Source organism: Rhamphochromis sp. 'chilingali' (assembly GCF_963969265.1).
Source record: "Rhamphochromis sp. 'chilingali' genome assembly, chromosome: 20".
Taxonomy (NCBI): domain Eukaryota; kingdom Metazoa; phylum Chordata; class Actinopteri; order Cichliformes; family Cichlidae; genus Rhamphochromis; species Rhamphochromis sp. 'chilingali'.
Genome location: NC_137947.1, coordinates 1,144,995 through 1,217,083, shown reverse-complemented (window position 1 = coordinate 1,217,083; position 72,089 = coordinate 1,144,995). Strand labels below are relative to the sequence as shown.

At 42.6% G+C, this 72,089-nt stretch overlaps 2 protein-coding genes across 2 annotated transcripts in view; both read left to right on the top strand.

Annotated features, from left to right (window-relative positions):
- Positions 1-2,887, top strand: part of zswim8 (zinc finger, SWIM-type containing 8) — a 67,166-nt gene extending 64,279 nt beyond the window's left edge. Inside the window, exon 26 of the mRNA XM_080869821.1 lies at positions 1-2,887. This exon is cut by the window's left edge and continues 401 nt beyond it. The gene's annotated coding sequence lies outside the window, so the exon portion shown is untranslated.
- Positions 2,888-19,822: 16,935 nt separating this feature from the next.
- LOC308388867 (bifunctional heparan sulfate N-deacetylase/N-sulfotransferase 2-like) lies at positions 19,823-71,810 on the top strand. The gene is made up of 15 exons (XM_080869823.1): positions 19,823-19,980; positions 32,501-32,562; positions 35,862-37,505; positions 48,197-48,284; positions 51,456-51,610; positions 59,313-59,498; positions 61,864-61,992; positions 64,244-64,426; positions 65,165-65,261; positions 65,333-65,456; positions 69,864-70,038; positions 70,126-70,296; positions 70,406-70,515; positions 70,649-70,751; positions 71,515-71,810. The coding sequence occupies exons 3-15, from the start codon at positions 36,438-36,440 to the stop codon at positions 71,638-71,640; spliced, it is 2,715 nt and encodes a 904-aa protein (XP_080725949.1). The 5' UTR covers positions 19,823-19,980; positions 32,501-32,562; positions 35,862-36,437; the 3' UTR covers positions 71,641-71,810.
- The last annotated feature ends 279 nt before the right edge of the window (positions 71,811-72,089 follow it).

Below are 72,089 nucleotides of genomic sequence, written 5' to 3'. Positions count from 1 at the left end.
AGACTTACTTTCGTTTTTTGTGTTTGTCCACCAGAGCGTTGTGAAGTAGCCTGGTCACTTACCTGCTCTTCCTGGCTGATCTTTTATCATTGTTTATCGTTATGTAAATGTGGAATTCCGGTGTACTCCTTCCTTTCTTCATTTCTCCTCAACTTAAGACTGACAGGGATCTCTCCTCCTCATCCTCACTTCATTTTCACTGTTTTGTATTCTGTTTTTAGTTTTGTTTTAAAGGAAACCACTGCGTGAGTTATTTTTTATGCTGCAACATTCCTGTGTAGTGTTAGATGCTTCACTCACCAGAGTCTTGTCACCATGGATATGAATCATTACAGTGTGGGACAAAACAATGATTTGTGAGAAGAAGAAAAAAAGTTTAATATGAAGCATTTTATTGTCCCTATTGGTGAGGATTTTTCAGTATTTTGTTTAATCTTTTTTTGATACTTTGTAATAGGCTATGACACGTAAGCAAATAGGAATGGGACGAGAGTGAGGGAATGCTGAAGGTGCTTTTTCTGTTGTGTGGGATACATTTGTACATTTTAGCCTGCCTGAGAAGTGACATGAACAGCTCCAGACCAAAACCAGAGGCCACCTCACCACTGCTTAGGCAAACAATGTCTGCAAGGCCTTCTCGAGCTACACTGTCCAACAGTCAAAACACCTTATCAGTCCCATTTGGGCTAAGTTGTTTGTTTGTTTTAAAATAATTTTCCAATATAGAATCCCCAGATTTCCAGCAGCTGTCAGAACGTTTAATAGATCTTTTATATAAATATAAAAATGCTTTAAGGCAAACTAGATTTGCTTAATCTAATTTACAATGCTGTCTAAACACAGCTACTAAACAGACTCCTGACTAAAACGCAATAAAAAGAATTTAGAATAGCATGACCATAAATATTAAAATCACGCATCCAGCCCTTCTTCACCACATCTAAAGCACTGACTAGTTTAAATGCACAGAATACAGCAGTGTGGATGGAGATGGCAGACCTATTGGAAGCAGCATTGTCCATTTGACTGATCCACATCCTTTTTCGTCCAAAGTTTTCCATATTGTAAAAGCCAAACATACCGTGTAAACACTCCTTTATAAGCCTTTCGTTTGTCCAGTGATATGGAGTGCATTTGCCTTGTTCTGATGCACCAAACAGAACTAAAACCACTGTTTGGATGATTGAAGTGTAAAAGAAAAACTTTCTGGCCGCACTCAGAAAAACCCAAATAAGCCACACAAAACTGAAATGTCTGCTTTATTATTCATGTGCCTGTTTTTGAAGGCTAGGAATTTGGTTCAGCAAATGTACATTTTTAGTGCAAACCATACACAGTGGACAAGTCCCAGACATTGCTGTCTCACCTTTCAACCACATTTGTTTTCTCTGCAGATTACACTGACATCTATTATAGTGTAATCAGTACCAGTCACCATATCAGCTTAGCGTTTTAGGTTGTCCGAGGTCCTGAATTATATGCTGCTCATGCTTTGTATACACTGTCACACATGTACAGTGTAGCTAATCATCTAAAACCCAAATGTTCTGAGACTATTACTTTGGCACCACGTTCTCTTAATTAGACATGGCTTTGGCTTTGCTCTGGAAAGTGCTATCTTCTTTGTTTTCAGTTTTCTGGTCCACTTAAGCCCCAACACTCTTCAAGACAGTTACCAGACACAAATGACACAGTGTGTTTGAGTGGCCCTCTTCTTCGATGTGGTTAGCTCATAGCCCATGGTGCTGTTACTTCAAGACATGTTGACACAGTCCAGGCAGCTGCTGTGGTTCTGAAACTGGCTCATTGGTTCTGGACCTCACAGGTGAAGGTGACGTAGTAGAAAATGTACTGTGATATTTTTGTATTTCTCAAAAGTGTAGTTCGATTGAAAAGTTGTATATGTGCTGATTGCAAAAGGTTCTAATTGAGAGTGCAAAGACAAAAAATAAAAGCAATAGTAAAAGTGTAGAGTTTACTTTAATAAAGATCATTGAAAACACTAAATTGCTTTGACTGATTTGTGGGTTTGAGTAGGGATTTATTTGTTTTGGCCAAACCAACGTGTTTCTGTGCAATATCTCACCCATGGCCACAAGAGTTAGCAGTTATCAACTGATAAATTAGTAAGACTCAGATTGTTCAATCCTTTTCCTGACAATACCCACTGTCATATATACTATACAGCAGTCCCTCGTTTACGTTACGTTCTAAAAATAACCCGCGATAGGTGAAATCAGCAAAGTAGCCAACTTTATTTATCTAAAATTATTATTATAGATGTTTTAGGGCTGTAAAACCCCTCACTACACACTTGTTACGTGTCTGCAGGCTGCATGTTTTCTTTCCCTCCCCTTTTGTTTGCCATTCCCTTAGGTCGCAGACTGCAGGCTGATGTCAATCTGGGGACGTCCAATTAATTAGAGGAGGGAGGCCCTGATTGGACAAACCAGGAGTGAAGCCCTTGATAAGGAGACTCACCTGTGGTGGGCGCGGCTCTCTTCCCTCCTTGAATTGTTTGACACATGTGTGACGGTTTCCTGCTGTCTTTCTTTTGTTTGATGATTGTGGTGGGAGTAAAGTGGACTAGGTGAGTTTGGGGACCCCATACACTTACTCACGTAGAGTCTTTGTGTTAGAAACACTAGGTAAGTAGGTTGGTGCCACCCATGTAATTTTGAGCTTGTTTTAAGTTGAGGTTTGGGTCTATCTCTCCTGTTTGTTGCTTTTCTAGGATAGTAGCTCAGCTCAGCTAAGTTTTGGTTTTGTCTTTTTGGTGTTTTTTTTTTTTTTTTGGCACAACCTAACTGTCCCTATTTCCCCCACATTTGTTGTTTGAGTCTGGGTTGTTTATTTTGTGAGAGCGCTGCCATTAAACCTTTTTTCATAACACCTGTACTGAGTTTCCGGAGTTGTTGTGTTATCCCCTCCTGCCCTCGGGGAGACGTAACACACTTTATACACTTTTCTCAGACAGAAATGAACATTTTCACTTTTCTCTCTTGTTGGGGAGAAAACTTACAAACATACAGTACAGCACTTCAGAGTCACACTGCTAGTGAAGATTTGTGTAAATTTGACAAGCTGAACGCATTCTGTACTGTACAGGAGACACAGCACGAGATTGGCTGTAAACCATTGTCAGTAAATCAGGACCCAGAACACAAAGCATTGTTTTAAAAAAAAAATTTGCACAAAAAAATTCTGCAAAACGGCGAGGCCACGAAAGCTGAAACGCGATGTAGTGAGGGACCACTGTATTGCCAAAATTCCCACAGAAATCCAAATCATCAAATTCAAGTGTTCCAATTGCTTCCATGACCACAGGTATGTAAAATCAAACACCTAGGTATGCAGACTGCTTTATTTGTGAGAGAATGGCTCACTCTCAGGAGCTCAGTGAATGCCACCTGTGGAATAAGTTCAGTCGTGAAATTTCCGAGAAGCTTCTTTAGTTCATCATTTCTCTTCTCTGATGAGAGGTGAAACATCTTCAAGCAACTTAAAGAAGTCCAGACACTTTTCTTTCCAAGCTCCTTAGACTACGATGACCTGAATGACTGAGAACACAGATATCTTGCTACTAAATATTGCGCAGTCAACTGTTAGTGGTGGTATTATAGCAAAGTGATAACGATTAGGAATAACATCAACCATGCTACAAAGTGGTAGGCTACGTAAAATCACAGAGCGAGTTCAGCAGACTGTGAGGCACACAGTGCACCAAGGTTGCCAACTTTCTGCAGAGTCAGTGGCTAGAAACCTCCAAATTTCATGTGGCCTTCAGTTTAGCCCAATAACAATGCATGGAGAGGTTCACAGAATGGGTTTCCACGACCGAGCAGCTGCATCCAAGTAAAGCTGCCACGGGACTGTAAAGACCTCACAAATGCACTTTGAAAGAATGGTCTAAAATTCCTATAAACACAGTACTAACCCTTGTGGAAACCCTTCCCAGAAGAGTTGAAGCTGTTCCAGCTGGAAAGCTAATGAAGCAATCCATTTTGTCCATTTTGTTTACCAATCAAGATATTAGAAGCAGGGCCTGTAGGGTTTGGAAGTCGGCAGATGGACCCTGCATGGTTTGTGTTTTTTTTTTTTCTATGAACTATATACAGTATATATACAGTGTATATATAACCGGGTGATGTCCAGTGTAGTTCTTTTCCCATGTCCCAAATAATTAATATCGTTTCAAAGTTACAGTCTTAGAACAGTTATAACTTAATTAGAGCTCCCCTCTGTGAATCGTTACCTTATCGTGGTGAAGGGGTTTGTGTGTCCCAGGGATACCAGGGGCTATGTTGTATGGGGGCTTTTGCCCCCTGGTAGGGTCTCCCATGGCAAATTGGTCCTGGGTGAGGGACCAGACAAAGAGCGCTTCAGAAGAACCCTATGAAAAGACCATCAAGGGAACAGTTCACCCTGCCCGGGGTAGGGTTACCGGGGGGCCCACCCTGGAGTCATGCCCAGGGAGGGTGCCCGAGCGTGAGCGTCTGGTGGCCGAGCATTAGTCCATGGGGCCCGGCCAGGCACAGCCCGAAAAAGGGACATGCGCCGATCTTGCTGCAGGGTCACGGCTCGCAGGAGGCATGGTAGGGGTCAGGTGCAATGTCGGGCGGCGGCCAGGAGAGGAGGTCCTGGCGGACCGATTCCGGGCTACCAAGACTGGCAATTGGGACATGGAATATCACTTCTCTGGTGGGGAAGGAGCCTGAGCTAGTGCGTGAGGTTGAGAGGTACCGGCTAAATATAGTCAGGCTCACCTCAATGCATGGCTGGGCTCTAGAACCAGTCTCCTGGAGAGGGGCTGGACTCTGTCTCAGTCTGGAGTTGCCCCTGGTGAGAGGCGTCGGGCTCGGGTGGGTATCTTGGTATCCCCTTGGCTTGCTGCAGGTATGTTGGGGTTTCTCCCAGTGGACGGGAGGGTTTGTTCCCATCTGTGCTTATGCACCAAGTGGCAGTTCAGCTTACCCAGCCTTCTTGGAGTCCCTGCGTGGGGCACTGGAGGGTGCTCCCCCTGGGGACTCTGTTGTCCTACTGGGAGACTTCAATACTCATGTTGGCAACGACAGTGAGACCTGGAAGGGCGTAATTGGGAGGAACGGCCTCCCTAATCTGAACCCGAGCGGTGTTTTGTTATTGGATTTCTGTGCAAATCACAGTTTGGCCATAACGAACACCATGTTTGAACATAAGAGTGTCCATAAGTGCACGTGACACCAGGACACTCTAGGCCACAGGTCGATGATTGATTTTGTAATTGTGTCACCAGACCTGAGGCCATATGTTTTGGACACTCGGGTAAAGAGAGGGGCTGAGCTGTCAACTGATCACCACCTGGTGGTGAGGGAGGATGCTGGGCAGACCTGGCGCGCCCAAACGTACAGTGAGGCTGTGCTGAGAACGTCTGGCAGAGGCCCCGGTCCACGAGATCTTCAACTCACACCTCCGGCAGAGCTTCAACAGCATTCCAAGGGAGACTGGGGACATTGAGTCTGAATGGTCCATGTTCAGCACCTCGATTGCCGAAGCCGCTCCACTGAGCTGCGGCCGCAAGATAGTTGGTGCCTGTCATGTAGCCACGAAGCTGAAGAAGGAGTCCTTCCGGGCTTGGTTAGCCTGTGGGACTCCAGAGGCAGCTGATAGGTACCAACAGGCCAGAGATTCTGGCAAACCATCTGGCGACTCAGGAGGGGAAAGCGGTGTTCTACCTGCACTGTGTGTAGTGAGGGTGGAGTGCTGCTGGCTTCAACTGAGAAAATTGTCAGGTGGTAGCAGGAATACTTCGAGGATCTCCTCAATCCCACTGGCACGTCTTCCGTGGTGGAAGCAGAGTCTGGGGACGAAGGGGATGACCCGCCAATCTCTGAGGGCGAGGTCATTGAGGCAGTTAAACAACTACTTGGTGGTAGAGCCCCTCGGTGGATCCTGTGGGGGGTCTCAGGATCTCATCTCTGCTTTTTACAGATGATGTGGTCCTGTTGGCTTCATCAGGTGATGGCCTACAGCTTGCCTTGGAAAGGTTCGCAGCCGAGTGTGAAGAGGTGGGAATGAGAATCAGCACCTCCAAATCTGAGGCTATAGTCCTCAGCCGGAAAAGGGTGGAGTGCCCACTCCGGGTAAGGGACAAGACCCTGCCCCAAGTGGAGGAGTTTAAGTATCTCGGGGTCTTGTTCACGAGTGATGGGAGAAGGGAGTGGGAGATCGACAGACGGATTGGTACAGTGGCTGCAGTGATGCGGATGCTGTACCGGTCTGTTGTGGTGAAGAGAGAGCTGAGTGTAAAAGCGGAGCTCTCAATTTACCGGTCGATCTACGCCCCTACCCTCACCTATGGTCACGAGCTGTGGGTAGTGACCAAAAGAATGAGATCGCGAATACAAGCGGCGGAAATGGGCTTCCTCCGAAGGGTGGCTGGCCTCTCCCTCAGAGATAGGGTGAGAAGTTCGGCCATCCGGGAGGGGCTCAGAGTAGAGCCGCTGCTCCTCCACATCGAAAGGAGCCAGCTGAGGTGGTTCGGGCATCTGACAAGGATGCCTCCTGGGTGCCTCCTGGGTGAGGTTTTCAGGGCATGTCCCACTGAGAGGAGGCCCCGGGGCAGACCCAGGACAAACTGGAGAGATTATATCTCTCGGCTGGCCTGGGAACGCCTTGGTGTTCCCCCGGATAAGCTGGAGGTGGTGGCTTGGGAGAGGGAGGTCTGGGCTTCTCTGCTTGGGCTGCTGCCCCCGCGACCCGGCCCCGGATAAGCGGAAGAAAATGGATGGATGGATTGATTAGAGCTCCAACTGAGAAATTAGGTCAGGGACCTAAAAGATTCATTCTTTTAAATAAAACATTTGCAAATGTCACTAACTTCTATCTTATTTAATAAACTTACATTTCTTAATTGCTCTGACATTTGTTTAACAGAGGTGATATGTGTCAGATGCAGAGGTGGGTAGTAACGAGTTACATTTACTCCGTTACATTTATTTGAGTAAGTTTTTGAAAAAAATGTACTTTTAAAGTACCTTTTTTGCATGATACTTTTTACTTTTACTTGAGTACATTTGTGAAGAAGAAACGGTACTTTTACTCCGCTACATTTGCAAAATTCGACTCGTTACTTTAAAAAAATAAAATAAAATTAGTCTAACACATTAGATAACATGCCACTAGTGGAGTTTCCGGTAACATTTTTGCCAATGAGATGTGGCCATGCAGTCACATGACCAGTTTGAAACTGTGGCGGGCAGAGTGGCCCAAGCGTTTCAAAGTAGCAGACACACGGAAAGAAGAAACATGAAAACATGGCAGAGTCTACGCTAGAGCTGAAGAGGATGAACAGCATTTTCCTCACATACAAAGAATGTTTCGCTTAAAAGCAGCACAAAAGAACAGCTATGTCTTCAGTGTCTGTGTCTTCAGTGAGAGCCAAAACAAACCAACTTTTCAGCGTGAAATAACTCAACTCGTGTAACCTGAGGAAACGGTAAGTTTTCTCTAAATATCTTTTTAGCTGTAGTTAGCTGGATGTCAGTCTTATGTTGCAGCAGCTGTGTCGAGCTCGAGCTGCGAGTCTGATACTCTGATGCGACCTGAGTGCTCAAACTGTGCGTTCATAACATGAAGCTTATCATACAAAATCGGTCCCTTGCTCTCCCTCTCTCTGTCTTTCACTCACAAAGACACACACACACACACACACACACACACACACACACACACACACACACACACACACACACACACACACACACACACACACACACACACAACACCATCAACTTTGCTAAATTACTACTGAAAAACATTAGGCAGCTGTAATTGAGCAGCAATGTCCATCCAGCTCTTTTCATGGTTGTTGTAGTCGTGATAATTTTGTGAGGCCACATTGAAAAGCCTCGGATACGGAAGCGTAGAGCTGCCACCCAGGCAAAAGAAAAATAGAGCTATATCACGTTATAACGTGAGAATGTAATGTTTGTACAATATACTATCACGTTATTACAATATACATAATTATCACGTTCGTACAATATAAATATTATATTGTACGAACGTGATATTATATTGTTCAAGCGTGAACAGTATATTGTACAAACATTAAAAGTATATTGTTATAACAATAAACTTTTCACATTATAACGTGATATAGCTCTATTTTTCTTGCCTGGGTGGCATACGCTTACGTACTCGGATGAGCTTTCCAAAGTTCTACAAGTTGTGCCTCCATCTCTTGTGTCCAGATCACACGCTGCACCGCCGTGCTGCTCCACCTTTTCTCTTTCATTTCTGTGTTTGTGCGTGCGCAGTGTGAGAGGCTGCCTTGAGGGGCGACAGGATTTCAAACAGGTTTGATTATCATGCGACCAAACGATTGATGATTGGGAGCTGGTCGTCAGGTGTTAACTGCTTTTCGTTACCCCATGTATACTACACGATGTACGACACATGATTAAGGCAAAACTCGGGCCGATCCCCAAAATGGTTGCGCAACTGAAAAATCGGCTTAAAATGGGCCAAAAATCGCACAGTGTATGGACAGCTTTTGAAGGCTAGCTCCAAACAAATATCTGCAGTTTGGCAGTGTATACAGCACTATAATGACCAGACCTAATTCTTTTGAAAACCATACATCTTTCCACAGGTCTCCACTTCATCAGACATCACCTAGACTCAGAGCTGGATGAGGCCAGCACAAACAGAAGCCTAACCAACAAAGATGATGGATCCATGGGGTCAGGAAAGCCAGAAGCAGAGGAGCTGGAGAGGTACCTTTCATGTCCATTCACTGGAGGTGTGGATCTATTGCATGGCGTTCAAGAAGCTGTCGATCACAACCAATACAGCTCTTCCTGCATCTGGAGCTTGTGAAGGACTTCTCAGTCATGCAGGACTCTTGTTCACTGCTAAATAGTCACAGCTTCACAGAAAGAACCTTGAGAGCAAACTGCTGCTGAAGCTTAACCATCACAATGGCACATTTTTGCTAAATATGCAGAAATAGATGCACACCCATACAATTTATGGTAAACTGAGCTGCCTTGTATGAACATATGTTGAAGATGTCTCATGCTGATGTTTCTCTGAGGCTGCTGTGCCATTTGGAGCAAAAATGAATATAAAGTTTACAGCATATATTGTCACTGGAAATTGTTTGCACTGTTTATACATTTATATTATTTACTGTAGGTATTGGTGAAAAAAGCTTTGTTGTGAAAAACTGAAATCTGGAAATTAGAATTGTTGTGCCCTATTTCGTTGATGTTTTTACATATATTCCTGTTGAAAATACTAAAGTTTGTATATGTATTTATATTTGTTTGTCTGATAGCATTTATTTATAAAATAAATCTGACATTTCAAACAGTTACTTGCTACTTGAGTAGTCTTCGCCAAGTACTTTTTTACTCTTACTTGAGTAACTTTTTTGATGAGTACGTTTCACTTTTACTTGAGTAATAATATTTTAAAGTAATGCTACTCTTACTTGAGTACAATTTTTGGATACTCGACCCACCTCTGGCGACTGGACAGGAGACCGGGCTGCTAAGGGCGACTGGACAGCTGGCTGAACTGAGGGCTGGAGTGGTGGTTGTGATGAAAATGGAGTTGTTGGAGGAGTAGCTGACTGAGCTTCAGGCTGGGCAGCTGACTCAAAAAACATAGCCCCAGAATAAACAATCCCAAGGTCCAAAGAAAGAGAAAAAGTGTCCTTTTCACTCACCACAGTTGGCTGCTTTGACATCCTGAAGTCTGGCTGTGGGGTGATGCGCTGGTGGCGCGTCCGTTGCTTCCTCCTCAGTGATGGATTCGATGGGCCGGGTCACATAACTTATTCACAGAATCAATTATATCCTCCCAAAGATCATCAGACGGGAAGAGTGCTGCTGGGTCCATGTAGTGGTCGCATCATTCTGTCATAGGTAATAGGCTGTGTGACAGGCAGTAAAAAGGACCCAAAATGCAAGACTCTCAAAGACGGGGCTGGAACTCAAAACGCAGCTTTATTGCTGGAAAAATCTCCTTAAAAATTAACTCTCACAAAAGCAAAATGGATTGTTATATAGCGCTTTTCTACTCTCACGGAGTACTCAAAGCGCCCTATACAACATGTCACATTCACCCAGTCACTTTCTCTAAACTTAGTGCTGTCTAAACACATTTACACTCCGATGGATGTCTCAGAGAGCAACTTGGGGTTAGTATCTTGCCCAAGAATACTTGACATGCAGACTGGAGGAGCCAGGGATCGAACCGGCAACCTTCTGATCAGTAGGTGACCTTAGTGATGTGACGTTCTGTATCGGGGCTTCAAAGCTTGTGTCGAGTAATGTGTAACATGGTAGACTAATGTGCCTGTGTTAATTCAGCTCCATATTATTGTGTGAAGTTGCACTGGGTTGGGAGTGATTTTGTGTGTGTGTGTGTGTGTGTGTGTGTGTCACATTTTTGGTGAGCCAATGGGTGGAATGGGGTTGGACTAATTAGAGGCAGGTGTACTTGATTGCACTGATACACTGGTCTACTTATAGCCCACACTACAAACACTGCTGTGTCGTTTTGTCTCTCTGTGCAGGTATGTAATGTGATGAAATCAGATATGTTTGGGATGGATGGGTTTTGTCCTATGAATTCTATAGTGAAAGTGTCGTTTTGTCTCTCTGTGCAGGCCAGGGCCTATTATATGCCACAGCCTAAAGGCAGCAGAGTTGCAGAGGCTGGAGTGACCACTGGCTATATGCTTGCAGGGTGGTGGGTCTCCAAGGACAACTTCTAACCCTGTTACAGGCAACACGTGGAGTGCAACTGGCCGTGTGGCATAGCTGGCTCTGGCCTTGGGACTGTGTGTTTTTTATACAATTCATAAATGGGACACTGGACTGCTTTATCTTTTATCTCTTGATATATTTTTTTGTCAATAAATAATCTTTTAGAATTTTATTGACTGTCATCTTTTTGCCCACGACAGAGACGGTTGGTCAGACCTAGAATCTTTCTTTGGGTGTGTTACAAATGGAGGGGGTGTTTCCGCGATACGCGTAACGAGGCTTGCTTCATTGATGGGAGGAGCTGAAAATGATGACGTCCGAAGCCTCGCTGTCCCCCCCAAGACTGCCCGGCTGTACCACATGACTGGTTCAGGAAGTGGTTTGAACTTTGCCGCGAGCTATGACAGCGATATAAACCCCTCAGACTTCATTCAAAATGTGGGTGTTTGATGGAGAGTTGCGGTTAGTGAGAGTTTGGAGACAGTTTGGAGGTTTATGAGAGTGAGGAGAGAAAGTCAGGAGAGAATGGAGCCAGCTAAGAAGAGGAGGATGTCCTCCCCTGTGTGGGAACATTTTGATCTTATTCCTCTCAACAAGGTATGTAAATTTCTACAGAAGATGTATTTTCATAATACTGATGGTGCAATACAATTTATGTTGAGCTGTCTTGACTTTCGTACAAGGTGAAGTGTTTGCTATGTGCCAGGGAGCTGGGATATAACAACAACACCTCATCCATGCTTAGGCACTACAGAGCTTTGCCTGAGAATAAGGGGAACACCGGTATGCCCGATGGACTGGCCATCGGGCATATGGTTTTTGGTTTTTGTTTTTTGTAACGGTATAAACAATGAGAGGTGGTGGATTGGCCAGATGCTGGCCGGTGTGTAAAAATAACTCAGTTGTTTGATGGTGGCTATAGCGTAGCTTCCACAGATTCAGTAACATCAAGTGGTGGAGGCCAGCAGGTGGATGAAGGAAAGGGGAGGCAAGAGGAGCAGAGACCCGAGGCAGCACCGGTCCGAGTGTCAGGTGAACTGAACTTCAGGTAAGAAGTTATGACCTGCAGTCTATCTGGGTCAGATATGAACCAAGTTTAGGTGCAATTTATTTTCGTTGTGCTGACTTTCTACAGTCAGTTACAATCACTCGTACTGCGTATTAGCTAGCATGATGGAGTTTCTATACAGCTGGGTGGGTGCTATGATGTTACTGATAGTGAACTTTATTTTAATCATAAGGTTAGAGTTTCCAACCGTCCCGTTAAAAAAAAGAATCGTCTCGTATTCAGAGAAAATATCACGCGTTTCGTTTTGAGCTGAAAAGGAACACAGTTTGTCCTGGACTTCAGCTAGAATGAAAAAAGACACAAAGCTGGAGTTATTCTGTCGTTACGCTGCAGCTGCCTCTTCTCTCCTGTCTCTCCTGTTTCTACTTCAATCATGAAACTGATCAATGATCAGCTGATCAGCTTCTCTCTCTTGTTTGTTTATCGCCCACTTTGTGCCAGAAAGAGGAAACCAGCGGATGTCGCGCTAAACAACAGCAGCACGTTTAAGCTTGATCAGCTGTTGTTAGAATTTATTTAATATTAATTTCTAGTATCAGCTGATGTTTGCTGGAGCCACAGCTGTAAAGCTGCTGGTCATGATGTCGGTTTGGATATGTGGTGAGAGGGAAACATGAGGATGAAACCAGGAGATGTCCTTACTGAATCATCAGAGCTGTGATGGAGAAACAGGTTTACCTTTTAGGTGACATGAATGAGTTGAAGTTATGAACTGTTTCTGAGACACAAATAACCCCAGGATCCTTTTCTAAGTAGCTGACAGCTGGTAACTGTGCAGGGGCGGGTCTAGCAAAATGTTGCCAGGGGGGCAGGTAGGGCATTAACAGGGAGAGGGGGTACAAAGAAATACTTTCTTATTCTCATTTAAAATGTCTAGCTTTTAAAAAAATAATTATCTGAAGCTTACAACCAAAGTTTTTATCTGACGTAAAATGTATAGAAATCATACATATACCAACAAGACTGTACATCACTGTCATAAAAGCGTCTGTTTTCATTCAAAGGCTTTATGGCTTTAATACCTGGGGGGCCGGTCTCTCGTCAAAATGCCCGGGCTGATTTTTTTGTCCCAGTCCAGCCCTGGGCACGACACGCAGTGCATTAATTTGAGCAGGTGCATTAAAAAATAAATGGCCGCACCAGCGGTGCACATCGCAAATCAGCTCACATAGACACATTAGTTGTGCCTCTTCTTAATGACAGTATTTTAGCTAACAACCCCAACTACCAGATTCAACTTGTAATTGGCTAAAAATAACAACGTCCCTCTCACCAGACGTTGTTAGCTTTCCACATTCCGACACTTCAAATGCTTCAGGAGCTTTTCCGCTCAGCGCAGCATCAGCACCACTGACTCGAGACAGAATTCACAATGCATTTTTGGGACTTTCAGGTGTTTGGACCAATGTTTTATTTTCTGATCAAACCAGAATTCTTTAATGAGCAGCTGGATTTGTCTTGCATTAACTGGCTGAGTTAATGCCAGTTAATGCGACATCGAAGCAGCTGGAATCCACAGTGCGTGTTCATGGAGCTGCATTTTCACCTGCTGGACATCACTACCTGACAAGTTTAACTGTCTTCAGAACATTGCAGAGGCCTTATTGACAGTATTTGTCTCTAATATCTGTGTGAGCAGATTTTCTCTCACATGAAGCGTGTCCTCAGGTAGCCTCTGAATGCTGGACACTCGGAGACCTGGAGACCGTGGCTCAGGGGGTTGGGAAGCGTATCTGTAATCGGCAAGACACTTCACCCGTTGCCTACTGGTGTTGGCCAGAGGGGCCGATGGCGCGATATGGCAGCCTCGCTTCTGTCAGTATGCCCCAGGGCAGCTGTGGCTACAACTGTAGCTGCCTCCACCAGTGTGTGAATGTGAGAGTGAATGAATAGTGGCATTGTAAAGCGCTTTGGGTGCCTTGAAAAGCGCTATATAAATCCAATCCATTATTATTATTATTATTATTATTATTATTATTAACATGTGTATTAACAAACATGCCATATTGGCCCAGTTTATTTTTCTTATCATTGTTGTGAGGAGACCATAAATAGCATTTGTATTTTCTGTTGTACAGTCCATTTGCTGTTATGGATAAAAAAGTGTCTTTTTTGTTTCAAAATAGCTGATAACTATTCGCTATCACTATTATATTACATTATTTACTGCTATTATATACTATAACTATCACTATTCAACATCCCACCTGTTTCATCTGTGGAATTTGGTATAATTTCAGAGTTTCTAGTTGTCCTAGCACCACAATAAAGAGTTATCTTATCTTATTTAACGATGCAACCACTGAGCTCTCTCAGGAAAAAAGGGTGTCTGGGTTAGAGATGGACCGATCCGATATTACGTATCGGTATCGGTCCGATACTGACCTAAATTACTGGATCGGATATCGGAGAAAAATAAAAAATGTAATCCGATCCATTAAATATCACGAAAGCACCTCACAAAACTTGCAACACGCCGTAACTCGCCTCAGAACGTTAGCACGTCGGAGCAGTATGCATCACGTGATAGAGCGGCTGTGGCATGCGGGACCTGTCGGTGGTCTGGATAGCATGTGGAGCTTCGCTAGCAACCCGGCATTTCATCTCCGACAAAGTTATCCCAGAGAGAAGTAAAGCAAGTGTGTAAGTCCATCTCTGAATGTTTGTAAAGCATTCCTGCGTTAAGCTTAACAAGCGACTGCCTCTTCTTGCTGATACTTCAATCATGAAACTGCTTAATGATCAGCTGATCGGCTTTTCTGTCGCGAGTCCGTCTCTGTTGTTTGTTTTTGGCCCACTTTGCACCAGAAAGAGGAAACCAGCGGCTGAACAACAGCAGCACGTTTAAGCTTGATCAGCTGTTGTTAGAATTTATTTAATATTACTTTCTACTCGAGGATCTTTTTCTACGTAGCTGACGGCTGGTAACTGTGCAGGGGCGGATCTAGCAAAGTTTAGCCAGGGGGGCCGATAGGGCATTAACAGGGAAAAGGGGGCACAAAGACATACTTTTCTTTCTTATTCTCATTTAAAATGTCTAGCTTTTAATAAAAAATTATCTGACACCCAAAGTTTTAATTTGATGTAAAATGAATAGAAGTCAATTACTGTATATAGTAACTATTAAGTCTAATATACCCTATTAAGCTATAGTACTTTTTCCTTTGGGAAGGTACCATCTGTGCAGTCTGCAGTTCTGTAGAAGAAAGATGTTGAATCTATTTAATATTTCTTGAAAAATAATTGATTTCTGTGCATTTTTTTTTTTCACACTGCATCAAATTAAGGTTGATTACGTCGATTAAGCATCATGAGGTGGAGCGTGAGGGGTGGTTCCCTATTTTTTATTTATTTATTTTTGTTGTTGCTGGGAGTTGGAACCCTATTAGTTAGGTTGCTTAATATTTATGCTAAGTACTCTTTAAAATACCAGAATAGGGAGGATGGTGTAGGTTTAAGTTTATTAGATTGATCAGTATTGCTGAACTATGAAATTATTTTTTTTTACATACAGGTATAACAGAATAGCTTTAGTGTAGTTGTTGTTTTAAACTTGAGTATGAACTTACACAAAATGCAGCAAGATATTTAAAAAAAAAAAACTTTTGTTGATTAAAAAACACTATATCGGATTCATATCGGTATCGGCAGATATCCAAATTTATGATATCGGTATCGGACAAAGTGGTATCGTGCCATCTCTAGTCTGGGTCAAAGGTCATACCTTTGCTCACTATGCTGGGTCATTGCCTCAATGAACAAATGGAAAAATCACCATCCATTGGCTCAGAAGCTGAGGATGCTATTGAGAAAGAAGCTGGATAAAATACAAACCATGAGCATTATGTTCCTTGCGACACTGCTGGACCCAAGGTTCAGAAAACTCTGGTTTCTCAGCCCTGCAAGAGCTAGCGAAGCAGAAAAAGACTGAAAGCAGAATGTGCTTCCGTAATGAGGGCCTCCACCACCTCCTCTTCCTCCACACCACCACCACAGCCATCAACATCACAAACTGTTGAGGCTGTTTCCCACGGTACTATTGTTATTGCATTTGAGTTGCATTTATATAAACTGTTTGTTGGGTCTGTATCTATTATTGTATGATCTACTGTACAATATAAAGCGCCTTGAGGCGACTGTTGTTGTGATTTGGCGCTATATAAATAACATTGAATTGAAAATTTAATTGTTAGTATCGCATAAAACTCTCATTGTTTAGGTAACAACCTGTGGCGTCGCCTGGATGAGAGTGTCAGGCAGACACAGACAAAATGTAACAGCAGATGCGAATATTGAGGTCCAACGGAGCCAAATATTGGAAGGCTGGAGGACCCCCTTAAATACTGGGAGAGACAAAAATATGTCTATCCTCACTTATATAAGTTAGCACTGACATACCTGTGTACCCCTGCCTCATCTGTGCCCTGTGAGTGAGTGTTTTCAAAAGCAGGGGAAATATTGTCCAAAACAAGAAATGGCCTACGACCTGCCACAGTGGAGAAAGTGTTGTTTTTAAACAAAAACCAATGACGTGTCCCCTAAACACTAATCACTGTCCACACGCCAACCACTCCTCACAGTAAATGATCATTTCCATTTTACGCATTTCCAAATAATGGTAAATGGCCTGTATTTATATAGCGCTTTACTAGTCCCTAAGGACCCCAAAGCGCTTTACATATCCAGTCATCCACGCACACATTCACACACTGGTGATGGCAGCTACATTGTAGCCACAGCCACCCTGGGGCGCACTGACAGAGGCGAGGCTGCCGGACACTGGCGCCACCGGGCCCTCTGACCACCACCAGTAGGCAACGGGTGAAGTGTCTTGCCCAAGGACACAACGACCGAGACTGTCCAAGCCGGGGCTCGAACCGGCAACCTTCTGATTACAAGGCGAACTCCCAACTCTTGAGCCACAATCGCCCCATAATCATTTTTCCATACTGCTGGTATAAATATACACAGTATACTGCCATCACTACAATATACATGTTTTACACACTCCTTTTGTTGTTGACATTTACAGGCTGTGTGCAAAAGGCCACACTCTTCAAATCCATGCCAACTAATATTTTCACGTCCAGTAGGTGTCCTACTAAAGCAAATGAAGCTTCAAGACGCTTTGCGCTGGGGTGAACCAACTGGATGAAAAGCTTCAGTGCTTCATGAAACTTCATCTGCCCATCACTAGACGACCTGCTCTACCTCCTGAGCTACAGCCACCTCAGAACAAAACTTGGAACAGAAACACTAGAACATGACAAACACACAGCATGTAGAAAGTACAACACAACAAAGAGCAAAGGAAAACACAGGGCTTAAAAACACAGGGGAGTAATCAGGGAATGGGAAAAAGGAGGGAGACACTGCTGGGAGAAATTAGGGCTAACGAGACAGGGGAAGTAAAACTGAATACACTAACATATGACATGGACCTTCAAAGTAAATAGGAAACAAGAAACAATTTACAAAGACAGACTTGAGAGACAGACTGGAGGAATAATAATAATCAAAAACAGCACAACTAATGAATCAGATCATCATACAAATCATAATACAGAAAAACACCAAAACATGAGAAACAGAAAATGCTGGGTCAAAATGACCCAGACCGTGACAAGAGCATGCTGTAGGTATTACAGGTACTGCGCTGCAGTGGTTTGTATCATATCTATCTAATAGACTCCAGTTTGTTCATGTAAATGGAGAGTCCTCTTCACACACTGAGGTTAATTATGGAGTTCCACAGGGTTCAGTGCTAGGACCAATTCTGTTTACATTATACATGCTTCCCTTAGGCAGCATCATTAGAAGACATAGCATACATTTACACTGCTATGCAGATGACACCCAGCTCTATCTGTCCATGAAGCCAGATAACACACACCAATGAGTTAAACTGCAGGAATGTCTTAAAGACATAAAGACCTGGATGGCCGCTAACTTTCTGCTTCTTAATTCAGATAAAACTGAGGTTATTGTACTCGGCCCCGAAAAGCTTAGAAATATGGTATCTAACCAGATTCTTACTCTGGATGGCATTACCTTGGCCTCCAGTAACGCTGTGAGGAACCTTGGAGTCATTTTTGACCAGGACATGTCCTTCAATGCACATATTAAACAAATATGTAAGACTGCTTTCTTCCATTTGTGCAACATCTCTAAAGTTAGAAATATCCTGTCTCAGAGTGACGCTGAAAAACTAGTTCATGCATTTATTACTTCCAGGCTGCACGACTGTAATTCATTATTATCAGGAAGTCCTAAAAACTCCCTGAAAAGTCTTCAGCTAATCCAAAATGCTGCAGCAAGAGTCCTGACAGGGACTAGAAAGAGAGCAGATTTCTCCTGTTTTGGCTTCCCTTCATTGGCTTCCTGTTAAATCCAGAATTCAAAATCCTGCTCCTCACATACGAGGTCTTAAATAATCAGGCCCCATCTTATCTTAATGACCTTGTAGTACCATATCACCCTATTAGAGCACTTCGCTCTCGCTCTGCAGGCCTACTTGTTGTTCCTAGAGTATTTAAAAGTAGAATGGGAGGCAGAGCCTTCAGTTTTCAGGCCCCTCTTCTGTGGAACCAGCTTCCAGTTTGGATTCAGGAGACAGACACTATCTCTACTTTCAAGATTAGGCTTCAAACTTTCCTTTTTGCTAAAGCATATAGTTAGGGCTGGACCAGGTGACCCTGAATCCTCCCTTAGTTATGCTGCAATAGACGTAGGCTAGTGGGGATAGGTTAATTGGAAACACTAAATTGCCTATAGGTGTCAATGTGAGTGCAAATGGCTGTCTCTGTCTGTGTTAGCCCTGTGACAGACTGGTGGCCTGTCCAGGGTGTACCCTGCCTCTCCCCCTAAGACAGCTGGGATATGCTCCAGCCCCCACCCACCCATCCCCAACACAACTGTAGCATGTGTGAAAATATATGGAATAAAAATAATAAAAATATTTTCGAAGCAACTTCAAGATTGATGACCAAGAACACTTTTTCTCAGTTTCTTAACCTTTACATTCATTATAGGTTCTAAGCATCACAATAGCTACAGATCCATGGATTGCACTAGTGTGTTGCTAAAAAAAAAAAAAAAGCATTTCCAGACTTTAACACAGCTAAAAAGTTCAGCAGTGCCCGCACCAAGACTGAAGCTGTTGTCACTCTTGAAGCTAATGAAATCCAGCACTGTGGCATTTCTCAGACTTCAGTAACCACCGAACAGAGAAAATGGAATGGTGGCATGCAAACAAAATTAATTGAGAAATCAGAAACCATTGCACAATACCTCACTGGTACCTCACTGGTAATTTTTCTTATACAGATGAGTCATTATTTCTGTAACATTATTTAATTCCAGAGGTTTTTAAGTTTGTTTTTGTTTTGTTTTTTGCACTTATTGACTTGCAAAAGCCTATATGACATTTTTTATTTCACCATTCATTAACCGCACAGAAAAGGCATCTTTTAAATATGTTAAAATTTTCTTTAAACAAAACAGTATTATTAAAATTCTTCATGACTGGGCCAAGTGTCCTCTTTTTTGGAAATCAAAATATGGTCACCCTACCTATGGGGATCCATAAAGTATTCTGAATCGAATCTCAATCAAACTGTGGGTGAACAAATTAGATAATGTGATGATGATTACAGCAAAACAAAGGGTTCAGCATGTATATTATCAGATAGGTAATCGTTACTGAGGTGTTTTAGTGTAAGTAAGTAAGTAAAACGACAATATTCTTGTAACAAACTCGTTATGTTAGTGTTTTGCTTCTGCTCGCGGGTCACATCTGGGAACTTCACTGTGCTACACACCAGAAACAAAAACAAATCTATGTAACCTTTGTAGCTTCAGTTATTCAAAATAAAAGTGTGTCCACTCATTCGATATTTCCCGAATTGACAGGAAAACGGTTCTCTTTATTTGGTCTTCAGTCTACGAAAACAACTCTTGGATTAATAACGCGGGCCTTCAGATTGTAAACCCTCCCCCTGTGTGACGGATTTGGTTGACTCCAGGCCCCGGCAGAACCAAGATGGCTACCTGAGCACCGACGAAACGAAGTTCACTTTCTCACTGTAAATACTGAAGCTTGTTGTGCTTCTCCGCCATGGACGGATCACTGTGTGTGGACAATGAATACAGGTGAGCGTCACAGACATATTTTATGCTAAGGCCTAGGGGCTGAAGCCCGGTTGTCTGCAGGATTTTGAGTAGCTCTAATAGCCACAGCAGCTAACTGTGGGTACAAGTCATACCCGTAGTTAGGGGACTGGTGTTTGTACTGGGAATCCTTGTTAGCGGCTGGACAACTCAAGGATATACCTGCACTACAATGAGATAAAACCACCAGGAAGCCATGGTCAGGCCACGGTTTTATAGGTTAGACGTTTACCCAGACACACTGAACGCTGTTCTTAGCTAAGCTAACGTTAGCGAGCTTTGCGCATGCACTCAGCAGGCTAAAGAGTTAGTTTGCTGCCGTGCTGCTTTTCAAATGTCCTCCTTCATGTAATATAGTGTGGTGAATCCGACAGGTATGTGCACTGAGAAGGCACCCTTGTGTCTGGTTTACTGCCAAGTCCCATATTTTCACTAGTGTAACGTGAAGTAGACCAGATGTTGCACAGCGACAGAGGTGCTGTCGACACCAGGTTGGATGTTTTGGTCGTTGCCAAATAACCCGAGCTGTTCGGATTACACTAATAGCCGCAGCATTGCAGACTCGGCGCTCTTTGAACCCCTTTCGCCGACTCTACTTTACAAATACATATGATTTAATATCAAATTAAATTAAATGATCTAGAACGCGGCCTGAGAAAGGGTTGATCAGACTACTTTATCGTTGTCATCTCCACTCCAGACCATCACCATTTTAGGACCATCTTAATACAGTATATATTGTTTATATATATAGTTACACAGTGACAAATTTTTAAGCTTTGCTTCTCTACACCACCATAATGGATTTCAAATCTAACGATGAAGATGTGGTAAGTCCAAACCTTGAGCTTAAATTCAAAGGATTTAACAAAAGTAATGCATTAACTGTTTAAGAATTGCAGCCATTTTTTTTTACACAGACTCGATATTCAGAAGCACAAAAGTAATCAGAAATACACTGTTGAAAAAAATAACAGGAACACTTTGAAAAAACATCCGATCTCTATGGGGAAAAATATGTTGGATCTCTTTACTGATATGGACTGGGTAATGTATTAGGAATGAAAAGCTTCCATGTGGTTTGATGGAAATAAAACTAATCAGCTGGAGATGGCTGAATTCAAAGACACCCGAAGACACTCCGTAAATCGAAGTGAAAAACAAATTGCTTTGACTTGTTCATTTTGCTGAGAAACTAGAAGAGCAGGCATGGTGCGTTTCCGCCTTTGAGATGCTCTGGAGGACTTTACTGCTGCCATGCTGCCACCTTCAGTTGCTGTTTGTTTGTTTGTTTGTGTCTCTGTCTTCAGTTTTGTCTTCACTAACTAAAGCATTCTCTATTTGGGCTGAGACAGCCTTGGTCTTTGAAAAATACTCAGGTTCCTCTTAGTTGCCTGGAGAATCTCTTGGGTTCTTTTTGTAGTATTCGTTGCATCACAATCTATTTGCAGTTTTATAGCTTTTGGCTGAATCTGATCAAAGTATAGCCCCTACACGCCACAGTAGCCCTTTTTCTATTAGTACCTACTTGGGTCGACAGGACCCGACTCAGACCAACTGGTTTGCCATTACGACCCAGTAGTACCTTGTTTGCTGGGGCAGGGCAAACCTTGGGGCAGGGATAGTGCAGTAGGTAGAGTGGTGGCCCCATGATCGGAAGGTTGGGGGTTCCCTACACACTGCTCCTTGGGCGCCCAATGGCTGCCCACTGCTTCACTGAGTGAATGGATTAAATGCAGAGAGGAATTTCCCCGTGGGGATCAATAAAGTATACATTAATATTACCTTGTTTGTGTGCTTGTCGTCATAGCAACGTGTCTGCGCATTGCAGGGTCCCAGGAGAAGCTGGGACCCTGTTTACTAGAAGGTTTTAAAATTTCTGTACTTTTAGGTGACAGGAGACATGTGGCCTGGTCAAAACACAGAGAGCTGCACTCTAAAAGATCTTTAAACATAGTAAACATACCTTGTGTGCCACAGACTGCTCCCAAACACGAGGGGACAAGTAATACCTCTAAAACACTTAAGTTGGCTTTATTAAACATTAGATCTCTAGCTGGGAAAACATTTTTAATTAATGATTTAATCACTGAGCACAGCCTTGATTTTATGTTTTTAACTGAAACTTGGTTGGACCAAAGTAACAGTGGAGCTGTTCTCATCGAGACGACCCCTCCTAACTACAGTTTTATCAGTGAGGTCAGGGCGAGCAGGAGAGGAGGAGGGGTTGCTGTCTTATTTAATGAATCATTTCAATGTAAGCAGCTATCTCCTGGAAGTTTTCAGTCTTTTGAATATGTGGCTTTACAGCTGAAGGCCCCATCCAAAGTTGTGTTTCTTAATGTTTACAGGCCTCCCAAATAGAGCAGGGCGATATGGCCAAAAATATTTATCACGATATATATTTGAAAATTTGCGATAACGATATAACCGACGATATAATTGATGCGAGACAAAATACAACTCCACAACATTACTAGCGCAAAAAGACAACCTTCCATTTATTTTCACTTAAACAAGAAGCTGGTTTTTATGTACATTAAAGCTTTATAAAAATTTAACAGTGCAAATGCAAATTCCTTGCTGAAAGTTTAACCAAAAGGCATTTCCAGTAGAAATGGGCTGACATATCCTGAGCATAACCATGTATAATATCCACTGAAGTTAAAAAGAGGTGCTTTGCAACATTAAACTGCAGTGTGCAGTACGTATTTTTCGCACCATAAGGTGCACGGGATTATAAGGCACATTAAGCGAAACAAAGCAGTCAGATAAATCAAACTTTATTAAACTCATTCTTCTTGCTTCCTCCACTTCTGTACCATTGATTCATTAATGTTGAATTCTCTGGCAGCTGCTCTATTCCCATGTTGTTGCAGTATATTAATGACTAACCTCGTATTGTGGATGGATTATCTCAGTTGTTCTCCTGACTGAAGTTTGGTCCGTTTACAGCATCCTGCCATGCGATTGCATTTGTTTCTAACCATGAAGAACCTTCACGTTAACTTTTATAAGTGGAAAAGTGTTAGTGTTCGTCCTCCAGCTTCACTGTTTATGTTATGCTAACATAGCTGTGTCGCTAGCGATCACGTAGCACATCATTATATACCAGCTAGCCCAACTTCAGTAACCCTACAAACGTCACTGCTGTTTAGTTTCCTGTCTTCATTTATGTTGGAAGTGATAGCAGAGCTGTACGTTTGATTTTTTTCAGAAATCTCTCAGTCAGAACATGCAATATCATGCTTAGGTAACTAGCGAAACTAGCGAGCTAAATTCCACTAGCTTCCTGCTAACTTCTAACTCCGTTAAATGTAATAACTTTTGTTTTCATGGATGCCTGGAAGTTAAACTTTATAGTTACACCTGGTAAAGCAGCAATGCTGATCGTTTTATTAAAGATGAAAGAATTTAGACAGTTTTTAACTCTCAGTGATGCTGCAGTGTTGTTTGACCTGAAGTATACGGAGTTTAGGACCCAGATTACTCCCAGATTTAAGAGCATCTTAGTCCGACAAATACGACAATAACAACGGCCGCTTGCATGTTCTGCAAAAAAATGTGCTTTGTTGTGTATCTGACGGACAAACACCAAACCAGTTCCACATCACGGAAGTTGCACCATTTTTTACAAACCAATTCTGGTTCATCTGTTTCACTCAACAATCGGCCATGTGCGTATGAAAACAAAGGCACTGCGCATGCGTGTTTTACTCCCATTCTATCGCGATATTTCATTTTCCTATCGTTGCCTAACATTATACCGGTATTACCGTGAACGGTATAATATGGCCCAGCCCTACTCCCAAATACTGCACAGACTTTTTTAATGACCTTAGTGAACTGCTGTCTGTGATCTGTGTTGATTTTGACTGTGTAATTATTGCTGGGGATTTTAACATTCATGTGGACAACCCTCAGGACAAAGGGACTAAAGACCTGAGTAACACTCTGGGCAACTTTGGGCTGACTCAGCATGTAACAGAGGCCACACATAATAGAGGACACACTCTTGACCTACTGATCTCCAAAGGCCTGAGCATTTCAAAGGTTACTGTGTCTGATGTGGGCCTGTCTGATCATTACTGTGTTTTCTTTGAAAGTAAAATCTCAGCCCACACAAATATATCAACAACAGTGATCACAAAACGGTGTATAACTGAACACAGTAGTGCAATTTTTAACCAGGTCTTCCCATTAACACCTGACCTGCCCAGAGGGTCAGTCAATGAGCTCGTCAATAGCTTCAATGCTAACATGTTAAATGTAATGGACACTATTGCTCCCATTAAGGTGAAGGTTATCTCTGGAAGGAAAAAGTCTCCATGGAGAAACTCCACACTGGTGAAAAATGAAAAAAGAGAGTGTAGGAAAGCTGAGCGCAGATGGAGAAAAACAAACCTCCAGGTTCATTATGACATTTATAAAGAGAAACTTCACAATTATAATTTACAACTGAGGAATGCAAGGAGGTCCTACTTCTCTGACATCATCACTAAAAACAGCCATAATGCTCGGGTCTTATTTTCTACAGTAGACAGGCTAACAAACCCTCCTGTGTCAGTGGCAGCTGAACTTCATTCGACCATGGCCTGCAATGACTTTGCCAAATTCTTCACAGAAAAAATCCAAAAAATTAGACAAGCAATTGGTACATCAACAGCAGATCCAGGATATGTACTGTGTCCACCAAAAAACTGTTTAAACACCATGAAACAGTTTCAACCTATTAACAGCAAAGACCTGGAGGACATCTTAGGTCAACTGAACTCCTCCTCCTGCTGTTTAGATGTCCTGCCAACAAGTTTTTTCAAAAAGGTCTCAAAGACTTTAGAGTCAGACCTGTTACAGATCGTCAACTTTTCTTTATTATCAGGTGTGTTTCCAGAATCACTAAAAACTGCTGTAATCAAACCTATACTGAAAAAGGACAATCTTGACAAGACACAAATGAACAACTACAGGCCGATCTCAAATCTCCCGTTTTTAAGTAAGATCATTGAAAAAGCAGTTTCTCAACAGCTCAGTTACTTCTTAAAACAGAATAATTGCTACGATGCCTTCCAGTCAGGTTTTAGACAGAACCACAGCACTGAAACCGCTCTGACCAAAGTGTTTAATGACATATGTCTGAATACAGACAGTGGAAAAATGTCAGTCTTAGTTTTACTGGATCTCAGTGCAGCATTTGATACAGTTGACCACAACATATTACTCAAACGACTGGAGAACTGGACAGGTCTTTCAGGAACTGTACTAAACTGGTTCAAAACATACGTAGAAAACAGGAAATACTTTGTATCAATAGGTAACTTCACATCTGAGCAGACAAGTATCACATGTGGAGTTCCCCAAGGTTCCATCTTGGGACCCCTTCTGTTTAACATCTACATGCTCCCACTGGCACAGATTATAAACAACAACAAAATAAACTATCACAGCTATGCAGATGACACACAAATATATATCACAATGTCACCAGGAGACCGAGGCCCTGTACAGGCTCTTGGTAAATGCATTGAGGAAATCAATGACTGGTTGTGCCACAATTTTCTCCAGCTAAACAAAAACAAAACTGAGGTAATAGTCTTTGGCGCCAAAGAAAAACGATTACAGGTCACCAGAGAACTTCAATCTATACATCTAAAAACCACAAACCAGGCGAGAAATTTGGGTGTAGTGATGGATGCAGACCTAAACTTAGAAAAACACATTAAGACAATAACAAAGTCAGCTTACTATCACCTCAAGAATATATCAAGGATAAAAGATCTGATGTCTCAACAGGACCTGGAAAAACTAGTCCATGCATTCATCTTTAGTAGGCTTGATTACTGTAACAGCATCTTTACAGGTCTACCTAAAAAATCAGTCAGACAACTACAGCTCATTCAGAACTCTGCTGCTCGAGTCCTCACTAAGACCAAAAAAGTGGACCACATCAGTCCAGCTCTGAGGTCTTTACACTGGCTGCCTGTCCGTCAGAGGATAGACTTTAAAGTTCTGATGCTGGTCTATAAAGCTCTGAATGGTTTAGGACCAAAATACATCAATGACCTCCTGACCCAGTATGAACCTTCCAGATCCCTCAGGTCATCTGGATCCGGTCTTTTATCAGTTCCCAGAGTCAGAACCAGACACGGAGAAGCTGCATTCAGCTTTTATGCTCCTTATATCTGGAACAAACTCCCAGAAAGCCTCAGATCAGCTGAAACACTCAGTTTATTTAAATCCAGGTTGAAGACTCACCTGTTCTCAGCTGCATTTGAATAAAGCACCAAATCCACACTTTAAGCTTAAATGTCAAAACTTACATTTAACTACTGATTTTATCTACTGTTCTGATTTTATCTGTTTTGATTTTATATACTGTTGTTTGTTGTTTGTTTGTTAATTAGTTAGTTTATTTGCTTGTTTTAATCAATTTTAAATCATGCTTTTTATTTGTTCTTGTTTCTAATGTCTCTGTAAAGCACTTTGAATCACCTTGTTGTTGAATTGTGCTATACAAATAAACTTGCCTTGCCTAATATGCTACACAAACACTAGAACAAAGGTGGATGTTGAAGCGACCTGCTGCTCTGTCTGTAGCTTTTCGTCACACTCGTGGGGGTCACGGCGTTGTTTTTTTTTTTGTAGCCATTCCCTTTGTTGCTGAGTTTAAAAAATGGCGGTTATGATTTTCTTGAGCTGAGACACTCATGACTAATCAGACACTACTAACCACCCAATCAATGCCATGCAGTCTGACGACGTCACATTTTAGTACCTGTTTTAGTCACTTGAAACCCCAGCCGAGCAGGTACTAAAAAAAGTACCAGGTACTACGACCTGATGGAAAATCCTGAAAACTGTGGTGAACCGTGCCGAGTCAATCCGAGGAGGTACAAACGGAAAAGGGGCTAATGCATCCTGATACTTCTGCTAGCAGTCATGTCATGGCCTGGTTCCACTGGCAGACACATACACTATGGCATAACATTCGCAGGTGATGATGTACTCGTGGGGTTATGGTTGAGGTCATTACCTATGCATTCCTATGCGTTCCTTATCTTCCCTCTATATATTTTTAACACTGTCTTGCAGATTTATCCTATTTTTCTGCTTTTTATCTCCCAGAGTTGTGCAGGCTCTCTCAGACATGTTGTGATGAAGTCTTATTTGGTCTTTCTGTTTCTAAATGTTATTTGTGGTTTGGTCTGTGGCAAAGCCAATGTATTCCCCTTCATTTGACAAAAATATTCCTACTTCCATAATGTTGTAAAGGGTTTTTTCTTAACAGTGGAAATTATTCTGCAATCATCCCCTTTAGTAGTTTTCTGTGCTCCTTCAGACCTTTTGGCATTGATGATCTAGCCAGTGCATTCATGCACCACATCACTTCTAAATGAACCTACTGTATCTGAGACGGAGGGTTATTTGGGTTAATGTCAGCTTTCTTCACTTGCATGGCCATCACTTTGGGATCTTTTAATGAGAGCTTCAGTGGAAAGCTGTTCAAGCTTAAAACTTGCAATCCACTGCAGATCTTTTATTTGCTTTATTTGTCATCTGGCTGTGAGAACTGTTTAACATTCAGTTGTCTAGTGTCTTTTGACTGTCTGAAAATGCGAGCCTGTTAATTCATCATTTTGGTTTAGTTTTTGGATTTAAGCAGAAAGTGTACTGTCGTCTGATTTTGATTGTTTGAATTAAAATTCTCTGAATTGTCACTGTCAAAATACTTATGGACCTAATTGTATGTTTCAGTCACTCAGAGTAGCAATATTTTAACATAGAGGGTCAACCTGATGGGGCACAACAACACTGTTCCACTTCAGAATGAATCTACTATCAAACGGTGACTGCAGTTTTGTATTTTAGGAAACATTTTTTCCCCTCATACTATAAAGTTATTTTGTGGTAAAATTTAAATGATGAGTGAGCCGGCTATAAAAGCTGATTTTCCCTTTGTAAGGTTCCCCTCTGAAGTCTCACTTGTTCATTTCTCTTCTTGAATGGCTATACAATTAGTGGTGTGCTGTAAGCACATGCCTAATTTTGTCCTGAGAATATATTCCTGATGTTTGTGATAAGACTTGATAATTAAGAGGAAGGCCCTGGGGTGATTTTCATGAAGAGAAAGTGTTTGTGTATGAGAGTGAAGCTATTAAAACCTGGCCCTGTGGTAATGGAGCCAGCTGATTTCTCTGGTAACACAGTTAGGGATTTTAAACAGGCTCATATACACATAAACCTGCATACCTGTTGCACAAACATGCATTTGTTCATAGCAATGAACAGGGATTTGTTATTATTGTTATTTGACTAGCATTAAGGTGTGCATCTGTGTTCATGCTATTGAGGGGAGGGGCCGTGTAAAGTTCTGTGTCAGCTGGAGTACCGGTAGTTGAAAATGGCACTTTTAGTGTCAACACAGTTAGATATGATCCAATAGTAATATTGATCAGTATCAATTAATGCATTTCCTTGCATTTTTGATCTTCAGTGGATAGGACCTATAAACCAGCAGTCCCCACCTTTTTTGTGCCACAGACCAGTTTATATCTGACAATATTTTCACGGACTGACCTTAAAGGTGTGCAGTGTGGCTCCCTGTACCTCCTCAACAGGAGCTCATGAATGAATAAATGGTGTGTCACAAAAATTTGAATATCATTACATTTTTATGTGATTTAATTAAAGGCTTGTATATTATGTGAACTACTTAGAGTCTTTGTTTTAATTTTGATGGTTATTGCTTATAGATCATGAACATAAGAAATCCAGTATCTTAGAGTATGACATTATTTCATTTTGCCTTTCTGTACGAATAAAGTCCAACCCCACCCCTAACTTTTTCTTATTCTCAGAATGGACAGGGTAGGGTAGTGATTGGTCAAATTTAAATATCATCTGATGGCATGATTCACACATGTTTAATCTCACAATGGAAAGTCACTCCTCTGCCTGAAAGATTACAGCTTGGAGGTTTTTGACTTCCGATGCAAGCAACAGCCTGAACTCAACTGCTTTAAAAGGCTGACTGTTCAGAGTGTTGTATTGTAGCATTTCAAGGAGAGTTGACTGGAGAATAAAAGTGTAATAAGAAAAGCTACACAAGCAACAGGTATGATGGCAGCCACCTGTACAAGGAGACTACTTTTGATACCAGAAGAAAGGTCACGATCAAAATTATTAGGGTTTCGCCTACTGGCCTGCTTCAAATCCACCTCCATCGTCCCGATACCCAAAAACTCCAACCCATCTTGCCTCAATGACTACCGCCCAGTAGCACTCACCCCCATCATCACTAAGTGCTTAGGGCAGCTGGTCCTAGCACACTTCAAATCCTGTCTCCCCCCCCACCCTGGACCCCCACCAATTCGCATACCGCCAGAACAGGAGCACAGAGGATGCAGTCTCCATCGCACTGCACTCTGTCCTCTCACACCTGGACAACAACAACACCTACGCCAGAATGCTGTTTATAGACTTCAGTTCAGCATTCAATACAATCCACCCCTCACAACTCATCAGGAAACTGACAGACCTGGGCATCAGTTCCCTCATGTGCAAATGGTTACTGGACTTCCTGACCAACCGCCCCCAACATGTCCGGCTGGATAACCGCTGCTCATCTACCATCACGATGAACACCGGTGTACCACAAGGCTGTGTGATGAGCCCTTTCCTCTACTCCCTCTTCACCCACGACTGCAGACCTGCTGATGGTTCCAACACCATCATTAAGTTTGCAGATGACACCACGGTGATTGGCCTCATCAGTGACAACGATGAGGTGGATCATCTGGCTGAGTGGTGCGACAGAACCAACCTGCTGCTTAACACCGAGAAGACCAAGGAGCTCATCGTGGACTACAGGAGGAATGCTGACCCACATCCACCCATCCACATTAAGGGGACGGCTGTGGAGCGTGTGAGCAGCTTCAAGTTCCTGGGAGTCCACATCTCCGAGGATCTCACCTGGACGACCAACTGCTCCAAGCTGGTCAAGAAGGCTCACCAGCGCCTCTTCTTCTTGAGGACTCTGAGGAAGAACCACCTGTCCTCAGACATCCTGGTGAACTTCTATCGTTGCACTAGAGCTGGGCGATAGAACGATAATGATATGTATTGCGATATAACTTTTACTCTATAGAGAAATTAAACTATCGCGATAGACCTCGCTGCTCTTCTCCTCTTTAAAAAAAAAAAAAAAAAAAAAAAAAAGACCAGCCAATCCAAATTAAGTAGTGCAGAGCCGAACCAATCACAGCCGCAGCGTCACGTCACGTGACTTGTTACGTACAGCACAAGTGCCAAGCCGCACGTGTGTTTGTTTGGGAAGCAGCCAGCGGGTAATGGAGGAAATGAGTGTGCCGACTAGAAAAATCAACCGAGCGTGACCGAAGAGAAAACAGATGATGGTTCCAATGCCGGAGAGATTGTCAAACGGAAGAGCCATAGAAGTTCCGTAGTGTGAAGGTATTTCGGCTATTTCAAGTCTGACAAAAAACAGAGTAGCGTGCACTGTAAATTGTGCCGAAAGCAAGTCTGGAAATACAATAAACTGGTGCATGCGTCACACTGTGCGCCACGTTATTGTTTCGGTGAAATGAATTTCTACAATACTGTTACTGTTAATTCTACTCTCTGCAGTGTTTAAATGCTTACATACACACACACACACACACACGCACACACACACACACACGCACAGTTACTGTCCCTCCACACATACGACTCGGTTCTGCTTCTATGCCCCAGCTTTGTTTACTTTTTCCCACCGAGGCTTCTAGACTTCTGATTGGCCAACATTTCTGCATGGTTAGGAATCTAGCGCCACCTGCTGCTTTGGCATGTTCATAGCAGCGTTTTCCTTCATTTCAGCCTTTATGTGTGGACGGGATTATTTTTTAAAACGAAAACGGAAAATCTCCGTTTTCAAAAATACCCGCGTACGTGTGGACGTAGCCTCAGTCTCTGACTGGAAGCGCTAATTCGTCAGACTAAAGTAACTGTTAAAACTGTTTGAAAAGCTAAGCTATACAACAAGGAGAGATTGAGAATTTCCTTTTAGTTCTCAGTTTATTTGATATTGACAAAAGTTAGTCAGTTTTGTCTGTTCTTCTGTAAAACAAACAAAGATTTATCTTTAGAATTAATATTTTGTTTCTAAGTGGAATTGACAATTTAGTCTGTTTCGTTTGTTCTATTTTGAAACTTAAACGCTTTAGCGGCTGCCTTTTGTGTAGTTTGCAATATTTGCCTTTATTTATCTGGAAAAGTCTCATGTTCCTTAAGTACATCTACCCTGTTGAACTTATTATGGGAAATAAATATTTAAATAAAAACAAGCTGCTGATTATTTCACATTTTACTTGTGAGCAACGGCACAATTAAATCTTACAAATATAGTTATTTGGCTTATATCGTGATAGATATCGTTATCGCCTGAAATGAAAAAAAAAACATATCGTGATATGAAAAAATCTCATATCGCCCAGCTCTACGTTGCACCATCGAGAGCATCCTGACCAACTGTATAACAGTCTGGTACGGGAACTGCTCTGCCTCGGACCGGAAGGCGTTGCAGAGGGTCGTGAAAACTGCCCAGCGCATCGCCAGAGCACCACTTCCTGCCATGAAAGACATCTACAGGAAGCGGTGTCTGAAAAGGGCTGGGAAAATCATCAAAGACCCCAGTCACCCATCACATGGACTCTTCACCCTCCTGCCCTCTGGGAGGCGCTACAGGAGCCTCCGGACTAAGACCACCAGGTACCGGAACAGCTTCTTCCCCACAGCTGTCAGACTCCTGAACTCTGCCTCCTGACATCTGACCCACGTTAACACATGGACTGAACACACACACACCCACAATGGACAACTGTACCCTCAAACACACAATAATAACATGGACTGAACCGCCACTCACAACCACTAGCACTTTATATAGCCTCTGTAGAAACTATCCACACCCTCACTTATCTTAACTGCACTACTGTATAGCTCTGTGTAAATAATCATTCTGTACATTCCTACAACCCTACAACTGTTTACAACTTGCACAGTTCCCATTTCTGTATAGCTGTATATCTCAGATTCTGTAAAGTTATTTATTTCATATTCTGTATAGTTTTTCATATTTATATCCTGTTCATAGCCTGTACATAGCTTGTACTCACTACAGCCTGTACATACTTATAGTTATAGAATATTCACAACATACTTCATACCGTGTACATTATAACATACCGTAATAGACCCATTTCTGTAATATACTCACATATCTATATTATTGCTAATATATATATATTGTAATATATCTATATCACTAAAGCACTTCTGGATGGATGCAAACTGCATTTCGTTGCCCTGTACCTGTGCATGTGCAATGACAATAAAGTTGAATTCTATTCTATTCTATTCTAATAACTTGAATTTTCTGTATTTTTTTTTCTGTACTCCTATGCTCACTATCTTAATCACTCCTATCTCATCTTTCCTTTTTCAGATGGTGGCACCAATGTTGAGCTGAAGGACTTGCAACTGTGGATGGAAAGCTGTTCAAGTAATGTCAGTACATTTTATTCCTTATTCAACTTTAGTCCATCTTCATGTTCTAGAGGCATCAGAGTTATACTACAGTGCCGATCAAAAGTTTAAGACCACTTGAAAAATGGCAAAAAAATCATATTTTGCATGTTTGGATCTTAACAGGGTTAAAGTAGAGTTTTAACATGCAACAAGAAGAAATGGGAGTGAGATGAAATATTTTTCAATCATGCAATTTATTGAAAACAATGCTTAAACTGAAACAGGCTGTTTTTACACCTGATCAAAAGTTTAGGATCACACCTCCAAAAAAAAACCTGCCAACACCCCCTAAACAGAAATCAAGTTTCCAAACATGACCAAAGCGGTGTGTAAGCAAAGTATTCAAACACGGCTAACTTGCATGAGCATGTAAGTGTCAATCATCCGGCTGATTATGCTAGGTGTCACCAGCTTCTGCAGCTCCATCAACAAGCATTTTGAAGTGATCTTAAACTTTCGATCAGAACTATAGTCATCTACAGATCTTATCCTGATACATTTTATCTGTGTAATCAGTGTTTTCTCAAATTTTCATTGAGACAGTATTGTGCAAAAGTCTTGAGTAAAAGTATGCCCTATTGCCTTCACATAACAAACATCTTAGGAATAAACTGTTTCTCTCTTAAGACACTTTATTTTCAGAAATGCTTCATTTGTTCTCATTTCTGTAGTCTAAATTATTTATTTAGATGTTGCCTCAAAATTGGCATATCTCAGCATGACCAAAAAGGGGATTGTGTTGATCTAGAGTAGCATTTTCAGTGGAGAAATGTTTTGTCACTCATCAGACTCAGCTGTCTGCAGGTTTCCCCAACCTTATAAACGGTGACTGAAGTACCTAGTTCCTTGGATGAGTGACGAAACATTTCTCCCAAGAAAACGCTGCGACCCTGGCAAAGGGAAGACAAAAAAAAAGTGTCAGACCTAAAAAATTAATTAATTAATTAAAAAACATTTTTAAAAAAGCTTTTCTTTCCAATTTCCTTAGATTACTATGACCAAGAACCTTCATAGACATACTTACATAAACCTAAAAGTTAGGGTTACTGAAGTTGGGCTAGCTGGTATATAATGTTGTGCTACGTGATTGCTAGCGACACAGCTATGTTAGCATAACATTAGCACAGTGAAGCTGGAGGATGAACGCCAACTTTTTTTCCACTCGATAAAAGTTAACGTGAGGGATTCTGGTGGTCAGGGACAAATGCAATCGCATGGCAGGATGCTATACACGGGCCAAACTTCAGTCAGGAGAACAACTGAGATTATTCATCCACAATACGAGGTTAGTCATTAATATCCTGCAACAACATGGGAACAGAACAGCTGCGAGAGAATTCAACATTAATGAATCAATGTTACGGAAGTGGAGGAAGCGCAGTTTTTGGCTTTCCCCATATTTCAAGAGTGCTTCATCTCTTTGCTGTGACTGTCGCCCGGCATAATTTGCAGATGATAATGGTTGTAGCCGCTGCGATGCTTTCGACCAAAACAGGCGCAGCTTGATGACATCATCAACATGCGCTATCGCGCTAGAGCGGTATAGAGATTGACAGACCACGTGACTTTCGCGCATTGCATGCCGGTAACTCGTGGCAAAACAATCCAAGTACCTGCATCAAATGCAAGCATTTGCAGCACCGCAAAACATTCATTCTTCGGTTCCAATAAATTCTTGCTTTTTCTTTGCCCCCCAAAAAGGTATGTACAAAACGAAGGAGAACAATGCCGGTCCGTACAAAGACAGACTTAATGAAAAGTCAAAGAAAAGATACGAGGAAAAAAATCAAACCAGTGAAAGTGTTAGATCCTTACGAGCACACAGAGGGACAAAATACGTTAGCGTGCTGCCCAACTTCACCACGCTCATATTTATAATTATACGGTTCTTGGAGTGAGTGCATACACTCATGAAGTTTAGTAACTTCAGGTCACTGCAACAAGCCCAGGTACAGTTTACCGACGGATGGGTGCAGGACCTTGAAATGCACCGTGTAGAAAGTAAAGACCATCGTACATATCATAAGTTTACCAGCCTCACAAATCGTCGTCATAAATACACATTCGTTAACCGTTTATTAATATAACCTTTGAGTTCAACGGTAATTAATTAGTAGTAGAAATAATTTCTGGTACGCATCACAGAAATGTAGCAGTGACAATAATACTGTATGCTGTAATCGTACTGGACAATTAGTGATACAAAAAACCTGTTTTATCCTGTGAATAAAAGTATATGTTTTTGTCAATGTACCATAATAACAGAAGCGAAACACAATATTGTGTCAGGACAATTCACTATTTATGCACAATAAACAAAGGAGCATAGCGCCACAATTTCTGTTCAGCGCCAGACTTGCTTGTAACCTATATCACCAATTATGTTAAGAAAAATGACGGATTAACTACAACAGCAGACTGACCTTTGTGGAAATGCTTGGAGCAGACTAACCTGTGAGCTGGAGTGTTCTGGGACGTTATATTTGGTCTTTGAATGGCTGCAATCCAGACCATCCGTCGCCTCTTTGTTACTTCGGAAACATGGCTCGAACAATTTCTCTTCAACGACGTAATCCGATAACAACCGATCTCTTTACCCGTCGGCTTTCCGTGGCTGTCATGCGACCGGCTATTGCAGTTAATAATACAACAGCTTCTTGCCATTTTTTGGGCTTCTTTTTATCGCTGTATAACTGATTTCAATTGAAAGCCTGCGTGCGCTAGTACCTCTTGCCACGAGTTCCCAGAATTCTTTGCGGTTTTACCCCTGAGTGACGTCACATTTTCAATCTCTATAGTCAAAATCTCTATCGTTGGCCAAATTTATATCGTTTCTATCGTATATCGTTTATATCGCCCACCCCTAGTAACTACCAGAGTTCCTATACTTAAACTCTCACTATCACTAAAACTCTCGTCTAAACCAAGTGATTTTTTTCTAGTGTAGCAATGAAACAGATGTTAAAGTGATGCAGAATTGGCACATTGCTGAGTATTGACAATTTACTTTCTTTGTACTTTGTAAATTCTAGGGGAATGGAGGGGGAGGAACACAAGCTATAAAATGTGTAGTTGATTTTGCTTTGTCCATGGTGTGTGTAGAGTAGTACTTTCTTCTGTTTAATATCGTAATTGTGGCTACAGAAAACATGGAATTTTTGAGAATGGCTCTAAGAACTAACAGCTGATGTCTAGTGAATCATTTTTCCCCCTTACCCTTTGTTGTAATTTTCACTGCCTTTTTCTCACCCTCCCACTTGTCTCTCCCCATTTTCCAGGTGTCTTTCGGCAATGTACAGACAATGTGTCCCAAGGAGGGTCGGCCCCAAAATACATTCTACAAGCATTGATGCTTCCATGGCTGATGGACTTGTCAGGCATCTGCAAAAGAAGAGACACTCGCATTGTGCAATATCTGCTTAAACTTTTTAAGAACTGCTGACCAACCGGCAGGAACTTGAGATTGAACTTTTGGTGTGGTATTGAAGACCCCGACCAGTTCTCAGCCAGAGACCACTGGTGTTGGTGTTCATTTTTATTGACCCATCTTACATTTCTTACTCTTCAGACCCTGTATTGGTACCTTTCAAATTGGAGAAAGGAAGTTGCAGAGTTTTTTGTTTGTTTGTTTTTTGACACTGCTGAGCCATAAGGACAGAAGAGGTAATGGATGATGTTGGCCATGGTGACGTAGTGTAAATGGCTATTCTTCAGCACATCCCGGTGCCAGTATCTACTGCTCGATCTTCCTCTTCCACTCCCCTCTCCTCTTGCTCCTACTTCCCTTATCTGCTGTCCTTCCTTAATCATTACTGCCTCTTGCTGTCCAGTCCTGCCTTTACCCTCCAAACACCATGGTGGGTTCAGGGTTGGGTGTTTGGAAGCTAATGCGAGGTGTCCGCCAGCTAGAGCTCCATCGCCTCATCCTGGCGCTCATCATCTTCTGCTTGCTGTCCATGGCCTTTTTAGCTTACTATGTCTCCAACAGCCCAAAAATCAAGGAGGCCCCTCCTTTACCTTTTAGTGATTGTGGCGGAGGTGGTGGGATTTCACTAGGAGTAAGTACGGGCGATGCAGAAGGAGGGCCAGGTGGCCAGAGGGCACCACTTTTTCTTCCTCCGCGCCAGGGACAACTACACCATGTTAAGGATAATTTAAAGACGGAGCCTGTGGTTCTGGTATTTGTAGAGAGCATCTATTCCCAACTGGGCCAGGAGATTGTAGCCATATTGGAGTCAAGTCGCTTTCACTACCGGACAGAGATTGCTCCTGGTAAAGGTGACATGCCCACATTGACAGAACGTAACCGTGGACGCTATACTTTGATCATCTATGAAAATGTCTTGAAATATGTCAATCTTGATTCGTGGAACCGTGACTTGCTGGACAAGTATTGTGCTGAGTATGGAGTAGGTGTCATTGGCTTTTTCAAAGCGAATGAAAACTCTCCTTTCAGTGCACAGCTCAAAGGCTTTCCTCTCTATCTACACTCGCACTTGGGACTCAGGGACTACCGCATCAACCCCGCTGCTCCTCTACTCTACATCACCAAGCCTAATCAGATGGAGCAGGGCTCCTTACCAGGCGATGACTGGACCATTTTCCAGTCTAACCATTCTACCTATGAACCAGTGCTTCTAGCTAGAACCAAGACCTCAGATACACTGGCGCATTTTGGACCCAGCCCTTTGCGGGCCCTTCATGCCACAGTAATCCAAGACTTGGGGCTCCACGATGGCATTCAAAGAGTTCTTTTTGGAAATAATCTCAACTACTGGCTTCACAAGCTAGTGTTTGTGGATGCTATTGCCTACTTGACAGGAAAGAGACTGTGTTTGTCCTTGGACCGTCACATCCTCGTAGACGTGGACGACATATTTGTTGGCAAGGAGGGAACCCGTATGAAGGTGTCTGATGTGGAGGTGGGTGAGCCTTGTCAGCCGTACATACAGTTGGTTCCTCTGTTTTGTTTTGTGTTTGTTTTTATTTACAGTACCAAAGTTTTTGCAATTTTGCCTTGGTACACCACCAAAGTTGATTTTAAGTCAAACAATCAAGATGTGATTAAAGTGTAGAATATCACCTTCAATTCAAGGGGTTTAACAAATACATTACATTAACTGTTTAGGAATTATATCCATTTTTATGCACAGTATCCCATTTCAGAGGTTTCTAAGTAATTTTATGTATATGGATTATTTTTAATGCTCAGATGAAAATTCTTTGCAGTTTCCTTAGACATCACCAAGTCTCACTGAAGTTAAAACAGAAAGCAGAAAATGAAAAGCCGCGCTATTGGGTACTGATCGGTACCCTGCTCAGACAATGATAGGAACACTCTTGAGGTAGGCATAACTTCCCTAGATTAATTTTGAATCAGTTCTTCTTACCATGAAAAGAATTCCACATCCATGAGTCCCTCTGGGCCCCAGTGCCCAAAATTTCTATTTGTTTGTTTTTTTGTTTTTTGTTACTCAAGGGCGTAGATTTGGCATGGACGGAAGGGACATGTCCCCACCAATATACAGCGATTATTGAACTCTCCCCACCAATAATTTGATCTCTTCGAGTGAAGAAAAACAAACCCGATAGAAAGAAAAAAACAAACAAACAAAAAAACATCTGTCAATGTCTCACTCACCCAGCTGTGCAGAAAGAGTTAAATTACGTCCTCTACTGGAGTCCTACCTCATGTGACAAATATGGCCAATGTGATTGACTGTGCCCTTCAGGGAGCTCTGTTTAGTTTTAGCAGCAGCAAGCCTGCGCTGCGAGGACCTGCAAGGAGGAGAGGAGGATGGCAGCAAAAAGGAAAGACCTGAATCTAAAAAAAATATTTTTCAAAGAAACCTGTAAGTCACTTAAAGTCAAGCTCACTCATAAAATGTGTCCCTCATAATAACGTTACAGGCTATGCTAGGCCATACATGCCAACACTTCCGATTTTTCCGGGAGAATCCCGAAAATCTCCCGGAGCCACCATTCTCCCCAATTTCTCCCGATTTTCCACCTGGGCAACAAAATTGAAAAACCATATCCCAGATTGGCCCAGCCAATTCCAGTTTCCAACAATGGCTACTACTACTGCAGCTACTTAGTTTTAATATTACTCTTATTAATCTTTCTGGGTCGCAAAATAAACTTTTAACATATTTTCAGGCGAGAATGTAGCTGCGTAAACTTCAAATAACTTAAACATGTTATTGTTTGGCCTTTTTCTGTGTTTTATTTGTTCGTGAGTAAATCGGTTTAGCTGAGATTAAAGTTATTAGATTAGATTAAATAAAATTTTATTAATCCCTTGGGAGGGTTCCTCCGGGGTTTTCACACAGCTAAATAAATGTCAATCAGAAAACTAATTAAACAGAAGTGTGAGACGGTCGAGAATCTACGCCAGTGTCCGGTTATATTTTAGACAGCAAGGAGCAGACGGCAGAGGTGACGTAATTCTGACGGCTAGAATATCCAATTTCACAGTCGCTCATTTCCGGTCTCCCCGGCTTTCGGAGGACCCGGCCCACTTAGACCGAAAAGGCCGGGTCCTCAGGTGGACGCAGCCTCTGAATTTGGACAATAATAACAGTGACATTTAACTTATTTTATCCAATAAGTAAACACTGTAAAATTCAAGTTTTTTTGTATATATCAGTCATTTGTTTAATAGTAATTTAACGTTATATAATTCACATATAAAACTATGAATTATAATTTTAAATGGTTTAAAAGCATGTAGAATAGCATATGTAGGCAAGTATATTTCTCCTTTTTTTTTAATCAAGAAGTAAAGAGAAAAAGGAAAAAATAAGAAACAGGGCAGGGTTCGGTGGTTGAATCATCCGTCTCCACCAATGCCAAAGCCAAATCTACGCCCTTGTTGTCACTGCACAGAGTCGGCTGTGGAGACTTTACCTTATAGGGTAGGTTTGTTTGTTTATTCCAGTGATGGCCTCTAGGATTTAGAAAAATCAATTTCCCAATTCAAATTTAATTTAATTTGAATAATCTGATATAGATTCTTAAAACGTGAAAATCATTTTTTAAATATAAATGGTTGTTTTCCAGAAATGCCAAAATCTCAGGTAAGAGTACACAAAAGTACTCCAACAGCTGCCTTAAAGAGCAGGTGAATGGACTCCGCAAAAATGTAAACACAAAGTGCGATTGTTCACACCGTCGGGTGCTAAAGTGGACATCTCACAGATTCTGAAACTGCAGGTTTTGTCACTCTCCAACCAGAATTCATTGAACCAGCAGTAAAAGAAGTGTAAAACAACGTTTCATGTTTGAAAAAAAATTGATATAAATTTTCTCTTATTTTGGCTGTTTTGCTTCCAGAATCAGAATCAGAATCAGAATGGGGTTTATTGCCAAATGTTGAGCAGGTTTACAACATTAGGAAATTGCTGCGGTGCTCAAACGTTGGTGGTCCGGGGGTAGTCCTGGGGGGAAAACCAGAGACTGTCAACCCCAGCGCAGGAGGTCGGCCACGGCGAGGGGCCTGGGCCGGCACTACATCACTGTCCGGAAGAACATGTGCTGGTTTAAGTCTGTCAACACACACAGTCTCCCTTCGACCCCCAAAATCCAAAACAAAATGTTTCTGGCCCGGTTCAATAACCCTGAACGGGCCGTCATACAGCGGCGTGCATTCCCTGCCAGCGCGCGAAGGTTCATAAACACACCAAGGCGCCCCTGGAGCCGTTCTTCATACCCGGCAAACGTTTCGATCATGTGCATGTCGATCTGGTGGGTCCCTTGCCGCAGTCACAAGGTTTTACGCACCTTTTGACTGTTGTTGACCGGACCACCAGGTGGCCGGAGGCGGTCCCCCTGGCGTCCACTACCGCAGCAGTGGTGGCCAAGGCGTTTTTGTCGACCTGGGTCTCGCGTTTCGGCCCACCCGCGGACATTACGTCAGACAGAGGCCCCCAGTTCATTTCCGAGCTTTGGTCGGCCATGGCTGATGGACTGGGGGCTAAAGTCCACCGCACAACCGCATACAACCCGCAGGCTAATGGGATGTGTGAACGGTTCCACCGGTCGCTGAAGGCTGCCTTTCGCGCCTCCTTAAAGGATGGCAATTGGGTTGACCGCCTCCCGTGGGTTTTGCTTGGGCTGCGCTCTGCGGTTAAGGAGGATCTCGGCGCTTCCCCAGCTGAGCTAGTGTTTGGTCAGCCCCTCCGCGTGCCTGGAGAATTCTTGCCTGAAAATCCTCCTCCCTGCTTTGATCCATCGGTGCTCTCTCTCACCCCGCTTTTGCACTCGCTTTGGGTTCCTGGTCCGGTGCACCATTGCGTGCCTGACACCTTTGTTCCAAAGACTTTAGAGACTGCTAAGTTTGTTTTTGTCAGGCACGATGCCCACAGGACACCGCTGCGGCCGCTGTATGACGGCCCGTTCAGGGTTATTGAACCGGGCCAGAAACATTTTGTTTTGGATTTTGGGGGTCGAAGGGAGACTGTGTGTGTTGACAGACTTAAACCAGCACATGTTCTTCCGGACAGTGATGTAGTGCCGGCCCAGGCCCCTCGCCGTGGCCGACCTCCTGCGCTGGGGTTGACAGTCTCTGGTTTTCCCCCCAGGACTACCCCCGGACCACCAACGTTTGAGCCTCCTCCTGCCTTTCCTGCTCGCCTTCACCAGCCTCGTTCACAGGATGGACCTTCCTCTGCCTGTTCTCTCCCTCCCAGGTTCAGTCGTGCGGGTCGTTTGCTTAGACCCAGGGTCCTGGACTGAATGGAGACCTGACTGTGTGTTCAAGGGGGGGTATGTGTGGCGGACCACCAGGTGGCTCCACTCACACACAAGTTGAAAGGAAGTGTGGGGGTGGAGATTTTGGCGCTGACTATATGTGAAGTTCTGTCAGTTAATAAAGTTGTTGGAGTGAGGCACTGAGACCTCTCCTGTCGTTGTTACATACCTCCACAGTGTCATAAATAGCACTTAAATAGACATGGAAAAAAATAAAAGTAGGGATAAGAATTAAAAGTGCTACGTGGAAAGATATGTGCATGAGATATACATGAGATATATACATGAGAATAAGAATTAAGAGTGCTACGTTGAAAGATATATACATGAGTGCAGGTGGTGATCAGTGCCAAACATGGAATGATGCAGTGACACAGCGTAGGGTCATGTGTTAGTGGTGGGAACAGTCATATGGTTATTGTTCATGTGTCCAACAGCAGAGGGGAAGAAACTGTTCTTATGGCGAGAGGTTCTGGTGCGAATGGACCGGAGCCTCCTGCCTGAGGGGAGCAGGTCAAACAGACTGTGTCCAGGGTGAGAAGGGTCAGCTGAGATCCGAGCTGCACGCCGCAATGTCCTGGAGGTGTACAGGTCCTGCAAAGATGGGAGTCTGCAGCCAATCACCTTCTCAGCAGAGCGCACAACACGCTGCAGTCTCTGTTTGTCCCTGATAGTGGCTCCAGCGTACCACACGGTGATGGAGGAGGTGAGGATGGACTCGATGATTGCAGTGTAGAACTGCATCATCGTCCGTGTTGGCAGGTTGAATTTCTTCAGCTGCCTCAGGAAGTACATCCTCTGCTGGGCTTTCTTGATGACGGAGGTGATGGTGGGCTCCCACTTCAGGTCCTGGGTGATGGTGGTACCCAGGAAGCGGAATGAGTCCACAGAGGTGATGGGGGTGTCAGTCAGGATGATGGGGGGGAGTGGAGCTGTGTGCTTCCTGAAGTCCACAATAATCTCCACTGTCTTCTGGGCATTCAGCACCAGGTTGTTGTGGCTGCACCAGGACACCAGACGTTCAACCTCTCTCCTGTAGGCAGACTCGTCCCCGTCCGAGATGAGTCCAATAACGGTGGTGTCATCTGCAAACTTGATTAGCTTGACAGACTGGTGGGTGGAGGTGCAGCAGTTGGTGTACAGGGAGAAGAGCAGAGGAGAAAGAACACAGCCCTGAGGGGAGCTGGTGCTGATGGTCCGAGAGTCCGAGACATTCTTTCCCAGCCTCACATGCTGCTTCCTGTCCGTCAGGAAGTCAGTGATCCACCGGCAGATGGGATCAGGCACATTCATCTGGGAAAGCTTGTCTCGGAGATGGTCTGGAAGGATGGTGTTGAAGGCAGAGCTGAAGTCCACAAACAGGATCCTGGCGTAGGTTCCTGGGGAGTCCAGATGCTGCAGGATGAAGTGTAGGGCCATGTTGATGGCGTCGTCTACAGACCTGTTGGCTCTATATGCAAACTGCAGGGGGTCCAGGAGGGGGGCCGTGAGGGTCCTGAGATGGGAGAGAACTAGGCGCTCAAAAGACTTCATGACCACAGATGTCAGAGCCACGGGTCTGTAGTCATTTAGTCCAGTGATCCTAGGTTTCTTGGGGACAGGGATTATGGTGGAGGACTTGAAGCAGGCAGGCACATGACATGCCTGCAGTGAGGAGTTGAAAATGCCAGAAAACACTGGGGCCAGCTCGTTTGCACAGTGTCTGAGGGTGGCAGGAGACACACCGTCTGGGCCGGGAGCTTTCCGAGCATTCAGACTCTTAAACTGCTTCCTCACATCTGCTTCATGAATATGAAGAGTTGTGGTGGGAGGAGGTGGTGTGAAATCCTCTTTTGTGTGGGGTGAGGAGGGGGGTGTTGTAGGTGAACGGTTAGAAGGTGGTGATGGCTCTATGGAGGGGGGAGAGGTGGGAGAATTAGTGTCCAAAGTGTCTCTATTGTTGGGGCTGTTGGAGGTGTGAAGGCTGCCTGATGGCTCGTCAAAACGGCAGTAGAAGTCGTTAAGGGTGTTGGCTAAGAGCAAGTCATCAGTGGAGTGGGGGGTTTTAGGCTTGTAGTTTGTGATATTCCTAAAACCTTTCCACACAGAGGCCGAGTCATTCTCTGAGATCTGCTGCTGCATCTTCTCAGAGTGCTGATGTTTAGCAATGTCCACTTCTTTAGTGAACCTGTACTTGGCCTCTCTGTAGCAGTCCCTGTCTCCGCTTCTGAACGCCTTTCTCTTTTCCAGCCACAGCTTTTTGAGTTTAGGAGTAAACCAGGGTTTGTCATTGTTATAACTCACCCTGGTGCGTGATGGCACAATGCTGTCCTCACAGAAGTGGATATAGGAGGTGACAGTGTCCGTAAACTCGTCCAAGCTGTTAGAAGCAGCCTTCAATGTGTCCCAGTCTGTGGTCTCCAAACACGTGCGAAGCTCCTCCACAGCCTCGTTGCTCCACAGTTTTTTAGTCCTCACGACAGGTTTGGAGAGCTTCAGCCTCTGTCTGTACGCGGGGATTAGGTGGATCATGACGTGGTCAGAAAGTCCGAGTGAAGCGCGGGGCACCGCGCAATAGGCCCCGCTGATCGTGCTGTAACAGTGGTCTAATGTCCTCTCCTCTCTGGTTGGGCATTTAATATACTGCTTGTATTTGGGAAGCTCATGGCTCAGATTGGCTTTGTTAAAGTCCCCAAGAGCAATGATGAGAGAGTCCGGGAATGTCCGCTCCATGTGCAGTATCTGCTCCGCGAGTGCGCACTGAGCTGCCTGCGCATCTGCGTCTGGCGGGATGTAAACAGCGGCCAGGATGAATGAAGCAAACTCCCGCGGAGAATAAAACGGTTTGCAGTGGATAAAAAGATATTCCAGAGAGGAAGAGCAGTGCTGAGCAATCACTGTCACATCTGTGCACCAGCCACTATTGATGTAGAAGCAGAGACCTCCACCTTTGGACTTACCGGAGAGAGCGGCCTGCCGGTCCACGCGCAGCAGATGGAAGCCCTCCAGCTTGAGCGCGCAGTCTGGGATGTTCTCACTGAGCCACGACTCCGTAAAACATAAGACACAGGAGGAGGCAAAGTCTCTGTTCATGCTTCTCATCAGGGCCAGTTCGTCAATCTTATTCCCGAGTGAGCGTACATTAGAAAGGAAGATCCCAGGAAGAGCAGTTCGCAGTCCGCGTCTCCTCAAACGCACGAGTGCGCCGGCTCGCTTCCCTCTCTTTCGGCGTCTCGCTTTCCTGGTCAGAGTCAGCAGTAAATCTGCCGCAGATGCGACAAATATTGGAAATAAATCCACAGGCGTTGTAGTCCTGTAGTTAAGGAGCTCTTCTCTGGTGTACGAGTATCCAGAGGAGTGCCCAGACACAGAAGAAATGCACAAAAACAAAACAAAAGTAAAGCACTGAAGCACCAGGGCGACCATCCGCGGCGCCATCTTGATGGCCATCTTGATCTTCCAGCGCGGGATTGAGTTGAATCAGGACTTTATGAATCAGAATTGAATCGCTTGTTGAAATCTGGGACAATACGCTGTCCTAATGGCCTCTTTAATTTGCATCAAACTCTATTTGACCTCATGCTGAGCATTCAATTTAAAATATAACTAATATAAGTTCAGCAGTTGGAATAATTTCCAGTTCTTTTATCTGCTTAATTTGCCATGAGATAATAAGGAAACATCTGGCCATGAAACTGTTTTAGTGAATTCTCCAATTAATTTTGAGCATCTGAATATGCGTCTGTGTCTAAAAATGGTTGTATCTATATTATCTATATTAAAAACATCTTTGCAATACTTTTGTTAAACCCTTTTCAATTAATGTAGCTAAGATCAAAAAATGATTTGCTTGTTAATAGCACTCTGTTTACAGTTTGGTAAAAAGTAGACTTTAGGGATGCACCGATACCACTTTTTTGGAAATGAGTACGAGTACTTGCATTTAGTACTCGCTGATACCGAGTACTTAATGAAAACATGATTTAAATTTGCAGGTAACAGCTTTAGTCCTATAATTTAACAAAAAACAAACAAACAAGGGACTAGTTTGGAATTAAGAACATTTATTTAAAATGAAAAGCATGTTGTATGCAACATATTACAGAATAAATAATTATCCATCCATCCATTCGCTTCCGTTTATCCTTTTCAGGGTCGCGGGGGGCGCTGGAGCCTATCCCAGCTGTCATAGGGCGAGAGGCAGGGTACATCCTGGACAGGTCGCCAGTCTGTCGCAGGGCTAACACATAGGGACAGACAACCATTCACACTCACATTCACACCTAGTGGCAATTTGGATTATCCAATTAACCTATCCCCACAAGTTGCATGTCTTTGGACGGTGGGAGGAAGCCGGAGTACCCGGAGAGAACCCACGCAAACACAGGGAGAACATGCAAACTCCACACAGAAAGACCTCGGCCTGATGGTGGAATTTAACTCAGGATCTTCTTGCTGTGCGGCAACAGTGCTAACCACCGTGCCATATATAAATAATTTATAATAATAGTTTTTTTATAAATAATTATAAAAAAAACAAAATTTAATTTTAAATTTGTTCATCTGTTTCTCTGTTTAGAAGTCTCACTAGCACAGTCACAGCTGGGATGACATCAGAGGCTAGTGCATCGTAGCTGCTCACTTTTTTTAGTTAGTTCCTCAAAGGGGACGAGAACAGTCGTCTCCATAAGAGCCCATTGGTGAGCGGTGAGATAGTCAGGGAGTTCGTGCTCGGACACGCCCAGCACTCGCTTTTGCTCAATGAGGGACTGGAGCATGTAATACGTGCTGTTCCAGCGCGTCTGTACGTCCTGCTGCAGTCTCTTTATTGGCTGGTTGAGCTGTCCCTGAATGTCCTCGAGGCGGGAGTAGGCTAAGGCGGAATGTTTAAAATGCCCAACTATTTTCCGCCCCCACTGCTTTAGCATCAGCTATGCTCCTCTGTGCTAATAAGCATGGGTAAATAAGCGTGGGTAAATAAGCGTGGGTACAGCAACACAGCGTGGGATTAACCCCTTACATGCCGCTCAAACATAGACAGGTCTCAGACCGTGCTATCGGTCCTCGGTATCGGGGGACTTTTAACGAGTACGAGTACTTTAGAAAATGTGGTGCATCCCTAGTAGACTTCATATAAAAATTCACCTGCAAAATTGGCTTTTTTGATATTGTGATACTAGCACTGCCTACGGATAATAAAACACAAAAAAAATCTATTTCAGTACTACTAAAATGTTAAAATTGTTACTAAAAAACTGAAACAATCAAGTCTATATCACATTTCAGACAAACTTTCAGTGGTGTTTTTGAATCCTAACATTTGATTCATTGCTGACTATTTAATGGAAAAATGATGAAGGATAATATATTTAAAGCTGCCACCATCTTTGAGTGATTGATTTTTGAATAATTTTGATCTTTTAAACCCTTTTTCTAAAGCTCATTAAAGCTTGACCTGCAGAAACAAGGAGATATGCAGTAGAGTTTGAAATGTTTCAGGTTCCACCTTTCACTGCCTCTTTAGGTCTGTGAAGGTTCTCAATCATCCAGGTCATCGTAGTCAAAGGAGCTTGCAAACAAAAGCGTCTGGACTTCTTTAAGTTGCTTGAAGACGTTTCACCTCTCATCCGAGAAGCTTCTTCAGTTCTAAGGTCAAATGGTGGAGAGTCCCATGTAACATGTTCCCTCTAAGCCTGAAGGAAAAAAGAAGGAACACACACATGTAAAGGAAGCACTCAAAACGTGCGGCTATCCTAAATGGGCGTTCTTAAAGTCAGCAAAGAGGCACAGAAAAGAAGACCAGACACCAGCGAGGGAGGATAAGAAGGACAGACGCAACAACATTGTCATCCCCTATGTAGCCGGTGTATCAGAGAAACTCAGGAGAGTTTTCTCCAAGCATGACATCCCAGTGTATTTCAGACCCAGCAACACGCTCAGACAGAAACTGGTTCACCCGAAAGACAAAACGCCAAAACACAGACTTAACAATGTGGTGTATGCTGTACAGTGCAGCGAGGAATGCTCAGACCTCTACATTGGAGAGACCAAACAGCCACTTCACAAGCGCATGGCACAACATAGTAGAGCCACCTCCACAGGACAAGACTCAGCAGTCCATCTGCATCTTAAGGACAAAGGACACTCTTTCGAGGATGACAATGTTCACATTTTGGACAGAGAGGACAGATGGTTTGAAAGAGGAGTGAAAGAAGCCATCTATGTCCACTGTGAGCGACCATCTTTGAACAGAGGCGGGGGTTTACGACACCAACTGTCTGCCATCTATAATCCAGTTTTGAGATCCTTCCCAGACGCCTTAACGCCCACTCACATCCTGGGCCAGCTGACCTCAGGAATTCGCATGATAAGGTGGGGCCAGGTTTCACAATGAACACACCCGAAACTCTGGCTGATTGGGACCCACACCCAGTTTCACACCTTGGCTCAGGCGATTAGAGGATCATCAGGGGGTCCTTTTGTCCCTCTGTGGGGGGAAACTCCCACTAGATTTATATCTGGGACTCTCCACCCTTTGACCTTAGAACTGAAGAAGCTTCTCGGATGAGAGGTGAAACGTCTTCAAGCAACTTAAAGAAGTCCAGACGCTTTTCTTTGCAAGCTCCTTTCACTGCCTCTTTAGGTTTCATTTATTTGTAACTAACTGGAATTCTTGAATCTAATGTAATTGTAGGTGGTAGGTTGGATAAATGTTTGACTCTATCCATTTGACTGATTATTTCATATTACAAGGATGGACCTGTGTTTCACCCATTGTGTGGCATTTCTGCTCTTTGTCAAATTTCATCCTTCAGGTTAGATTCTGTTAGTAAGGCTTGATTTTTGTAATTGGCAACAGTTAAAATGTGTCATCCTTTTACAGGCATTGCTCAACACACAAAACAAACTGCGAGCACTGGTCCCAAATTTCACCTTTAACTTGGGGTTTTCGGGAAAGTTCTATCACACAGGTATGCATAATCTTTCTGTTTTTCTACATTCACAACAGCCATGAACTTCTTTAGACTGCTCTATTCAAACATGCAGGTGAAAATGGAAACTTGTGTTCTATGCTGGTGTAGTGACCCCTCAGTGTATTCAGAAGGTCACTCATTTCCTGCTGTGCTACATGTGGAAAAGTACAAATATGGAACATAAAGCGGTTAAAGTATTCAACATGTCAACACAAGTAAAAATATTTCTAACACTGCTTGTGGTTTTTGTTGCTTTATTTTGATCACAAGCTCTCTTTTTTTATTTCGGCACAACTTGAAGCCTGGAGCGAACTCTTCCTGCAGTTTCCTCCACAGTGTCTCCTCCGTTACTATATAAAGAGAGGGAGTCATTAGTCCCCTCATAAACACCTGTCCCCACTGCCAGCCTGACACAGTCTCATGAGATCACTGCAGCAGGCCAGAGACCTGCCGCAGTGCTATTGACATGAACCCTTTTACCAGATGTCGGTAACAACGTGTCCAATCCAGAAGAAATTAAACCATAGATGGTCCATAAATTATCTGTAATAATGAGAAAGGAAGAAGTATTCAACAAATGAAGAAAGGGAGGCGTGACAGGCATGGAAAATCACAGTACCAGCTGAAAAAGTTGATGACCACTTGTGGAGAGAGATCTGGAAGCAGCCTGTACAATTATTTCCAAGAAAACAATAAGTAATGCAACCACCATAGCCTGTATGCACGCTCACCATACACAACTCTGATGCTGAAGAAAAGGCATGTTGAGGCGTGTTTACAGTTTGCTGAAAAACATTTACACAAGCCTGTGAAATACTGGGAAAATATAGTTTGAGATTCTCTTGGATACGGGAGTCAAAGACACTACTTATCACCCCACAAACACCATGCTCACAATGAGGTTTGGAGGTGGGAACCTCATTGTGTGGGGCTGTTTGTCAGCATACAGCACTGATGTGCTTCATATAATTGAAGGAAGGATGAATAGGAAAAATGTACAGATACATTCTCAAATAAAATCTGCTGCCATTTGCCCACATGATGAAGATGAAACGAAGATGGACGTTTCAGCAGGGCAGTGATCCCAAACACACAGCCAAGGAAACGAAAATAAAGCTGCAATAATGGCCAGGCCTGATCTGAATCCAGTTAAAGATCTGTGGAAAGAACTAAAGCTTGCATGTGTGGATTGCATGCATTGTACATCTGTTGAGAATTTCATGTCAATAGCATCTTTTAAAATATCACCAATTTTCTGAGTGAATATACAGTGGGGCAAAAAAGTATTTAGTCAGCCACCGATTGTGCAAGTTCCCCCACCTAAAATGATGACAGAGGTCAGTAATTTGCACCAGAGGTACACTTCAACTGTGAGAGACAGAATGTGAAAAAAAAATCCATGAATCCACATGGTAGGATTTGTAAAGAATTTATTCGTAAATCAGGGTGGAAAATAAGTATTTGGTCACCTCAAACAAGGAAAATCTCTGGCTCTCACAGACCTGTAACGTCTTCTGTAAGAAGCTTTTCTGTCCCCCACTCGTTACCTGTATGAATGGCACCTGTTTGAACTCATCATCTGTATAAAAGACACCTGTCCACAGCCTCAAACAGTCAGACTCCAAACTCCGCCATGGCCAAGACCAAAGCGCTTTCGAAGGACACCAGGAAAAGTATTGTAGACCTGCACCAGACTGGGAAGAGTGAATCTACAATAGGCAAGCAGCTTGGTGTGAAAAAATCAACTGTGGGAGCAATCATCAGAAAATGGAAGACATACAAGACCACTGATAATCTCCCTCGATCTGGGGCTCCACGCAAGATCTCATTCCGTGGGGTCAAAATGATCATGAGAACGGTGAGCAAAGATCCCAGAACCACACGGGGGGACCTGGTGAATGACCTGCAGAGAGCTGGGACCAAAGTAACAAAGGTCACCATCAGTAACACACTACAACGGCAGGGAATCAAATCCCGCAGTGCCAGACGTGTTCCGCTGCTGAAGCCAGTGCATGTCCAGGCCCGTCTGAAGTTTGCCAGAGAGCACATGGATGATACAGCAGAGGATTGGGAGAATGTCATGTGGGGCCATGTATCGTGAGATTTTGAGCCAAAACCTCCTTCCATCAGTGAGAACTTTGAAGATGAAACGAGGCTGGGTCTTCCAACATGACAATGATCCAAAACACACCGCCCGGGCAACAAAGGAGTGGCTCCGTAAGAAGCATTTGAAAGTCCTGGAGTGGCCTAGCCAGTCTCCAGACCTCAACCCCATAGAAAATCTGTGGCGGGAGTTGAAAGTCCGTGTTGCTCGGCGACAGCCCCAAAACATCACTGCTCTCGAGAAGATCTGCATGGAGGAATGGGCCAAAATACCAGCTACTGTGTGTGCAAACCTGGTAAAGACCTATAGTAAACGTTTGACCTCTGTTATTGCCAACAAAGGTTATGTTACAAAGTATTGAGTTGTATTTTTGTTATTGACCAAATACTTATTTTCCACCCTGATTTACCAATAAATTCTTTACAAATCCTACCATGTGGATTCATGGATTTTTTTTCACATTCTGTCTCTCACAGTTGAAGTGTACCTCTGGGGCAAATTACTGACCTCTGTCATCATTTTAAGTGGGGGAACTTGCACAATCGGTGGCTGACTAAATACTTTTTTGCCCCACTGTATGTTCAATACTTATTTTACCCGCTGTATCCTGACCTAACGTTCATGTGTAAAAACGGCCTGATATAATTTCATCAGTGCAGCTTGCTGCTCGAAACATTACCAAGTATAGTTTTGATCTGTGCAGGTTAAAACAGATGCTGTAAAGTCTGTTTGGAAGAACTGGTTTCCTTTGTTAGTGTCGCTGCTGCACGATCAGCAGCACTGACTGGATGATTTCATTCATTTTTCAGTCCCTTTCCTGTGAATGTGAAATGTCTTAAACTTTGAGGGAAATATTTGGCACAAATATTTAGAATTTGGTGGTCAGAGGGGGGCAATGCTACTGTGACTTTAAAATACTTGGCACTGACTCAAACATTAATTGTTCATTCTGGGTTTCAGGGCAAGCTTATCTCATACACTTTCTCTTCCTAGATAAAAGTGAATTCGGTGCAGATCAGGTCATGTTAATTATGCTGTGTGTGCACCTGCTTGTTTGTATTCAGGCACTGATGAAGAGGATCAGGGAGATGACATGCTGCTGCAACACAGGATGGACTTCTGGTGGTTTCCTCACATGTGGAGCCACATGCAGCCTCACCTCTTCCACAATGTCAGCGTTCTGGCTGAGCAGATGAGACTCAACAAGGTTTTTGCTCAGGTGGGCAACATTATTACACTGGGCAGTCTCACAATATGGAAGCTTGATTTCCTGCAATAAAACAAAAACAAAAATACAGCAGATTACAGAGAGGGAGATGCTGCAGTTTTAAAAACAATTCCGCAGGTGCATCTGATCAGTTACACTGACACCGTTCTGTCATTTTGACATGTCACTTCACATTTCAGTGAATATTCTTCACTGCAGCAGTGGTCACGTATAGTTTTACATGATATAGCAGTATTTGTGATGCATCTTTTTCCAAGATGGCGCCAGTGTGTGTGTGTGGCTCGCCGTCTGGCTCTTCCTCTGCTGTGTTTGCTTTAGGGCTGCCACGATTTGTCGACTAGTCACGATTACGTCGACTATCAAAATCGTCGACGACTGATTTAATAGTCGACGTGTCGTTTGAAGCTTTGTAAGATCACAAAAGACGCAGGAATAATAGCAGGATTTAAGAGTGTAATAACGGACTGAAACAGAAGATGGCAGCACAGCATGTACAAGGATGCCAGCAGCCGTTAAACCCCGAAGAAGAAGAAGCAGCTGTGTCCCAGAATTCATAGCACGGCCCAGCTTAGTTTCCAACAATGGCGGTAGCTAGTTAAGTTTTAATATTACTCTTATTATTCTTTCTGGGTCAGAAAATAAACGTTTAACATATTTTCAGGCGAGAATGTAGCTGTGTAAACCTCAAATATCGGCTCAGTTTATCAGGACACCACATATTTTCAAAAGCACTCCGACGTTTTCGGAGACGTCTGTTACCCACTAGCTCGATAGCTAGCCGGGGGCTAGGTCACTAGCGCCGTGAGAACACCGGACTCCCGACAAATTGTTTTCAAACCCACCGCCGTCTTTCGCGACTCAGGTTAAATATATATGAGTCACTTAGATAAATTAAAAATGTTGTTGTTTGGCTTTTTTTTTTTTTTTTTTTTTTTGTATTTTATTTGTTCCTGAGTAAATCGGTTTGGCTGAGATTAAAGTTATAGTTTTTACACAGCTGAATAAACGTCAAGCAGACAGCTGATTATCAGAAGTGTGAGATGCTCGAGAATTTACTCCAGTGTCCTGTTATATTTTAGATAGCAAGGAGTTTATTAAACTTTACCGAAACAATCTGCAAATTTCATTAAAATTGAATAAACTTTCATCTTGTCTTTATTTTTAGTTAGCACATACCTTAAACACTTAAAGCTGTAAGCTAATGATAGTTATATAAGAGCAGATGCTGCTGGTGCAATAAGCTGTAGTTTTACGTCCAGTGGATGATGATCTGATTAGTCGACTAATCGCAAAAATAATCGGTGACTAGTCGACTATCAAAATAATCGTTTGTGGCAGCCCTACATGAAGCCCTCAGGTTCCCTTATGATGCTCTCCCTCCTCGATTTTTCAAAGAGGTTTTTCTCACTATAGCATCAGCTGTACAATCCATTGTAAATAGTAGTTTGTCCTCTGGTGTTGTACCTGTCAATCTCAAACATGCGGTGATTCAGCCTCTACTCAAGAAACCTGCTCTTGATCCTGATATTATTGCGAATTACAGACCTATTTCCAAACTGCCTTTTATCTCAAAGATTCTTGAAAAGGTAGTTTACAAGCAATTAATGTCCTTCCTAGAAGAACACGGTATTTTAGAAGTTTTCCAATCTGGTTTTAAAGCTTTACATAGTACCGAATCTGCCCTTTTAAGAGTTTTTAATGATGTGTTTTTGGCAAATGACTCAGGTGACTGTGTTATTATTGTGCTGTTAGATTTAACTGCTGCTTTTGATACAGTGGATCATAATATTTTAATTTCCCGTTTAGAGGAGTTGGTGGGTATGCGGAGTACCGCACTGCAGTGGCTCAGATCCTATTTGGCAGAGCGAACTTTCTCTGTGAAACTCGGGGAGTTTGTATCCTCTGTTGCTTCTCTTCAATGTGGGGTCCCACAGGGTTCAGTTTTAAGCCCGCTTCTTTTCTCTCTATATCTCCTACCCCTTGGGTCTATTTTCAGGAAACATGGGATTTCTTTCCACTGCTACGCCGATGGCTCCCAGATTTATTTCCCACTTAAAAAGATAAATGGCTTCTCAGTAGACCCGCTGCTCAGATGCCTTGATGATATAAGGGCCTGGATGGCTTTGAACTTTTTACATTTTAATGAACAGAAAACAGAAGTGATGGTTTTTGGTGGCGCTTCTGAGGCCACTATTATAGATCTTGGTTCACTGGCACAGTATGTTAAACCAGTCATCACTAATCTGGGAGTTAAAATAGAGGCAAATCTTAAACTTGAAAGCCAGGTCAGAGCTGCTGTAAGATCTAGCTTTTTTCATTTGAGGGAATTAGCCAAAATAAAGCCTATCTTATCGAAACAGCATTTTCAGACAGTAATCCATGCCTTTGTTACTTCTAGGCTGGATTATTGTAACACACTTTATTTTGGGGTTAGTGATGCGTCCATTAGGCGCCTGCAGGTTGTGCAAAATGCTGCAGCACGTCTTTTAACTGGAACAAAAAAGTTTGAGCACATTACCCCAATTTTAATTTCACTCCACTGGCTACCTGTACATTTTAGGATTGTTTTTAAAATTCTCTTATTTGCTTTTAAATCTCTTAATGGCCTGGCCCCCCCCTACCTCTCGGAGCTACTACAGCCATATACACCTCCCCGTTCCCTTAGGTCCGCCAATCAGCAGCTCCTTAAGGTACCAAAAACTAAGTATAAATCTAAAGGTGATCGTGCTTTTGCTGTAGTTGCTCCAAAGTTGTGGAATGATCTACCCTTGCATGTAAGGCAGGCCTCTTCTCTCTCTGAATTTAAAAGTCTTCTTAAAACATATTTATTCGCTGAAGCCTTTGGCATTGATTAGAGGGGTTGACTCAATTTGTTTTGACATGTTTTAATTTATTTTAGTTTTTTAGTTATTTATTTTATCTTATCTCATTTTAATTTGCTTTTAGCATGTACAGCACTTTGTGAACTCTGGTTTTATGTTAAAGTGCTTTATAAATAAAGGTGGTATGGTATGGTATGTCAAGTGACTTTTCTAAATGCATTTTGTAAATGTTCTTACCAGTTAGATGGTACCAGTCAAAACTTTAAACATGTTCACCTGTACATAATTTTGACAGCTGCTTTGATTAGAGAAGCAACATCCTGCATGTAGATATGAGGATGCATCCACAGGTTTATACAGATAGTATCGGACAGTGTGACTCATTTACTTTACTTCAGACACGTGAGCCGTCTCTAATGTCACATGCTGCAAGATCCTGGTTGATTCTGTCTTTGTCCAGGAAAAATGAACTTACGTGCTATAGTTCATTGATTGTAAATGTGCTCAACTTTTAAAAATGTTGAAAAATACCCATTTAAATAGACGTGCTGTTGTCTGATGTAATAATTTTAGAGACAGTTAATTTTCTTTAAAATTGAGAAACAGTTGAAGTCTCAAGCTAACTTCGAGGAAAGAGGCAGAAAATGTTTTTCTGCGTATATTTCAGATCAAACATTTGATTATATGACAAGATAACACAACTAAACACAAAATGCAGGTTCTAAATGAAGGTTTTTATTATTAAGGGAAAAAATCCATATCTACATGGAACTGTGTGTGTGGGGGAAACGATCGCTCCCTAAACCTAATAACTGGTTTGGCCGATGCTGCCGTAACATGTTGCTGCTAAGGATGCCCCGAGCGTGAAAGTGGACCCGAATGCAACTTCAGATGGAGGCACAATACTTGGTTTTCTAACAAGACTTTATTAATGAACAGCAAGTGAAATATACTCGGAAGCAAAGAACATGAAGCGTGAGCCAGAGCGAGAGTCGGGGAGTGGGTTTTCAAGTTTTATTGTCATATACGGATAAACAGTTTAACATTTACCTGTAATAAAATTCTTGTGTCCCTCAGCTTTACATGTACATATGGAAAGTGTACAGGTATATTAAAGAAGGACAATAACAATAATAATAATAAAATAATACTTTAGTATTTTATTATTTTTAAATATTAAGAACATTTGAAACAATTGTTTGGTATTTACAGTTTGTGCAAAACTGTGCAGTGAGGATTTAAAGCGGTTACAGTGACAGTGTATAGAGTCCAATAGTTGCACTGAGTGTGTAATGGTGTGTGCAGAATGTCAACAGTTCAGAAGCCTGATGGCTTGTGGCTAGAAACAGTCTCTGTGTCTGCTAGTGTGGGTCTGAATGCTTCTGCACCGCCTGCCGGGCGGCAGGAGTGTGAAAAGTCTGTGGCTGGGATCAGAGGGTCCGCTGCGTCTTCCTCATGCAGTGATGTCTACAGAGATCCTGCATGGCTGGCAATTCAGTCCTGGTGATGCGCTGTGCTGATCTCAGGTCACCAACATGGTGTGACAAACTCAGATCCTCGGTGATGTTGATGCCCAGGAATCTGAAGCAGCTGACTTTCTCCACCTCTGCTCCTTCTATGGGGGTGTGGCCTCCTCTCTGTAGTCTCCTGTAATCCACAATGAGCTCCTTGGTTTTGCTGACGTTAAGCAGCAGGTTGTTGTCGCTCTCACCTCTGCCCTGCATGCCGTCTCATCTCCATCAGAAATGCAGCTGATGATGATGGTGTCATCTGCAAATTTGACGATGGTGTTGGAGCTGTGTGTTGCTGTACAGTCGTGGGTGAACAGGGTGTACAGCAGGGGGCTGAGCACACATCCCTGGGGGGCATCTGTGCTGAGTGGAAGTGTGGATGCGGTGATGCTGCTGATCCGAACCACCTTTGGTCTGTCTGTCAGGAAGCCCAGTATCCAGCTGTGCAGGGAAGAGCTGATGTTCAGGTCACGGAGTTTCATTACATGTCTGGATGGTATGATGGTGTTGAAGGTGGAGCTATAGTTAATGAACAGCATCCGCACGCATGTGTCTTTTTTTTTTTCTGGTCCAGGTGGGGGAGGGCAATTGCTATTGCATCGTCTATAGATCTGTTGTAGGCAAACTGGAGTGGATCAAGTGAAGCAGGGATTAAAGATGTGATGTGAGCTTTGACTGTACGCTCAAAGCACTTCGTAGCAATGGCGGTGAGTGCTACAGGGCGATGGGCATTTAGGCAGCTCACATTAGTTTTCTTAGGGACAGGGATGATGGTGGTCCTCTTAAAACATTTTGGGACAGCAGACTGGAGCAGGGAAAGGTTGGAAATGTCTGTGAAGACATCTGCCAGCTCGTGGGCACACGCTTTGAAAACCCGACCTGGAGTGTTGTCTGGTCCAGGAGCTTACTGAGTGTTTACTTTCCTGAAGTATTTACACACGACTGCCTGAGATATCTGAAGAGGGCAGCTGTCCTCTTCCAGCAAAAGCTCCTGAGATAGATGTTTATCAAACCGTGCATAAAAGGTGTTCGTGAGTTTCCTTGGATCGCGGCATAAACTCCTTCATTTATTAACTGCATTTTGTTCTTACTTGTTATCTTTGTCTTATATTAGGGCTGCTCAATTAATCGAATTTTAATCACGATTACGATCTGGGCTTTCAACGATCATTAAAAATGACAGAGCCGATTATTAGCCCCTCCCTCATTTATCCGCGACACCTTAAAGGCCAGTCCGTGAAAATATTGTCGGGCATAAACCGGTCCGTGGCACAAAAAAGGTTGGAGACCGCTGATTAAGAGGACCCGAGGGAAGCTCGGAAAGCTAAGCAGAAGTTATTTGGAGAGGAGAGTGACTGCTGTTGGTTGAAAAGAGAGGTAAAAAAACTTCAGTGGTGTTGCACACTATTTTATATTATTTTCTAAAGTCATTGTTAACCCTTTAAATCCGGTCAGAGCAGCATGCTCCGTTTTGTGTAACTATTTTTAAATCCCTGTAGAACCCGAACCACGTAAGCTAGCGCAATAATTTGTTTTGCATATGAAACCAGAGGAGTTGTACTTACATCTGATGCCATCAGCTTGTCCTCGGTCACGGTTTCCTTCCACATATAGCTTTGCAAAAATTGCATAAAAAGCGCTTGCAGGAACAAAAACATAATATTCCAGAAACACGCTTTGCCGATCCGATCAGCTGTTCGTAACACTTCCCACAGTGAAACAGACGTCAGCGCGAACTGTCGCATGTCCGCCATTTCCTGGCCGAAACCGGAAGTGACGTCATTTTCGCGGAAATGTAGTTTTTTTACTTGTAGGCCTTAAAAGCCTATACTGGTCATGTTTGACTTTTCTGAATAGTTTCTGGGATGCTTAGAACTCGAATTGCACTGCTGGAAATAGTTTATTTTGATGCACCTGCTGTTTTCTTTGCAAATTTGCATCATAGGATTGTTTTTTGTTTTTCCTGCAGTATATAAAAATTGGTGTATCTCCAAAATAAAACTATGAAGACACTCAAAATAAATTTCCTGTTGTTGTAAACTATTTTTTGCAACTTTTTTGTATTTAAAGTTTTGAGGGATAAACCTCTTAAATTTCTCCAAGTAGAAATATATGTAAAAAAACAAAACAAAAACGATATAAATTTTTTTGTAGTTTATTGCACTTTTTTGCAATTAATGTAGTTACTATGGACTTAATGCATACATATTATTAAAATATGGGCTATAACAGTTATTTAGCAACTTGAAATGCTCCCACAAACGGCACTACAACATGTAAAAAAAATAATATAAGCTCTGGCGGACTTGGTTCTATAGTAGGTCTTAAAGGGTTAAATAAATATCGTCAAATAATCGCGATCTCAATTTCAGTGAAAATAATCGTGATTATCATTTTTGCCATAATCGAGCAGCCCTATCTTATATTTAAATTTGTTTGAACTGAAACATTTAAGTGTGACAAACACAAATCGGAAAGGGGGCAAACACTTTCTCACACCACTGTACATGAAAGCTGGTTTTTGGATTTTGGTGCCACTCTGGCATCTAAAGGCGTGTAGACTGTATTATAGCATTTATATAACAGTCTTCTCATCATACTGACCACTCAAAGTACTTAACAGTACAAGTCACAGCTGGTTTTCCCTTTTTTTTCTTCTTGTTTTTTCTTTTCGTATCTAAAACATTGTAAAAATCGTGACTTGGTATGACTAAGTTCACTGTATCTGCTTGCCTCTGTGTGGGGCTGTAGCTCAGGAGCTAGAACAGGTCAGCTACTGACCAGAAGGTTGGTGGTTTGATCCCTGGCTGCCTCAAGCTTCATCCCAAATATCCCTGGCAAGATACTAAAGCGCTTAAAGTATAGAGGAAAGTGCTTGTGTGAATGAGTGAATGTGGCATGTTGTATAAAGTGCTTTGAATGCTCCAGGAGAGTAAAAAAGCTCTATATATGAATCAGTCCTTTATCTTTTTTTCTCCTTTTTTTTTTCTCTTGACTACAACTGTTTCTACCTGTCTGTCACCTGCTAACTCCATATGCTGTCTTCTTACTGGTAAATGGATTCTGTTTCTTATATAGCGCTTTGCATTTCTACTCGCCCGGAGTGCTCAAAGCTCTTTATACAACATGCCACATTCACTCATTAACACAAGCACTTTCCTTTATACTTTAAGTGCTTTCTGACTAACATTCATACTTCGATGGATTCATCAGAGAGCAGCTTGGGGTTAGTATCTTGCCCAAGGATATTTAGCATGAAGACTGGGCGAGCCAGGGATTGAACCACCAACCATCCGATCAGTAGCTCTACCTCCTGAGCTACAGCTACCCCTTATTCTTATTGTACCATTCTCTCTCCAGGAGCATGGCATCCCAATAGATATGGGCTATGCAGTAGCTCCACACCACTCTGGGGTTTATCCAGTTCACAGCCAGCTATATGAAGCCTGGAAATCTGTGTGGGGAATCAAGGTGACCAGTACAGAAGAATACCCTCATCTAAGGCCAGCTCGATATCGACGTGGCTTCATTCACAATGGCATCCAGGTCAGTCCACAGTCTTTGTTCTTTAATAACACATGTAATTTTCTTCACACAAACACATCTTTCAGCCAAGATGATGTGATGTGAACTTTTGAAGGTTTTTGTGTTAAAAAAGGACAAGCTATCTGTTAAGATGTTATATTTTGAATGTTGTATCAGTGAAGTCTGTAGTATTTCTTAAGGCTCTGAGTGTTTGCAAGAGGTTTTTTGCTGGCTTAATGGTAACTAATAACAATTTGCCGCTGATTACACAGAAACAGATTTTCAAAGTCAATAGCTAGAAAGTTTCATTTGTGACCAAGTGACACTTTCAGCCTCGGCTTACTGCAGGTAAGTACTGTCACAAGACTACCATCATTGCCTTACAATGGGCTTTTCACTTAGTTTCATAATTCATGATTGTTTCATAATTATGAAAATGCTTCTTTTCATGACAGTTTCATATTATCCATCAGTACCATTCACAGAGAGCTGGGGAAAGGCTCCAATCAAACCATTGTTAGATGGAGAAAGATGTACCCTTAGGCCCCCTCTTTGGTTCACAGATGGTTTTTCTCTTTTCACATAAATGGCCTCCTTGACTCCTCCAAAACCGACATTCCTATTAGGGCTGGGCCATATTATACCGTTCATGGTAATAATGGTACAATGTTAGGCAACGATAAGAAAATGAAATATCGCGATAGAATATGGTTAAAACGCCCATGCGCAGTGCCTTTGTTTTCATACGCACATGGCGAAAAAGCATGGCGGCAACAGAGAATGAGAAGGGAGAATCAGAATACTTTATTGATCCCTGGGGGAAATTATTGAAAGCGGATTGTTGAGTGAAACGGATGAACCAGAATTGGTTTGTAAAAGTGGTGCAACTTCAGTGATGTTGAACTGGTTTGGTGTCCGTCAGATACACGACAAAGCAGGTTTTTTTTTTGTAGAACATGCAAGCGGGCCGTCGTTATTGTCGTGTTTGTCGGACTAAGGTGCTCGCAAATCTGGAAGTAATCTGGGTCCTAAACTCCCTCCACTTCAGCTCCCAAAGTCAAACGAACACTGCGGCATCACTGAGAGTTAAAAACTGTCTAAATTCTTTCATCTTTAATAAAACGATCAACATTGCTGCTTTACCAGGTGTAACTATGAAGTTTAACTTCCAGGCATCCATGAAAGCAGAATGTATTACATGTAACGGAGTTAGAAGTTAGCTTGCAAGTTTTGCTAGTTACCTAAGCATGATATAGCATGTTCTGACTGAGAGATTTCTGAAAAAATTCAAACGTACAGCTCTGCTATCACTTCCAACATAAATGAGGACAGAAAAATAAACAGCATGCAATCGCATGGCAGGATGCTATACACGGGCCAAACTTCAGTCAGGAGAACAACTGAGATCATTCATTCACAATACGAGGTTAGTCATTAATATACTGCAACAACATGGGAACAGAGCAGCTGCGAGAGAATTCAGCATTAATGAATCAATGTTACGGAGGTGGAGGAAGCGCAGTTTTTGGCTTTCCCCATATTTCAAAAGTGCTTCATCTCTTTGCTGTGACTGTTGCTCGGCATAATTTGCAGATGATAATGGTTGTAGCCACTGCGATGCTTTCGACCAAAACAGGCGCAGCTTGATGACATCATCAACATGCGGTAGAGCGGTATAGTCAAAATCTCTATCGTTGGCCAAATTTATATCGTTTCTATCGTATATCGTTTATATCGCTCACCCCTAATGCAGTGGATATTATACATGGTTATGCTCAGGATATGTCAGCCCATTTCTACTGGAAATGCCTTTTGGTTAAACTTTCAGCAAGGAATTTGCATTTGCACTGTAAAATGTTTATATAGGTTTAATGCACATAAAAAACAGCTTCTTGTGTAAGTGAAAATAAATGGATGGTGTTTTTTTGCGCTAGTCAAGTTGTGGAGTTGTATTTTGTCTCGCATCAATTATATCGTCAGTTATATCGTTATCGCAAATTTTCAAATATATATCGTGATAAATATTTTTGGCCATATCTCCCTGCTCTAACTCCTATATTTGAAATATAGATAAGATAAAATTACAAGAGCAAGACATACTTGGTCAGTGTTGAGGTTGGTCCTGTTATTGAGGGTGGAGACATGTCTTATAAATGACCTCCATTGCTTGCAGTTGGCCATTTATGTGAAAGGAGCAGCTGTGGCTACACTTGGATAAGTGAAAAAGTTTCCCACTAAAAACACATGATGCTGAGAACACAGAGGAACAGAATCAACTTTTTGGGGTTTCCTTACCTAGATGATTGACCAATCAGAATACTTTATTAATCCCTAAGGAAATTATGTATATATCCCCAATATTTAATGCCCTATTTGTTCATTTCAGGTATTGCCCAGACAAACTTGTGGTCTATTCACCCATACAATCTTCTATAATGAATACCCAGGAGGTTCAAAAGAGCTGGACAAGAGCATCAGAGGGGGAGAGCTCTTCCTCACCGTCCTCCTAAACCCTGTAAGAAAACCTCCATGCACACTACAGCTGTTGGCTTGAGACTGTCTAGCACTCATGTTTCACACGTGTCAACTTTACATGAGACTTGAGTGTCTGAAGATTTGGCCTGGCTTTACACAAAGGTCATTCCATCTTCAGTCAAGTTTTAGAAAATGTCCTGCTCGACCTCCAATTTGCATACAAATTTTAGAGTCCAAAGTTTGGACATCTATAATGAGTGCTGTGAAATTTCAGATTCATTTTTCAAATAGTTTTCAAGATGTATATTTTTTGAAAAATGGTCTGTTTTTTAACATGAAAATGTTTTTGACAGCAATCATTGTAAATGTTCACATTTTCTACCATCTAGATTTTATGCAACTTGGACACGCAAAAGGCTTGGTTGATTTCAGATGGACTCACCCTGTAAAATTAAAAGTGTTGTCATTTTTACCCCACTCTTTCTACCCCGCCCACTAAGAGTGGGTGTCACTTCCACCCCCTCTTAGTGACCTTGACCTCAAGGTGAAGATCAGAGGTCAAGTTTTCTGAAACTCTTGTCATTGCAATAACTAAAGACCAAGGTGATGTAGCAGGTTCAAATTGATACCGTAAGTGCATATGCTAAAGATCTCGGACGAGTTTGCGTCTCAGTGAGCTCAACTTAAAGGTCGAGGTTAAAGTATTTCCTAAACTTGCCCCATATTTCCAATGAGTGTTTCACCACAGAGTTGAAAGTGGAGAACCAAGTACAGCCAGAAAAGATGTACTGTTGTTGCTGTGTAGTTCCATAGTCACCCAGTCAGAATAGCCACTCTGAGTGAGGTACAAGTACAAAAACACCAGACAGCTTGTGTTAGCGGCCCAATAATAAAAACAAAAATTGTTGAAGTGTTGAAGCCCCCCCTTCAGTTTCAGGCTTTTGAAGATTGGTCTTGGGTGTTTACCTTCCCATGTGTGAGGTGACAAAACAGAATGCAACACATTGAAAAAAAAAAAATCTTAGAAATAAAAATGGGTAGAGCCTGGAAGAGGTATAAAAATAAATAAATAAATTAAAAAATTGGGGTAAAATAGTCATTTTTAATAACATCCTTAGAAAATGGTGTCCAGTGGGTGAAGGACAGCTTCAATTGGTTTAGCAGTGTAATCAAATTCTTGTTTGTTTGTTTTTTGGTGCCTGTGTGTGTTTGTTTGTTGTTGTTTTTTAAGGGTTTTTTTTGTTTTGTTTTGTTTTTTTTTAACCCTTAAGGGCAAGTTAGTGAAGTCTAACAAACTTGCTTTACTACTTAAGAGGAAAAGCTTACTTTTATTGAGGTTCAGTTTATACCCTGAAAGCAGATTTAATGTTTATTGTTTGTCTGCTACAACATTGGACTGCCTCAAAGGGAATGCTCTGGCTGATCAGTATAGAAATCACTTGTCCTTTAACCTGGAAAAGCACTGGCCCCTCCACCGTGGAAAGAGACGGCATTGTAAAACCCCCTGATGTGGGTCTCCTGCAGGAAAGCCACATCACTGTTATGGTGCTTAATAACATGGAAGAAAGCTTTCGCTGTCTTGACTGGATGATTTAAACCTTTAACATTCCAGCTTAGAAAGTTTAAATGCTGACTAATCTGATTCCTAGAGCACAGACATTGTGCACACTCACCTTAAATGATAGAACAAACAATTAAACAACAGATGCGTGTTAGTCCAGAACAGGAAAAAGAAGATTGAGTAGATGTGTAAGGTTCTTGGCAGTGGACCCCCCCCCCCCCCCCCCCCCCCCACAAAAATGGCTCCCAAAAACCAAGCACCAAGCTCTTCTAACTAAGAAGTTGCAGACTTAACCATTGCTTATCATTTACTTAAGGTTTTTTCTTCAATTCTACTAAGACAAAATAGGATGAGAAAGATTAATGATATTAACAAAATAAACAAGATGTTTAAGACTCGAGAATAAGGGGATAATGGAGAAATTTTGTGGATATAACATGCAGTGTGTGATAGTAAATTCCCAATGTCAAACATTTTAATCAAAATTTGAAATTCGAGGGAAAAAGTAAAATTTTAAGTTGGCAAAGTTTGTCAGCTTTCTTTCTTTATTGTCATTATTCAAATATAATGAAATTATTGAATACTTTCTCACATGGTGTAAAAAGAATTTAAGTAACATAAAATGCTAACATGTAATAAAAAGTGAACACACACACACAATTAAAAATGAAATTAAAATAAAACCTTAGGATGGCAGTGTTATAACATATTTTTAACTTTCTCAATCCAGATCAGTATCTTCATGACCCATCTGTCTAACTATGGCAATGATCGTCTGGGTCTGTATACATTTGAGTCTTTGGTGAAGTTTGTCCAGTGCTGGACCAACCTCAGGCTGCAAACGTTACCACCAGTCCAGCTTGCCGAGAGGTATTTCCAAATCTTTCCTGATGAGAGAGACCCGCTCTGGCAGGTGGGTTGATTCATGTGGTTATTTTTAAAACTTGAGAAATCCAGTTTCTGTTTTCACTTCACTGTATACACAGTCACCTAATCACTATAAATCATTAAATAAAGCAACAGTTAAAAGACAGCTTCACAACAAAGAGTGTTTTTTTATTGTTATTATATTATTTTATTGTTTTACATACATTTTATTGTATTGTTTTATTTTAGAAATGAAAAAGTCTTCATGCATTTTCTTTTAAGTTAATAGGTAAAAAAGGCATAAGTGCCAGATTCATGATAAGTGCAGTAATTCTATGCACAAGGAGTTTGATGTAAGGAAAAACAGTGAATGTATAAGTATCGTTAAAGCATCTAGTTTAGGGGTTTGTGGGTTTTTTGTAAATACACATTAATTGCACCTTTGCTAATAACCTGATCAGTGGATTTTTTTTCCCTGACTACGGTGTGTAATATGTAAAATTTAAATTCATTCATGATTTCTAATCTTAAAAGTTTAAGTATTACATCTAAAATCTACCTTACCTACCCTTTTCCCCCATCTTTTGTACAATTTGGAAATTGAAATGCCTACTTCAAGATTTGGGTGATGTGGGAGTATGTGACGAAATGATAAACAAAACCATTCATGTCCCTTTTATTTATTTAAAAATGTAACGTGTATAATATCTGTAATGTAAAATGTAAATGTAACTTTCACCCGTCATGGAAGATGACACACTGTGTGGATTTTTTCTTTTTTCAGAACCCTTGCCATGATAAGAGACACAAAGATATCTGGTCTAAAGAGAAGACCTGTGACAGATTGCCAAAGTTTCTCATCATTGGACCACAAAAAACAGGTATAGATTCCTCTCATCTGTCTTATTTAATTCTCTGTTTTGATTATTTTAATTGTCTTGTTTGCTCAAAGGTACTACAGCACTTCATTCATTCCTGAGCATCCACCCAGCAATCACCAGCTCCTTCCCCAGCCCTACCACCTTTGAGGAGATCCAGTTCTTCAGTGGCGCAAACTATCACAATGGGATTGACTGGTAAAAACACATACACACCCTGTTCACTGTGTACAGAGCCTTAAAGGAAAGTCTGGATCTGTGCAGCGCTGCCATGACTTGTGTGCATAAATGTAAATGCGTAAATGTCCCACATTACTTTTTTTTGAAATAATCTGCTGTCCATTTTCATTTTAGTATGACATTCCCTGTTTGGTCTTTAACAGACAGCAGCTTTGTTAGTTTGTTGCCCCACATAAGCAGAAGATGGATGGATGGGGAAATGGACTGAAGCAAAATGGAAAACCGTTCTGAAGTCAGATCAATCCAAAATTGAAAGTCTTTTTGGAAAACCTGGATACAGTGGGGCAAAAAAGTATTTAGTCAGCCACCGATTGTGCAAGTTCCCCCACTTAAAATGATGACAGAGGTCAGTAATTTGCACCAGAGGTACACTTCAACTGTGAGAGACAGAATGTGAAAAAAAAATCCATGAATTCACATGGTAGGATTTGTAAAGAATTTATTCGTAAATTAGGGTGGAAAATAAGTATTTGGTCACCTCAAACAAGGAAAATCTCTGGCTCTCACAGACCTGTAACGTCTTCTGTAAGAAGCTTTTCTGTCCCCCACTCGTTACCTGTATGAATGGCACCTGTTTGAACTCATCATCTGTATAAAAGACACCTGTCCACAGCCTCAAACAGTCAGACTCCAAACTCCGCCATGGCCAAGACCAAAGAGCTTTCGAAGGACACCAGGAAAAGTATTGTAGACCTGCACCAGACTGGGAAGAGTGAATCTACAATAGGCAAGCAGCTTGGTGTGAAAAAATCAACTGTGGGAGCAATCATCAGAAAATGGAAGACATACAAGACCACTGATAATCTCCCTCGATCTGGGGCTCCACGCAAGATCTCATCCCGTGGGGTCAAAATGATCATGAGAACGGTGAGCAAAGATCCCAGAACCACACGGGGGGACCTGGTGAATGACCTGCAGAGAGCTGGGACCAAAGTAACAAAGGTCACCATCAGTAACACACTACAACGGCAGGGAATCAAATCCCGCAGTGCCAGACGTGTTCCGCTGCTGAAGCCAGTGCATGTCCAGGCCCGTCTGAAGTTTGCCAGAGAGCACATGGATGATACAGCAGAGGATTGGGAGAATGTCATGTGGTCAGATGAAACCAAAGTAGAACTTTTTGGTATAAACTCAACTCGTCGTGTTTGGAGGAGGAAGAATACTGAGTTGTATCCCAAGAACACCATACCTACTGTGAAGCATGGGGGTGGAAACATCATGCTATGGGGCTGTTTTTCTGCCAAGGGGACAGGACGACTGATCCGTGTTAAGGACAGAATGAATGGGGCCATGTATCGTGAGATTTTGAGCCAAAACCTCCTTCCATCAGTGAGAACTTTGAAGATGAAACGAGGCTGGGTCTTCCAACATGACAATGATCCAAAACACACCGCCCGGGCAACAAAGGAGTGGCTCCGTAAGAAGCATTTGAAAGTCCTGGAGTGGCCTAGCCAGTCTCCAGACCTCAACCCCATAGAAAATCTGTGGCGGGAGTTTAAAGTCCGTGTTGCTCGGCGACAGCCCCAAAACATCACTGCTCTCGAGAAGATCTGCATGGAGGAATGGGCCAAAATACCAGCTACTGTGTGTGCAAACCTGGTAAAGACCTACAGTAAACGTTTGACCTCTGTTATTGCCAACAAAGGATATGTTACAAAGTATTGGGTTGTATTTTTGTTATTGACCAAATACTTATTTTCCACCCTGATTTACCAATAAATTCTTTACAAATCCTACCATGTGGATTCATGGATTTTTTTTTTCACATTCTGTCTCTCACAGTTGAAGTGTACCTCTGGTGCAAATTACTGACCATCATCATTTTAAGTGGGGGAACTTGCACAATCGGTGGCTGACTAAATACTTTTTTGCCCCACTGTATATTCCCCAGACTTATGAGGAGAGGGACCCTTTGGTTTATTATTGGGGGAACATTCGCTCCCATCCTGATGATGTGCAAACTAGATCGAACAACAAACAGAAGCGGTGGATCTTAAAATTGGACAGTGCAGAGGCCTGTCTAATGCCAATTTGGGAGCTGCTACGGCAAAAGCCTTGTGCCCTCGGCACATCCAAGAGCAATCGGGAAGGACAGTGCAAGTGCAACAGTTCTGAGATGGGCAAGGCACATCTCAGAGGAAAGAAATAAAAGAATTTAAAAATGAACCCTAAAATGGGCGGGCAGCCAGTGGAGTGAGTATAAAACAAGTAATTTGCTGTTTTCCAGTTAAGTCATACTTTTGCACCAGCTGAAGACGAGGCAGGAAGGACTGGCTAACACCTACATAAGTTGCAGTAATCCAATCCAGAGTTGTGATAAAGGCATGGATTACTGTTTCAAAGTGATCTTTCAACAGTTTTTCTATTTTTGCCACTTGTTTCAGCTGAAAGAAGCTGGATTTCACCACTGCAGTTATTTGACTGTCCAATCTAACTGTCCATCATAAAACCCAGGTTTGTGACTGGAGGCCTTAGATACTGTGCCCACCAGGACCAAACACAATACTTAGAGTTCGGTCCTCCTGCACCGTTCAGCGCATTGGGTGGCAGATCTCTGCCAGCGTAATCGATCAGCTGCGGTTGCTTCGGCCTCATCCCAGGCGCGTAAATCATCAATGAAAGTCCTCCGCCATGTTGTACGGGGGCAGCCTGGTTTGCGTCTTCTGTGGGGTGGGTTCCATGTGGTGGTGATCTTGTGCAGTCGGCACGGGAGTTGGGGTAGAATGTCATGGAGGGGACATGTGGCGGTCTGGCAGTGGTCTTCTTCATAGGTGACATGGTCCCGGTAAGAGACCCGTCTTAGCCATCACTGTTGTGGACCAACAGTGAGCAGTGGCCCGTCAGCAGTACTGATTCTGCTCCATGAAGAGACTTCAAACCAGACTAAAACAAGCCAAGGATGTTTGGGTTTTTTTTTATTTAATTAAATTTATTTTATTTTATTTTTTATTTAAAGGGCCTTCAATTTGCTATAAACATTTATCTAGAGAATTTTTAAAAGAAAAGAAAGATTGGAAATGGACCCAAAGTTGGGTAACACACTGGGATCCAGGCCAGGTTTTTTCCATCTGTGGTTGTTTTAAAGCTTTTAGGAACCACCCTTGAGGAAAAGGCTAGTGTTAAAAACAACAAGAACAAATATGCCTAAAACAGAAAGAATTAAAGAATCCAGGTGGGATTCGTTTTAGACTGTCTGGTTTTGAATGGAGACACTGACTCTGATATCGTTTGGCAGGTGGAATAAAACTAGAAGCTGAGCCCCAAAGTTCTGATCAAAGTAAGCAGAGAAAAGCGCAGCAGTGAATGCAAAAAACAGGCGTGTGATCTGAAAACACTGTTTGAAACAGACACATCGTGAGATGTCTGTGTTCATGTTCTTCTGTGGGTCCGGACAACCACTGCGTGAAGTTAGCGAGTCAGTTAATGCTGTCAAGCCAGTGCACATGTACATTAAAATCTCTAATCATTAGAGCTTTATTATATTTAGGCATGATTTCAGCCAATAACTCAGAAGAGTCATTTGCAAAGTCCTTTGTGTATTTAGATGGTTAATAAATCACAGTACAGAACACTGGGCGAGAGCAACCCAGCTTAGTTCAGAGCTGGAGGAAGAGGATGACTGAGACAGCTGCTTACATTTAAGAAAAACATTTGGAGCCAGATTAAACCAAAAGAACACAACAACATTCCTCTCTCTAAAGCCCAGTAACTGCTCTCCTTCAGTCACAGAAGTTAAAAGAAGAGGCGTTGATACACTGTCCAGCTGCTGAAGACACGTTGTTGCCATCAAATTCAGAATGACACTAGTGATGGGAATTGCTTTGAGTCAGCACCGTCTCTAAGCAGCATGTCCAAGACATTGCATTCATGCAAATTAATTACATGCTGAGTGGTCAAATGTTTGCTCATGTTGGAGCTATTTCCACTCTTTGTTGCGATCATTGTTGCGTCGTTACTCAAAGTAATTACTACACACATTACACAGAACACTTTTCTTAATAAGTAATGTTACTGTCTAACAATATAAACCTACAGGGTACAGCCCCACACACTAGGAGTTGGTTTCAATAATCGGTTTACCGATTCAAATCGATTTTTAAATATAAATGTATTTAGCCAGAAACGCCAGAATCTCGGGTTAAAGACAAAACTATTTCAACAACCACCAAACAGCTAAAACGGCAAACGAGAGCAGGAAAACCGATTCCACACAGACGTTGTGTTGTCTTATAAATTGGACACTTTAATATTAAGAAGCAACACACAACTGTAAAAGCTGCTCAGTTTAAAAATATTTCTTTAAAAAAAAAAACACATTTCACCTCAGTACAGTTGTGTAATGGTGTGCGTGTGTGTCCTCCTCAGGTACATGGACTTCTTCCCATTCCCTTCCAATGTCAGCACAGACTTCATGTTTGAAAAGAGTGCCAACTACTTTGACACAGAAGTAGCCCCTAAAAGAGCTGCGGCCCTGCTCCCCAGGGCCAAGATCCTGGCAGTGCTCATTAACCCGGCTGACAGAGCCTACTCCTGGTACCAGGTGAGAATGCTCACAGTGAGGCTGCAAAGGCGTTTTTATAGCATTTCAAACCCTCTTTAGTGTTTGTGTGTGTTTCGTTAACTACAGCACCAGAGGGCTCATCAGGACCCTGTAGCCCTTAACCACACTTTCCATGAAGTAGTTACAGCGGGCGCCTCAGCCCCCAGGGATCTGCTGGCCCTTCAGAGACACTGCCTTAATCCTGGGGCATATGCTATCCACCTGGACCGCTGGCTGCAACATTACCAAGCCAGCCAGGTAACACACACTGCAGCTGCTAACATGCGCATTCAGTGGCTGCTGCGAATACATTGGAAGATGGTTGTAGTTCTCTCAGGCGTTGCTGACACTCTTTCTCTATAATTAGCTACACATTGTTGATGGGGCGCTGCTGCGGTCCAACCCAGTACTGGTGATGGAGGGAATACAGAGATTCCTTGGTGTCACCCCCATCTTCAACTACACCCAGGCTTTAATGTTCGTAACACTCCTACACATGTATAAAAGTCACTTTCTTTTCTGACTTGCCTTACACAGAAGCATGTAAAAATGTATAGCCTATGTGGGGTGTGTTTGCTGTGGCGTCAAAAAACATGCGTTGTCTTTGCAGGTATGATGACAGCAAAGGTTTCTGGTGTCAGCGAGTGGAGGGCGGTCGAGCCAAATGTCTGGGAAAGAGTAAAGGCAGGAAGTACCCGGAGTTGAGTTCTGAGGTACGCGTGCGCTGTGATTGCTTCACCTACTCGTTTTCTGATGAGCACAAGCTCTTTGGGGGGGATGAATCTTGCGTACCATAACCTCTTTTTAAATTTTAGGCTTTAAGCTGTGTAAGTAGCAAAAGCAATCCGTTAAAAGCTGACCTTTGGAAGAGCAAAAACCGAACTGAGCAAAACCATTAGCCTCCAATCTTGCTTTTTTCTTGTTGCTTACAAACCCATGTGTCTGTGACGGCACCTGTTACGGTCTTTTCTCTCATGTGTTCAGAGATGCTCTTCAGCATGTTTTGGTTATAGCGATTGGTTATTTGAGTCACAGCTGAAAGCAGTCTGACAATTCTCCACTGACATCAGTAGTCTGCTATCTGTGTGAACAACTTCAAACCTGTCAATAAACCTATTTCAGGTCTCCAGCACAACAGAGTGTAAATAGGTATCGACATACATGAAATCTACACACTCCTTTTAGAGTAACATAAACACTACTTTAGGAAATGACACAGCCACAGAAATGAATTAAAAAGAAGTTCCTCTATTGTTGAACACCAACCTGACATCACAACAAAGTGTGTAATATTGGCACGCCAGTCCACCATGTCTGTTTCATGCTTGCAACAACAACACTTGAGAAAACTTGCTGTGAATCTCACCCCTGTGTGTGTGTGTGTGTGTGTGTGTGTGTGTGTGTGTGTGTGTGTGTGTGTGTGTGTGTGTGTGTGTGTGTGTGTGTGTGCGCGTGCCTGTGTGCATTTTCTTGCAGTCGCGTGCCTTTCTAGCAGAGTATTACCATGAGCACAACATGGATCTCCTGCGTTTGTTGAGCCGGTTGGGTCAGCCGTTGCCATCCTGGCTCCGCCAAGAACTCCAGAGCACCAGCTGGAGCTGAGGCTCAGACACACTGCAGAAAAGCTTGGACTAGAGTCTGTGGTCGAGTCAACATTTGGCTCCGGACGAGACTGGACTACCTGATCTGGAATCGGCAGCAACACACACTATCAAAGTTACAATGCTTGAGCAGATGTTAAGAGTGCCTGTGCTCCGTGAAAAAAGACCGTACAATCTGATCTTAATGTTTTGGTCACTGCTTGAGACGATTCCAGCAGACCGCCTCCTCTTGACCTTTCACCAACCTCCCAGACAGCTTTTAGCCTCCGTGTTGCAAATGAGGTTCATGCTGTACCCACTGGCTGTGGATCCAGAGAAGTGGGTGGGCATCAGGTCCAGAGCATAAAGAACAGGTAGACGGCATTAATGAGGAGAGAAGTTCAGTGTGTGCACATGTGATGTCTGCGACTGGAAACGGGACTAACACGCACAACCACACACACACACCCC

Bases quoted from the DNA above. Each gene is read 5' to 3' on its own strand.
- LOC308388867 (XM_080869823.1), top strand. From the start codon at position 36,438: ATGGTGGGTTCAGGGTTGGGTGTTTGGAAGCTAATGCGAGGTGTCCGC. The intron at 65,262-65,332 runs GTATAGATTCCT...GTTTGCTCAAAG, and splicing joins CATTGGACCACAAAAAACAG to GTACTACAGCACTTCATTCA. The intron at 70,297-70,405 runs GTAACACACACT...CTCTATAATTAG, and splicing joins AACATTACCAAGCCAGCCAG to CTACACATTGTTGATGGGGC.